This window comes from Crinia signifera, chromosome 7 (assembly GCF_055691185.1).
Source record: "Crinia signifera chromosome 7, ASM5569118v1, whole genome shotgun sequence".
Classification (NCBI taxonomy): domain Eukaryota; kingdom Metazoa; phylum Chordata; class Amphibia; order Anura; family Myobatrachidae; genus Crinia; species Crinia signifera.
The window spans coordinates 7,182,947-7,245,415 of record NC_139223.1 but is presented as its reverse complement, the minus strand read 5'-3'; the positions used below and the strand labels follow the sequence as shown (position 1 = coordinate 7,245,415).

The window sequence follows — 62,469 nt, the reverse complement described above, 5'->3', positions numbered from 1 at the left end:
GACGTATCTACACACTGGCTCACACTTTAATGGTATACAGTAGAGTGTCAGCACATGTGCCCAGCAATGCAGCATTATTCCTGTAGCAAGGATGGGGGGGGGGGCAGCGTCAGTGTGTCCCTGTGGGGAGAGGTGGGGGGAGAGAGACGGAAGCAGCACAGCCACGGAGGTAGAGCTGGGGGAGCGGAGGCAGAGGGGGGACTGAAGCTGGCAGCGGGGAGGCGGGTGGTGGGTGATTAATATCGCGCTCGGGGGGGTGTTGCACTGACCATGCCGCACGGGGAGTTGCCGCTGGTGACCCTGGGGGGTAGGGTGGGTTTGTATCACTCACCTGCTCCCCGCTCCTGCACCCTGCTGGGATGTACTGCTGCCGTCCTTGGAAGCTTTCTACGGCACATGTTCTCCTTGCTGACTCAGTACTGCCCTCCAGTGGCCGGCACCCTAGGCAAATGCCTAAAGCTGCCTAGTGGTGGCGCTGGCCATGATTGCAGGACATCAATAAAATGGCATTAAAAGGAGAGGTGATAATCATGGGAGAATTTAATCTACCTGATGTAAACTGGGAGATGCCTGTTGCAAGTTCCACCAGAAGTACGGACATGCTGAATTCCTTGCAAGGGTCATCCTTTTAGCAATTGGTGAGGGAGCCCACTCGTAAGGAAACAATATTAGACTTAATACGTACAAATGGTGACAGAATATCTGATGTAAATGTGGGTGAAAACCTGGGATCCAGTGACCATCAAGCAGTCTGGGTTCAGAATGAAGGCAGAGACCAACTCATCACACACAAAAACAAAGGTGTTAGATTTTAGGAAGGCTGATTTTGTAGAGATGGGAAACTCTGTAAGGGATTCTTTGGCAGAGTGGAGGAACTTGGAAGGCGTGCAGGAGAAGTGGGAAAAATTAAAAAGTGCAATACTGAAAGCAACAAAACTTTGTGTCAAAAGAGTTAGGAAAAACAAAAGGAAAAGGAAGCCATTGTGGTTTGCGAAAGTATTGTGAAAGCAAAAAAGTTGGCCTTTAAGAAATGTAAGCAGACGCAGAAGAATGAGGACAAAGAGGTGTATCTTGTTAGACAGAAGGAGGCTAAGAAGGTAATTAGATGTGCAAAAGCACAGGCTGAGGAGAAAATGGCCCAGTCAGTGGGTAAAGGGGGGGGGGGGATGACTTCTTTTAGGTATATACTGTAAGTGAAATGAGAAAATCAAAAAGTGGAATAATAAGACTAAAGACAGAGAGTGGAAGGCTTCTTGAGGGGGACAATGTAGTAGCAGATCATATTAATAATTATTTCTGCTCAGTATTCACTGCTGAAAGAGAGGGGAAGGGGCCACAGTTAAGTTGCAAGTATAGTCAGAAAACTGATGGAGAAACAAGAACATTTACAGAGGAGAAAGTCCTCAGAGAACTCTCAAAACTGAAAGTTGATAAATCAATGGGGCCAGATGGGATACATCCAAGGATATTAAAATAGTTTAAAGGGGAGCTGGTAAAACCAATAACAGAATTATTCAACCAGTCACTAGCTACTGGAGTAATCCCAGAGGATTGGAAAACAACGAATGTAGTCCCATTGCACAAAAGTGGAAGAAAGGAAGAGGTAAGCAACTATCGTCCAGTGAGCCTTACATCAGTAGTAGGAAAATTGATGGAAACAATGTTAAAACAAACAGTTGTAGAATATCTCAAAACCAGCAATTTACAGGATTCGAAACAACATGGGTTTATTGGGGGAAGATCATGGCAAACAAATCTTATTGACTTTTTTGACTGGGTGACTAAAGTAATAGATCAAGGTGGGGCTGTAGATGTAGCTTATCTAGACTTTAGTAAGACTTTTGACACTGTCCCACATCGCAGACTGTTAAATAAACTTGAAAGCTTGGGATTGGATTTGAAGATAGTTGAATGGATAAGAGCGTGGTTGCTGGACAGAAAACAGAGTTGTAGTAAACGGAGTACAGTCAAAGGAGGGAAAAGTTCAAGTGGAGTACCCCAGGGATCTGTACTTGGACCAGTGCTTTTTAATATCTTTATTGGTGATATTGCAAATGGAATTGAGGGTAAAATGTGCCTTTTTGCAGATGACACACCAGGAGGGGTAAAATAAATGATTGACGATCTAGGTAGATTAGAGAAATGGTCAAGATCATGGCAACTACAGTTTAATGCCAAAAAATGCAAAATCATGCACTTGGGTCTCAAAAATCCAAAGACTAAATATAGTATAAATGGCACTATAATGGAAACTACTGAGGAAGAGCGGGATCTAGGTGTCACTTTCTCAGGGGACTTAAAGGCAGGTAGGCAATGTAACAAAGCAATGAAGAAGGCAAGTCAGATGCTTGGTTGCATAGGGAGAGGTATCAGCAGTAGAAAGAAGTAATAATGCCACTGTATAGGTCATTGGTACGACCTCATCTAGAGTACTGTGTTCAGTTCTGGAGGCCATATCTCCAGAAGGATATAAATACATTAGAGACTGTACAAAGAAGGGCAACTAAAATGGTGCATGGCCTGCATCACAAAACATACCAGGAAATACTAAAAGATCTTAATATGTATACTTTAGAGCAGAGTAGGGAAAGGGGGAACATGATAGAAATGTTCAAATATATCAAGGATTATAACAAGGTACAGGTGGGAAACATTATTCACAGGAAGAGGAGCAGCAGAACATGAGGACATGCACTGACACTAGAGGGAGGAAGATGCAGGTGGGAGACATTCTTCACAGGAAGAGGAGCAGCAGAACACGAGGACATGCACTGACACCAGAGGGAGGAAGGTACAGGAGGGAGACATTCTTCACAGGAAGAGGAGCAGCAGAACACGAGGACATGCACTGACACTAGAGGGAGGAAGGTACAGGTGGAAGACATTCATCACAGGAAGAGGAGCAGCAGAACACGAGGACATGCACTGACACTAGGGGGAGGAATGTACAGGTGGGAGACATTATTCACAGGAAGAGGAGCAGCAGAACACGAGGACATGCACTGACACTAGAGGGAGGAAGATGCAGGTGGGAGACATTCTTCACAGGAAGAGGAGCAGCAGAACACGAGGACATGCACTGACACCAGAGGGAGGAAGGTACAGGAGGGAGACATTCTTCACAGGAAGAGGAGCAGCAGAACACGAGGACATGCACTGACACTAGAGGGAGGAAGGTACAGGTGGGAGACATTCATCACAGGAAGAGGAGCAGCAGAACACGAGGACATGCACTGACACTAGGGGGAGGAATGTACAGGTGGGAGACATTCTTCACAGGAAGAGGAGCAGCAGAACACGAGGACATGCACTGACACTAGAGGGAGGAAGATGCAGGTGGGAGACATTCTTCACAGGAAGAGGAGCAGCAGAACACGAGGACATGCACTGACACTAGAGGGAGGAAGATACAGGAGGGAGACATTCTTCACAGGAAGAGGAGCAGCAGAACACGAGGATATGCACTGACACTAGAGGGAGGAAGGTACAGGTGGGAGACATTCATCACAGGAAGAGGAGCAGCAGAACACGAGGGCATGCACTGACACTAGAGGGAGGAAGGTACAGGTGGGAGACATTCTTCACAGGAAGAGGAGCAGCAGAACACGAGGGCATGCACTGACACTAGAGGGAGGAAGGTACAGGTGGGAGACATTCTTCACAGGAAGAGGAGCAGCAGAACACAGGGACACGCACTGACACTAGAGGGAGGAAGGTACAGGTGGGAGACATTCTTCACAGGAAGAGGAGCAGCAGAACACGAGGACACGCACTGACACTAGAGGGAGGAAGATACAGGTGGGAGACATTCTTCACAGGAAGAGGAGCAGCAGAACACGAGGACATGCACTGACACTAGAGGGAGGAAGGTACAGATGGGAGACATTCTTCACAGGAAGAGGAGCAGCAGAACACGAGGACATGCACTGACACTAGAGGGAGGAAGATTCAGGGGAAATGTGAGGAAGAATTACTTCACAGAAAGAGTAGTAGATAAGTGGAATAGCCTCCCATCAGAGGTGGTAGCGGCAAATACAGTAGTACAATGTAAACATGCTTGGGATAAGCATATTGATATCCTTACAAAGAAATAAGGATCAAATATGGTTTGAGGGAACACGTTTAAAAAATGGGCAGACTAGATGGGCCAAGTGGTTCTTATCTGCCGTCATGTTCTATGTTTATATACAGACACCCCTTCACACTCATCCCTACACACATACACATATACCCCTACACAGACACCCCTACACACTTACCCATACACACGTACCCCTACACTGTCACCCCTACACAATTACCCATACACACGTACCCCTACATGGTCACCCCTACACACTTACCCATACACACGTAACCCTACACGGTCACCCCTACACACTGACCCATACACACGTACCCCTACACAGTCAGACCTACACACTTACCACTACATACCCTCCCCCTACCTCGTGCAGATCCGAGCCCTCCCTGGCATTGCTCTTACCATGTAACATCCAGGTAAATGTTTGCTGTGGCTGTATACAGGTGTCACTGTACACTCCTGCCTGTGACAGACATTCCATCAGGTATCATTACTATATACTCAGTGTCTGCATATGTGTGTGTGGCTGTGTGCTTGTGTGTTGGTGTGTGTGCACATGTGACTTTGTGCTGCTTGTGTGTAGATGTGTGTGTACATGTGTATGTGCTTGGGTGTAGGTGTGTGTGTACATGTGCTTGTGTGTAGGTGTTTGTGTGTGCATGTGTCTAGGTGTGTGTGCACATGACTCTGTGCTTGTATGTTGCTGTGTACACGCACATGTGTATGTGTGCTTGTGTGTCTGTGTGTGCGCACGTGTCTGTGTGCTTGTGTGCGCGCACATATGTCTGTGCACATGTGTGCTTGTGTGTAGGTGTGTGTGTGTGCACACGTGTGCTTGTGTATAGGTGTGTGCACATGTGAGGGTGCTTGTGTGTAGGTGTGTGCACATGTGAGGGTGCTTGTGTGTAGGTGTGTGTGCACATGTCTGTGTGCTTGTGTGTCTGTGTTTGTGTGTAGGTGTGTGTGCACGTCTGTGCTTGTGTGCACATGTGTCTGTGTGCTTGTGTGTATATGTGTGTGCGTGCACATGTCTGTGTGCTTGTGTGTAGGTGTTTGTACACTTGTGTGTGTGTGTAGGTATGTACATGTGTCTGTGCTTGTGTGTAGGTGTGTATGTATGCACATGTGTCTGTGTAAGTGGGTGTGCACATGTGTCTGTGTGCTTGTGTATATGTGTGTGTGTGCACATGTCTGTGTGCTTGTGTGTAGGTGTTTGTACACTTGTGTGTGTGTGTGTGTGTGTGTGTGTGTGTGTGTGTAGGTATGTACATGTGTCTATGCTTGTGTGTATATATGCACATGTGTCTGTATAAGTGGGTGTGCACATGTGTCTGTGTGCTTGTGTGTAGGTAGGTGTTGTGGCCAAAGACCCCGGCACACATTAATAATGGAGGCCACAGCACTGAAGGGGTTAACCCTCTGTGCTGTGACACCATCTTGGACAAGGAAGGGGCGCTTGGCACCAAATTAAAAAAAAATGTTTTATTCACATTGTGTATGGGCGCCGTGGCCCTGATCTCCCTCCAGCAACCCTGGCACTGTCCAGCTGTAACCCCCCATCCTCCAGTGGAGAGGGACTGTGGCATGGCCGAACGGTGTGCCAGGATTCTGTCCCGGGCTGCAGCGCTACAGATGCCGCTGCTACACAGTGGTGTGCTGTTAACTGCCGCTGCCAAGAGTCCGGGCACCGCAGGTTGGAAGCCGTCTCCCCAGCGCAGCCAGCTGCAGGGCTCAAGGGAGCCCAGAGCTGGGCAAAATGGGTTAAATAAAGATATTTTAAATGTATTAATATATGTGAATCACTGAGCTGGGACTGAGGGTCCGCAGCTGCAGTGTTATGTGGTGTCAGAAGCCTGTGCTGAGTACAGGTTCCGTATGATGTATAAAGTGTAATTGAAATGTATTTTAAATGTGAAAATGCACTTTAAAAATTACTTAAGGAAGGAATCCCTGTGATAAGGAAATTAGATGGTCATTTTGGTTTCCTCCTGAATGAGTTGCCACTGCACAGCAGGTAGCAGGCGTTGTGTCTGTAGTTCCTGTGTAAAGGTGTTAGCAAGGAAACTTGTGTATGTGATGTGTCAATGAACCCATGCCATCCTGTGCGTGAGGTGTTGGTAATGCACAGACATTTCTGTTTCTTTATGTAATTATGTCCAGGAGATAATCAAATGATCCCCACCTTTCCTGCAAGTTACAGTATATATTCTAAGGAAATTGGACTCATCCTTTTTAGAATGTAATCTTGATTTGTTATGCACTGGTAGTAAGATGTCTGATTGATATGCAAATCCTAAAGGTATGGGGGGAGGATCTGACCATGCCAGTGTGTTTTCTGTCTATATAAAGAGGGCCTGTGAGCCCTGGTATTTGTACATCTACCTGACTTCAATGCAGTAACATCATCTGTATGCTGTGCCTCCTAGAGAGATCTAGTAGAGGGTTCTTTTTTAAGAGCTTATATTTGAGCAATTAAACCATCTATTGCCTCAAAACGACCGCTTTCATCTTGCGACCAACAGAATTACTGCACTAAATCCATTCTCCAGCTGTTCTGGGTACAAGGGTCCAGTGTCCTCCCAGTTCCTCTCTGCCAGCTCCCGAAGAAGAGGTGTGGTCCGTCACCAGTGGGGGAACCAACCAACGCTAGGCAGGGTGTGTGTCAGCAGTGGGTTGAAGCACACACTCCAGCAGGTAGTAAGTAGGTGCCAGCATTTGAGCCTGAGGAAGCATCGGTGTTCCCAGGCACCACATAATTGGAGTCTGGAGGTGGCAGCGATATCCCCGCCCACTGCACAGTGGACGGAGTCAGTAACAGGTGGTTACTGACGGTAACAGGGAATCCCCTATTGGCCAGGTCCTGTGAGACCAGGAACTGCAGCAAGGAGAAAGCGCAAGATGGCAGACTTCAGTGGAATGTTGAAGGATGACCTGGATGACCGGGAAAAGGGCGTGGATATCCCTTTAAAAGCAACTGCAAACGTAATGAGGATGGCGCTCATGCACTGGGAGGAGTCAAGTTGGGAGGAGGTGCAGCACACTGATGGTGACCATGTTCAAGAGGACAGCCCCACAGAGGACCTTCACCTGGACCTGGCGAGACTCAGAAGCCCTGCCCCCTCTAGTAGCAGCCACGTTTCCCAACATTCCCTAGCAGGGCCAGGATCTCCGCATCCCAGGGTGGATGGCGCAGATAGCCTAATAGTTCAGCTAGCGGAACTAGGGGAAAGGGCAACGGAACAAGAACGCATGCTCATCATTCAGATGTGGCATGCAGAGCTGGCACCACAGGCTGCGGTACCCCGAGGGCCATTGTTCACTGCTACCCACAGAGCGGGACAAATTCAGTTTGCCAAGTTTGAGACAGCGATGGAGACATTGATGGACATTTGCGAGTTTTTGAGAGGACTTGTAAACTCCATGATTTGCCCAAACAGGATTGGGTAAGACACCTTGTGCTCACCCTGTATGGAGAGGCCTATCGAGGAGTGGCCAATGAGGACTGTGGGGCCTATGATGTTGTCGCCAAGGCCCTCCTCCAACTTTTTTTTTATCACTCCTGAGTCCTAAAGGAAAAAGTTCCAGGACTTGCCTAAGAATCCTGGCAGCACCCATGAGCAGTTTGCCACCCAGCTGCGGCAGTACTTGGTGAAGTGGGTAAAGAAATCAAAGGCCAGAACATGGGACACACTGGTTGATCTGGTCTGCAGGGAGCAGTTCTACCACAGGTGTACCCAGGAAGTGAAGGAGTGGGTGCTAGATCGGGAGCCACCCATCGTAAAGTTGGCTGCCCGGTTAGCAGACAAATATGTGGCAATTCGGTCACATGGGCTGAAACGCATGAGTAGCAGCCCACTACAAGGGACTGCACCACCAGGGGGACACCCCTCTTCAGCTCATCGGCCCCCAAAGCAAGCACCTTCCAACCCGGGTGCTCTTGGCCAGCAATCGTCCCGCAGCGTCCCTGCAAGTAATCAGGGATCATCGGAGCCCCGACTGCTCAAAAAGTGCTGCAGTTGTGGGGAAATTGGACATCTGAGGATGAACTGTCCCACATTGTCAGCATCCCAGATTCACGCTACAAATCCGAGTGCTGGAGCCCGGCTTGCTTGCTTAACCCGTGGAGATGAGCTCAAAGAGACTGAACCCCCTCCAGTCAGTCCGATGGAGTGTGGTAGGAATTAGTCGGACTCTGCAGAGCGAGTCACCTGCATGGCCAAGCTGCCTCTACAAAATATGTGGCGGCACCTGCAACCGGTCCAAGTGGGGCCCCTGCAGGGAGAAGGCGTGAGAGACTCTGGGGCCTTAAATCACTGTGGTGAGCCCCCGACTTATTGATCCTGCTGCAGTATTGCAGGGTTGCACTGTCAACTTTAAAATGGCAGATGGAATGGAGCAAGAGGTACCCATGGCCAGACTCTACCTGGATTGGGGTGCTGGACCAGAGTAGCAAGACATTGCCATCATGGATGGCCTCCCAACAGATGTAGTCCTAGGGAATGATCTTGGTGGTGGAATCGTTACCATGTTTGCTAACACCATCGCCTATAGTCAGACTGTAGTGGCCAGACTACAGTCCTTAGCATCAACACCAGCACAGCACAGCCCATAGGAACAGATCACAGCGGCCAGACAACTGCCAGCACCGCCAACCACAGCATCAACCAGCCCAGAGGAAAAGACCACAGCGGCTAGATCAGCGTGTCTCCCCAGCATGCCTTTTGCATCTGGTGTGACTATGTCCCCTAGCAACGCAGAGGATTTGTGTGCAAGCTCGTTGAATCCTGGGGGGGGGGGGGTACCCAGGGGGTGGGGGGGTACCCAGCGATGCTCCTTTTCCTAGTGGTTTGCCAACTCCGGTGGTGAGTATGAGTGACCACACTGACCTTTACATGACTGACCCAAACCAGAATGACCCTAGAAATCCCAACCTAGATCCCCCTGTAGAGTGTCCCCCTTTAGGAGAAAGTTTGGGCCACTGGCAGGGGGTTAGGGAGGCTAAACTCTCTGACTCGTCCCTGGCAGGCATAAAGTGCCAAGCTCGCAGCGGCCTTGATGGGGTGGGGGCAGGAAGTGTTCCCTGGTGGAAAGGGTTCAGGCCCAGGGTAGTCGGGAAGGTAGGAGGGGATACACCAGACAGGACAAATTCCCTGAGACATAGGTCCTTTGAGGAGGACAGAAGGGCAGGTCTGACATTTATTGCAGACGGGTGCTCAGGAGAAGTGACAGAGGTGCAGTGCCTGGAGGATAGTGTAGGAGGAGACATTGATAGGCCGAGACCAGTGAAGGTAGAGGCGACCAAAGGCTGTCCCCAGCCCACAACCCCCAGACAGGTACTGACCTTAGAACCTGTAAGGCCTACAGACAAGTTGTCCCTGAATCTAGTTGAGTAGTAAGTTGGGCGTTCAGGGAAGTATAGTGCAATGTGTGGGCATTTTGTGTGGAAGCAACACAACTTCTATGGGCATTAAGTGTAAGGGGCACAACTACTGTGTGTATTTATTCCAGCACAAAACTGTAGCATAGCATTGTGTATGCAGATACATCCACAGTCACATCAAGAGTACAGGCATGCCGCATATTATTATAATCAGCAGAATCTGCTTGTGCATCCACCTAGTGAATAAGAAGCATCGTAACACAAAGTTACATGGTGCTACCGAGCCGCACAAGCTCACACATCATGTGTAACGTGACTTGTAGCACACAGAGGAAGGACGTCCAGTATGTGCATACAAAATATGTAGAGATTGTGAAAAGGGATTGTGAACGTGGCACTTATGCCACGTAGGAGGAGTCTGGTGGTGGCAGTGATAACCCCGCCCACTGCGTATATCCAAATGTAGATGAGCCCCAAAGATGTTAGTAAGATCTACTATACTTGGTAAAGTGCTGGGAAATGGTGCTGATGATTCAATGTAACTGTATCTATCTCTCATTCCTTTTTTCCCAAAAAATGTAACAGTGTAATGTGGGCTAGGTGACATGAGGGAGATTGCCAGACTAATGAGGGAGAGAGGGAGATTGCTGCTATGTCAGGGAGTCTCCTGCAGAATGCAGGAGGGGAGGTAACTATAATGTAACCGTGTAATGTAGGCTAAGTAACATGAGGGAGATTGCTAGACTAATGAGGGAGAGAGGGAGATTGCTGCTATGCCAGGGAGTCTCCTGCAGAATGCAGGAGGGGAGGTAACTATAATGTAACAGTGTGATGTGGGCTAGGTGACATGAGGGAGATTGCTAGACTAATGAGGGAGAGACGGAGATTGCTGCTATGTCAGGGAGTCTCCTGCAGAATGCAGGAGGGGAGGTAACTATGATGTAACCGTGTAATGTAAGCTAAGTAACATGAGGGAGATTGCTAGACTAATGAGGGAGAGAGGGAGATTGATGCTATGCCAGGGAGTTTCCTGCAGAATGCAGGAGGGGAGGTAACTATGATGTAATAGTGTAATGTGGGCTAGGTGACATGAGGGAGATTGCTAGACTAATGAGGGAGAGAGGGATATTGCTGTTATTTCAGGTAGTCTCCTGCAAAATGCAGGAGGGTGGCAGCAGGTGGTGAGCACAGCAGCAGGAATCAGGCCCTACAGAGCAGCAGAGGGTGAGCACAGCACCGGATCAGTCCCTACAGAGCAGCAGAGGGTGAGCACAGAAGCAGGGATCAGTTCCTACAAAGCAGCAGAGGGTGAGCACAGCAGCAGGGATCAGTCCCTACAGAGCAGCAGAGGGTGAGCACAGCAGCAGGGATTAGTCCCTATTGAGCAGCAGAGGGTGAGCACAGCAGCAGGGATCAGTCCCTATAGAGCAGCAGAGGGTGAGCACAGCAGCATCGACCAGTCCTTACAGAGGAGAAGAGGGTGGGCACAGCAGCAGGGATCAGTCCCTATAGAGCAGCAGAGGGTGAGCACAGCAGCAGGGATCAGTCCGTACAGAGCAGTAGGGGGTGAGCACAGCACCGGATCAGTCCTTACAGAGCAGCAGAGGGTGAGCACAGCAGCAGGGATCAGTCCCTACAGAGCAGCAGAGGGTGAGCACAGCAGCAGGGCACAGTCCCTACAGAGCTGCAGAGGGTGAGCACAGCAGCAGGGATCAGTCCCTAAAGAGCAGCAGAGGATGATCACAGCAGCAGGGATCAGTCCCTAAAGAGCAGCAGAGGGTGAGCACAGCAGCAGGGATCAGTCCCTACAGAGCAGCAGAGGGTGAGCACAGCAGCAGGGATCAGTCCCTACAGAGCAGCAGAGAGTGAGCACAGCAGCAGGGATCAGTCCCTACAGAGCAGCAGAGGGTGAACACAGCACCAGACCAGTCTGTACAGAGCAGCAGAGGGTGAGCACAGCAGCAGGGATCAGTCCCTACAGAGCAGCAGAGGGTGAGCACAGCAGCAGGGATCAGTCCCTACAGAGCAGCAGAGAGTGATCACAGCAGCAGGGATCAGTCCCTACAGAGCAGCAGGATCAGTCCCTACAGAGCAGCAGAGGGTGAGCACAGCAGCAGGGATCAGTTCCTACAAAGCAGCAGAGGGTGAGCACAGCAGCAGGGATCAGTCCCGACAAAGCAGCTGAGGGTGAGCACAGCACCAGATCAGTCTGTACAGAGCAGCAGAGGGTGAGCACAGCAGCAGGGACTAGTCCTTACAGAGCAGCAGAGGGTGAGCACATCAGCAGGGATCAGTCCCCACAGAGCAGCAGAGGTTGAGCACAGCAGCAGGGATCAGTCCCTACAGAGCAGCAGAGGGTGAGAACAGCAGCAGGGATCAGTCCCCACAGAGCAGCAGAGGTTGAGCACAGCATTAGGGATCAGGCCCTACAGAGCAGCAGAGGGTGATCACAGCAGCAGGGATCAGTCCCTACAGAGCAGCAGAGGGTGAGCACAGTAGCAGGATCAGTCCCTACAGAGCATTAGAGGGTGAGCACAGCACCAGATCAGTCCGTACAGAGCAGCAGAGGTGAGCACAGCACCAGATCAGTCCGTACAGAGCAGCAGAGGTGAGCACAGCAGCAGGGATCAGTCCCTACAGAGCAGCAGAGGTGAGCACAGCAGCAGGGCTCAGTCCCTACAGAGCAGCAGAGGGTGAGCACAGCAGCAGGGATCAGTTCCTACAAAGCAGCAGAGGGTTAACACAGCAGCAGGGATCAGTCCCGACAAAGCAGCTGAGGGTGAGCACAGCACCAGATCAGTCTGTACAGAGCAGCAGCGGGTGAGCACAGCAGCAAGGACCAGTCCTTACAGAGCAGCAGAGGGTGAGCACAGCAGCAGGGGTCAGTCCCTACAGAGCAGCAGAGGGTGAGCACAGCAGCAGGGATCAGTCCCTACAGAGCAGCAGAGGGTGAGCACAGCAGCAGGGATCAGTCCCTACAGAGCAGCAGAGGGTGAGCACAGCAGCAGGGATCAGTCCCTACAGAGTAGCAGAGGGTGAGCAGAGCAGCAGGGATCAGTCCCCACAGAGCAGCAGAGGGCGAGCACAGCAGCAGCTGTACGGTGTTATCAGGGGTGAGGGCGAGCACATCAGCAGCTGTACGTTGTTATCAGGGGGGAGGGCGTGCTGAGCTGGGAAATGTTTCCTCATTGCTGTTACTTTCACTTTCCCTATCAGACGTCCTGTTTTCCTCCTGCCATCACATATACACCGAGCACAGTAGCTCTCAGCAGGTAAGTACAGGGGCACGGGGTCCTACACCTATGGCATCAGTGACTGCCCTATCCCTCTGACCGCTGGGGTGGGCTGGGAGGTGGCAGCGGAGGGGGCATTGGTGCGATAAGTTATGCTGACATAGAGGGTGCAATGTAACATAAAGTTTGAGTATCTTTTACTAGGGATGGCCATCGACCATCGATGATTAGAAATCATTGATGGTTTATGGCCGATGTTGAATAGTTTTGACATCGATGGGGGAGAAGCAGATGGTTTCCAACCATCAATGTAAAGCTTAAACGAACAGTTTCGTTTTTGCTTTTTCCCTGAAGTGCTGGAACACTGAGCATAGCTCCGCCCCCGACACCTGAGAAGCCCCGCCCCCGTATTTTGATTGCCCACAGGCCAATCTTTCAAAGCAAATGAATGACCATCGATATGTAAAACATTGATGGTCATCCATTGCATACTTATGCACCATCGATGGCCTGTTGCCCTTTTGCCATCGATGGCAACCATCGATGGCAAAGGCAATGATGGCCATCCCTATCTTTTACTGCATAAGGGTGGTTCCGGTGCTAGATAGACTGTCAATAGGTCTACCCCAGAAGGTCGATATGCAAAAGGACGACAGGAAATAAGTAGACATTATTTATTAGTGATTATTTATGATCAGTTTCTTATATAGCGCACACATATTCCGCAGCGCAGCACAGAGAATATTTGAACACTCACAGTAGTGCCCCAGTGGTGCTTACACTCTATACATAGGCGACTCTAGAAATATGCTAACGGATGGTCCTAGATTGGAGGCATTGATTTTGCGCAAAAAAAAAAAAAAAAAAAAAAAAAAAAGGGGCGTGTCCTAAAAGGGGTGTGGCCTCATTTGAAGGGTGTGGCTTAATCTTAGAAATTACAGCGTTTTTTTTTTTAAATAAAAGCCATTGCTGGGCACTGGGCAGGGCACAGGGAAAGATTACAGAATTATTTTAAATAAAAGCCATTGCTGGGCTGGCCGTGCCCAGCAATGGCTTTTATTTAAAAAAAAAAAAACGCTGTCATCTTTCTCATTGCCCTGCCCAGTGCCCTACAGGGCCTGTACGGCACTTGGCAGGGCACTGAGAAAGATGACAGCATTTTTTTTTTTAAATAAAAGCCATTGCTGGGCACGGTCCCTGCCCAGTGCCTGGCCAGCCCAGCAATGGCTTTTATTTAATAGAATTCTGTAATCTTTCCCAGTGCCCTGCCCAGAGCCCTACAGGCCCTGGGCAGGGCCTGTAGGGCACTGGGCCTGTAGGGCACTGGGCAGGGCACTGGGAAAGATTACAGCCATTTTAAAAAAAAATAAAAGCCTTTGGGCTGGCACTGGGCAGGGCGCTGGGCAAGAATATAAATCACAGCCAGGCAGCACTGTCTGCAGCAGTGACTCTGTCACTCTCACTGCTGCACTTACCAGCACGAGACCAGGAGCAGGAGCTGATCTGGGAGCAGTCTTATGGATGTGCGCTGGGCTGCTGCGCCACACAAACACACGTGTGCACGCTAGCCCAGACGCAGCAGACGCAGGAGGAGGGAGCCGGACGGCGAGGACGGAGGAGGAGGAAGCCAGGGCGGGAGATGGCGCCGCCCGACGTCATGGCACGCACGCTCCGCAAAGGACCATGGGAGGAGCTGTGTGCAGTCGGGCATGCGCGCAGCCCTCCCGGGTCCTCCTGCGGACAAAAATATTATACGAAATCCGGGCAACAGCAGTGTTAATTTACCACTTAAAGGTACAGGCGCTGGGCAGTCTAATGGGTGGTCCGGTGCACCCCCGGACCACCCTTTAGATTCGCCTATGACTCTATATATTCCCTACCGCATGTACACAGACACACCCACATTCTAGGGTTAATATACAAACTCCGAAGAGTTAGGGTCATGGTGGGAATCCAACCAATGACCTCAGTTCCGTGAGTTTTTCATGATTTGCTCTTGCTTCACCATCAATGTCGGTATAGAGGGAGAATATAATTGGCGAGTGTAGCGCGGAACTGACACAGAAGCACGACGAGCAATGGGATCCTTGCAAGTGCAAATTGGGTGTTGACAGTTGTTGACATTGACACAAAAATGTGACAAACTCACGTCGACATATTCATGTGTCTACCTTTTTTCATGTCGACATTTTGACCCTGTCGACCATTTCCCATGTTGACCTTTCCTGTGTCATAATCTGAGGTAGAAGCACTCTATTTTTTGGGGGGCACACTTTATAAAACTTAACGTTTAATTATTCATTTTTAAAACATATTTAATAATTAGATAATTGCAGAAACACATATATGACATACACAGGACACATACAAACATAGAAATCGAATGATACTTATGAATACATTAAATCTTTGATCATACAACAGATAATACATATTTAAACTAATCAAATAATCTTAAATTGTCAAGGACTGTCACTCAGACAGTGATCACATATAGGATAAATGTGTGGCGAACCGCCAATATTCTATATTGAAATCTTTTTATAAAGACTGTACTGTACATACGTAGGCTAATAGTGTGTACAGAATTCTATGAGAAAAAAACAGTATTTTGTATCCTGTTCTCTCCAAAAGAAGGGTATATCATTTCAGCTTATAATGATGACTATGGTGCCATCTAGTGGAGAAACACTAGAGAAAAAAAGAAAAATCGGTACTTATGTAGTATCTGGGCTGCCGATTTTTTGATTGTATGCCTTAACTTAAGGCATACAATCAGATGCGATACGATATCGCATCGCATACGACCATATCGCATGCGATGCGATGACCCGATTTTTCCATAGGATTCAATGTTAAAATGGACTGAGTCCATTTTAACATGGAATTCAATGGGAGAAGGGGTCCTTTTCATACCCCTACTATCCAAGTGGGCATGGAGTTGGATATAAACCTGTGGCGAGCGTAGCGAGCCACCGAGCCCGAAGCGTGGCGAGTGAAGCGAGCCCCGCGAGGGGACGGTATTCTGTGTCCCCTCGCGGGGCTCGCTACGCTCGCCACAGGTTTATATCCAACTCCATGCCCACTTGGATAGTAGGGGTATGAAAAGGACCCCTTTTCCCATTGAATTCCATGTTAAAATGGACTCAGTCCATTTTAACATTGAATCCTATGGAAAAATCGGGTCCATCGCATCGCATCGCATGCGATATGGTCGGATGCGATGCGATGGACCCGATTTCAAAATCGGCAGCCCAGTTAGTACATAAGTACCGAAAAATCTTTAGATCAGGTAAGGAAGAAGAATAGGAAAAAAGGAGGACTCCGGATTGTGGTAGTATATCCCCTTGATACACGGTAACTGCTGCTGATTGATATATCTGGGTTGGCTTAACCAGTCCTCACAATTGAGCGACTTCCTTTTTTCCTATTCTTCTTCCTTACCTGATCTAAAGGTAATTGCGAGAGTCCCTACCGCTCGCAGGGATTGGCGGGCGCATCAACTCCCACGGCCGCATCGATTGGCCGGGCGGCCTGCGCATCACCTCCAACTGGAGGGTAAGCAGGCATTCATGTAGGCGGGCCGGGCAAACTGGGTGAGGGGGCCGTATCCGGACCACGGGCCGGAGGTTCCCCACCCCTGCTCTACTGCATACTAATATCTACTCTCATGGGAGCACCTCCACGTCACTCACCAGTGCTAAGGCACTCACACATACATTGTTGACATATATCAAGAAAGTGGTGCTAGTGCACAGGTACTCTTCCCCCAAATCCCTCCCCCATGGTACAACATGTAATAATCTGCCCCCCGTCAGCATCAGTCACTGAATTACTAATATCACAATTCTGCACGTGTGAAGTCTGGAAGATGCAGACACGGTCTTACCACCGGCAATGTGGGGCTGACGCTCACTGATGGCGCTGTACGTGTCGCCCTCCTTTACCCAACCTGTCAGCTGGATACATTGTTACTAAATGAAATGAGTGTAGGAGTTAGCGCAGACGGATCACTATGTAACAATGACGTTCCTGCGCCTCCCTATTTATGTCCTGACGGTGACTTCCTGCTCTCCCCACAGCTCACAGGTTGCAGAACAATTGACAGCATGTCCCTCGTTAATGTACTGGAAACTGCAGCATGGATCATGGTAATAGATGTCACACACTCACACAGGGCTGATTCAGACCAGATCGCACAGCTGCGAATTCACACAGCGATAGACTGCGTCCTGCAACTAGCTCTGTTTGTTGGCCGTTTGCAAGGTGATTGACAGGGAGTGTGTGTGTGTGGGAGGAGACAGGGAGTGGGTGTGTGTGGGAGGAGACAGGGAGTGTGTGTGTGTGTGTGTGGGAGGAGACAGGGTGTGTGTGTGTGTGTGTGTATGGGAGGAGACAGGGAGTGTGTTTGTGTGGGAGGAGACAGGGAGTGGGTGTGTGGGGGAGGAGACAGGGAGTGGGTTGGTGTGGGGAGGAGACAGGGAGTGGGTGTGTGTGGCTAGGAGACAGGGAGTAGGTGTATGGGGGAGGAAACGGAGTGGGTGTGTGGTGGAGGAGACAGAGAGTGGGCGTATGGAGGAGGAAACAGGGAGTAGGCATATGTGGGAGTAGACAGGGATTGGGTGTGTGGGGGAAGAGACAGTAAGTGGGTGAGTGGGTGTGTGGGGGAGGAGACAGGGAGTGGGTGTGTGTGGGGAGGAGACAGGGAGTGGGTGTATGGGGAGGAAACGGGGTGGGTGTGTGGTGGAGGAGACAGGGAGTGGGTGTGTGTGTGTGGGAGGAGACAGGGAGTAGGCATATGTGGGAGTAGACAGGGATTGGGTGTGTGGGGGAAGAGACAGTAAGTGGGCGTGTGGTGGAGGAGACAGGGAGTGGGCGTCTGTTTGAGGAGACAAGGATGGGACGTGTGGCGGAGGAGATAGGGAATGCATACCTCCCAACGTGACCCTCTCCAGGAGGGACACAATACTCTGCTCCTGCACATTCCCTCTTACATTGTAATTGCCATCACCTGTGCTGAAGCACTTTTCTTAGCAATCTACCTGTTCAACACAGGTGCTGGTAATCATATATTAATAAGAAAGTCCAGGAGCAGAGCATTGTGTCCCTCCCGGAGAGGGTCATGTTGGGAGGTATGGGAGTGGGCATGTGACGGAGCAGACGGAGTGGGCATGTGGCAGAGGAGACAGGGACTGGGCGTCTGGTTGAGGAGACAAGGAGGGGACGTGTGGCGGAGGAGACAGGGAGTGTCTGTGTGGAGGAGACAGGGAGTGGGCATGTGGCGGAGGAGACAGGGAGTGGAAGTGTGGCGGTGGAGACAGGGAGTGGGCGTGTGGCGGTGGAGAGAGGGAGTGGAAGTGTGGCGGTGGAGAGAGGGAGTGGGCATGTGGGAGTGGGCATGTGGGAGTGGCAAGAAAAACGCTGGGAGTTTTAGGGAAAACAGGCATGCCAAGCTGGCTTAGGGGAGGGTGTGTGGTGCCAGCTTTTGCCTGTTTTTCATCACAGCACAGACTAAGGCCCTTATTCTGGTTGACCCGTTCGGCCACAAATTTGCAGGGGGGACCGATGTTTTGCGCATGTGCATTTGCTCGGTGCGTGCGAACTCTGCGGAAAGTCTGTTCGCTGGGTGCACGCACCTAGCCTTGCGAGTGGGGGGTGGAGAGGGACATGGAGTGCCAGCCTGGAACATTACCATATGTGAGCGCCCAGCGTTCATGGGCATTCCCACCAAATAGTCTGTGACGCAGGTGCGGGGGGCGGACAGCTGACATAACCGGATGTCAGATGCCCGCCCGATTCCCTGCATTTCTACATGCATATGTACGAGTGGTGTGGACCACCCTGACATATATGTGCACCTTCACCATTATTCGATGGTCGGCAACAAAGAAAAGATGGGGGAGGTTCCCACTGGCATATGAATGGGTGGCGCCGGCACGCAGTACCGATGTTGTGCGTCTGCGCATACGCAGGCGGGTATCTGCGCATGTGCAAGCATATGGTGCGTGCACCCACGGCGACCTTTCGGTCAGGGGGGGGGGGGTCGTTCGCCGGGCGGGGTTTGGTGGACTCGCAAGGCTGCGAATTCACAGCTTTGCGAATCAACCTGAATAACCCCCTAAGCCTCAGGCTACGCGGTGCCAGCGATGACTGGTGCCCAGTGTAGAATCATTCCACGGCGAGCCTGAGGACATATTCTCACGGGTGCAGACGGATTTGCACCCAGGCATAATCCATCGTACAGCGAGTACATTAATATGGAAGGCGACATTGTAATGGAGCAGGGCGGCAGCGTAACTGCTGCAAATTCGCAGTCGTGCGATCAGATCTGAATTACCCCCAAAATACACACACTAAATACACGGACACTACAAATACAGACTGACACTTGCACAACATATACAACCAATACACACATACAGTATACAAAACACACACATAAATAATAATACACACACATAAATAATAGGTACTCTTTACTTAGAAGGGCGCCCATCTCGGCCATCTCGGGCATTGAATGCACTAAAAAATCAGGTGCGATGCGACAGACGAGATGCCCGAGATTTCCCATAGGGAACAATGTTAAATGTCTCAATTGACCCGATTTTCCTGTTCAATGCCTCAATTGACCCAATTTTTCCATAGGAAACAATGTTAAATGGGCCACAGAGGCCAAATAGGCACCCTGAAGTGAATAATGGCCACCCGAATTGTTAACGCCACCCCACGATCAACGGCAACCCGAAGCGTGGCGAGCGCAGCGAGCCCGCGAGGGGCGGCGGTACGCGTCCTACGACCTTTTCATACCCCCACTATCCACGTCGGCGTGGAGTTGAGAATAGAAAGTGTGGCGAGCGCAGCGAGCCACCGAGCCCGAAGCGTGGCGAGCGCAGCGAGCCCCGCGAGGGGACGCGGATACCTTCACAGGTATCCGCGTCCCCTCGCGGGCTTCACAGCTGTCCGCGTACCCTCGCGGGGCTCGCTGCGCTCGCCACGCTTCGGGCTCGGTGGCTCGCTGCGCTCGCCACACTTTCTATTCTCAACTCCACGCCGACGTGGATAGTGGGGGTATGAAAAGGTCGTAGGACGCGTACCGCCGCCCCTCGCGGGCTCGCTGCGCTCGCCACGCATCGGGTTGACGTTGATGGTGGGGTGGCGTTAACAATTCGGGTGGCCATTATACACTTCAGGGTGCCTATTTGGCCTCTGTGGCCCATTTAACATTGTTTCCTATGGAAAAATCGGGTCAATTGAGGCATTGAACAGGAAAATTGGGTCAATTGAGACATTTAACATTGTTCCCTATGGGAAATCTCGGGCATCTCGTCGGTTGATCGCACCCGATTTTTTAGTGCATTCAATGCCCGAGATGCCCGAGATTTTTTACTAACGATGCCCACGATCAAAATCGTGGGCGCCCTTCTAAGTAAAGAGTACCAAATAATAATACACACACATAAATAATAATACACACACACACACACACACATAAATAATAATACACACACAAATAATAATACACACACATAAATAATAATACACACACATAAATAATAATACACACACACACACATAAATAATAATACACACACACACATAAATAATAATACACACACATAAATAATAATACACACATACATAAATAATAATACACACATACAAGTAATCTGTGCTCATTCTGTGTTCTTAGATCGCATTGGTCCTTTGCCCGTTCGCTATTCTGGGACTAGTAATCAGATTCCTCCTGTCTCAGGTAAGTAGAACCAACCCTACAATGCTACAGTAAGTGATCCGTCAGTAGAATGTTCTAACACCGACGCAGCCAATGACTGCAATGAGTCTCTGCCAGCTGGACGGGTGTAACATTACTGCAGAGAGCCAGGCATAGGCATAGGTACAGTAGGTGCGGCTGCTACGGGGCCCAGGTCACCTTTGGGGCCCGACCCTCCCTATGTACCCAGTTATGCTGACTGAATCTCTCACCCGCCTGCTTTATCAACCCTGCACATCATGAGGTATGGGCCATAGGGTCAAAAAAGAGGAAGGTCGACATGCATCAGAGTTGACATGTCTGAAGGTCGATGTGGGGATAGGTCGATACAAGCATTAGATCAACATAGGCAAGGTCAGCAGTCAAAAGATTGTAATATGATTTTTCACCTTTTTTGTACCCGAATGTCGACACAGTCGACATGGACACTAAAAAGGTGCACCTCGCATGGCTCAATGCACTCACCATGCTTCGGGCTCGGTGCCTCACTGTGCTCGGCACACTATTTTCTTCTCCCTCTATGCCCTAATGGATGTTAGGGCATGAAATGTCGGCTCAAGTTAAAAACCCCATGTCAACCTTTTGACTGTCCACTTTCCCCATGTCAAACTAATGTCCCTGTCAAACTAACTTCATGCATGTCGACCTTCCCCTTGTCGACCTAGTGACTGTATCCCATCAGCATGTCCACGGAGATTCAGTATTGAATCCCGGCGGTCGGGATCCCGGCGCTCAGAATCCCGACGCCGGAATCCCGACAGCCGAAATGCCAACAAGGGGGGGACATGGATCGCCCCCCCTTGCGGGCTCGCTGCGCTCGCCACGCAGCGGGCCCGGTGCCTCGATATGCTCGGCACACTAATTTATTCTCCCTCCAGGGGTGTCGTGGACACCCACGGAGGGAGAATGTGTAGGCATTTCGGCGGTCGGGATTCCGGCGTCGGGATTCTGAACGCCGGGATCCCGACCGCCGGGATTGTAACTGCATCCCGTCCACGGTATGTGGGTCTACACATGTACAGGGCCTCTTCTGCACATGTGCAGCAATCAGATCTGTAATGCATGCTGGGAGTCACCCCACCCCTCACTCCCTTGCCATGCTGCTGCCCTCATCATCGCTGCTGCTACAACCGCCGCCGTCACCCCCTCAGTCACTCACCACACTGCTGCCATCTTCATTGCTACTGCTACCACCGCCGCCGTCACCCCCTCACTCATTCACCATGCTGCTGCCATCATTATCGCTGCTGCTACAAACGCCATGTCACCCCCTCACTCACTCACCAGACTGCTGTCATCTTCATCGCTACTGCTACAAACGCCACGTCACCCCCTCACTCACTCACCAGACTGCTGTCATCTTCATCGCTACTGCTACACCGCCGCCGTCACCCCCCTTACTCACTCACCAGACTGCTGTCATCTTCATCGCTACTGCTACCGCCGCCATCACCCTCCTCACTCACTCACCACACTGCTGCTATCATCATCGCTGCTGCTACAACCGCCGCCATCACCCTCCTCACTCACTCACCACACTGCTGCCATCTTCATCGCTACTGCTACAACCGCCGCCGTCACCCCCCTCACTCACTCACCACACTGCTGCCCCCTTCATCGCTACTGCTACAACCACCGCCGTCACCCTCCTCACTTACTCACCACACTGCTGCCATCTTAATCACTACTGCTACAACCGCCGCCGTCACCCTCCTCACTTACTCACCACACTGCTGCCATCATCATCGCTACTGCTACAACCGCCACCGTCACCCTCCTCACTAACTCACCACACTGCTGCCCTCTTCATCGCTACTGCTACAACCACCGCCGTCACCCCCTCACTCACTCACCACACTGCTGCCATCATCATCGCTGCTGCTACAACCGCCGCCTTCACCCCCCTTACTCACTCACCACACTGCTGCCATCATCATCGCTGCTGCTACAACCGCCGCCGTCACCCCCTCACTCACCACACTGCTGCCATCATCATCGCTGCTGCTACAACCGCCGCCGTCACCCCCTCACTCACTCACCACACTGCTGCCATCATCATCGCTGCTGCTACAACCGCCGCCGTCACCCCCTCACTCACCACACTGCTGCCCTCTTCATCGCTACTGCTACAACCGCCACCGTCACCCCCTCACTTACTCACCACACTGCTGACATCTTCATCGCTACTGCTACAACCACCGCCATCACCCCCCCTCACTCACTCATCACACTGCTGCCATCATCATCGCTAATGCTACAACCGCCACCGTCACCCCCCCCTCACTCACTCACCACACTGCTGCCATCTTCATCGCTACTGCTACAACCGCCGCCGTCACCCCCCTCACTCACTCACCACACTGCTGCCATCTTCATCGCTACTGCTACAACCGCCGCCGTCACCCCCCTCACTCACTCACCACACTGCTGCCCTCTTCATCGCTACTGCTACAACCGTCGCCGTCACCCCCTCACTTACCATGCTGCTGCTATCATCATCGCTACTGCTACAACCGCCGCCGTCACCCCCCTCACTCACTCACCACACTGCTGCCATCTTCATCGCTACTGCTACACCGCCGCCGTCACCCCCTCACTTACCATGCTGCTGCTATCATCATCGCTACTGCTACAACCGCCACCGTCACCCCCTCACTCACCACACTGCTGCCCTTTTCATCGCTACTGCTACAACCGCCACCGTCACCCCCTCACTCACTCAACACACTGCTGCCATCTTCATCGCTACTGCTACAACCGCTGCCGTCACCCTCCTCACTTACTCACCACACTGCTGCCATCTTCATCGCTACTGCTACAACCGCCACCGTCACCCCCCTCACTCACTCACCACACTGCTGCCATCATCATCGCTACTGCTACAACCGCCGCCGTCACCCCCCTCACTCACTCACCACACTGCTGCCATCTTCATCGCTACTGCTACAACCGCCGCCGTCACCCCCCTCACTCACTCACCACACTGCTGCCATCATCATCGCTACTGCTACAACCGCCGCCGTCACCCTCCTCACTTACTCACCACACTGCTGCCATCTTCATCGCTACTGCTACAACCGCCGCCGTCACCCCCCTCACTCACTCACCACACTGCTGCCATCATCATCGCTACTGCTACAACCGCCGCCGTCACCCTCCTCACTTACTCACCACACTGCTGCCATCTTCATCGCTACTGCTACAACCGCCACCGTCACCCCCCTCACTCACTCACCACACTGCTGCCATCTTCATCGCTACTGCTACAACCGCCGCCGTCACCCTCCTCACTTACTCACCACACTGCTGCCATCTTCATCGCTACTGCTACAACCGCCACCGTCACCCCCTCACTCACTCACCACACTGCTGCCATCATCATCGCTACTGCTACAACCGCCGCCGTCACCCTCCTCACTTACTCACCACACTGCTGCCATCTTCATCGCTGCTGCTACACCGCCGCCGTCACCCTCCTCACTTACTCACCACACTGCTGCCATCATCATCGCTACTGCTACAACCGCCGCCGTCACCCTCCTCACTTACTCACCACACTGCTGCCATCTTCATCGCTACTGCTACAACCGCCGCCGTCACCCTCCTCACTTACTCACCACACTGCTGCCATCTTCATCGCTACTGCTACACCGCCGCCGTCACCCTCCGGGTGATGATGAATTCCATTTCTTTTGTAACAAAAAAAAACACATTTAATATGCAGTATACTGTACTAAACATTTTCTGCGCTCAAGGGGATCTGGTTGGGGGGGGGGCAGAGGTATCAGTGTACCAGTCCCAGAGATTTCTGTTGCCGGCCTTGGCCTCCCCTACCTCCCTGCCTCACCGCCTCATATTACATATTGTTTTTCTGTTCCATCCGATACAGCTATGTTGCCAGTCAAGTAAACGGGTTATCGGGATCTTCTCTCGCTCTGATGCCAGAGACTATGAATGGATCACCCAGGGCCTTAATTCCTCCATGTTTAAAGGTCTGGTGGAAGAGACAAGGGCCGTCTATATCTCTAACAGTGACCATCAGTTCATACAAGCCACCCATGGCTGCGACTTTGCCGTCCTGTATCACACCAAGAACCGAGGGCGGGTCAATATCACAAACGTGACGGACTCTATGTACGACATGCATCTAAGGCATCTGTCTGACAGTAAAGGTAAAGGTGGGGTCGCCCGGGACCTTATTTATTAACACACAGTTATATAGCACCAGCATATGTAGCACTGCTGTACAATAGCAATACATTATTAATCTCATTGCCAGTCAGTCTAGTGGTTCCCAGTAATACGTGCAATAGTCGTATGTTGTTATACTCTGGTACATGGGTCCTTCCTGTAATGTGTTACATAGATTCAGGGGAGGAAATCTGTATCACTGGGCTCCATAGGAACATGTTTTTGGGGAAGTTTATTGATCCTCCTGCAGCCCCACTCTGCTTCTCTAAATAAGCATGTGATAGGCTTCCTCCCTGCGCCGCATACTCCCTGTGACCCGCCGTTTCCTCCACGCTGTGTAATGTCTCAACCATTCCGCCCGCTTGCTGCAGAAGACTCTCTCTTGGCGCAAAGTCCCAGGCCAGGGACAGGCAAAGGTTCAGGAGCTGCATGACGGTATCCGCCCTGACTGACTTTTATTAAAATGGATGGCAGTGTCAGACGTAGCGCACATCCAAGGTCCCCCACACAGCGCACATACTGGCCAGGCCTCCACACTCTACCACTACCTAGCCAGCAGCAGCAGGGCAAAGCAGTGCCGAGATTCGCTGGTGGAAAAGGGGCAGGGCCTAATACGTGACGTGCCCCCCTTTGGAAAAATATGCCCCATCACTAGATATTAGGTAAAATAGTGCTGCAGTCCAGATATACTGTAAGCAGCTTATTCACAGACAGATATTCTTGTTAGGAGCAGTGGCGTAACTATAGTTCCGCAGCCCCCGCGGTGGCGGGGAGGCGCTGAGAGGGTGTGGGCGCCGGGGGGGGGGCTGCGGGACTATTATTACTCACTCCCTTCTGCCGCCGGCGGTTTTGTCTGCACCGGGTCCCAGCTCTCCCGGCTACTGCTGCAGCGCTAATATAAAAAGTGACACATAGAAAATGGCTGCCCCCCATACTGCAGACAGTTTTTCGTCTGCAGTATGGGGTAGCCATTTTCCAAGTGTCACTTTCATTATCAGCAGTAGCATGGACCCGGCGCACCCCTGCTCCCCTCCGCCGCACCCCGGCTTCCCTCCGCTTGCACAACTCACTGCCGCGGCTGACTCACCAGGGCACGGGAGTGCACACTCTCATTGAAGAAATATTTATGAGGTAACGGCCGCACGGGGGTTGGCGGGGGGAAGGATGGGGGGTAGGGAGGGTGTTTTTTTACCCGGGGGGGGGGGCGCCCCATTGCATTTTTGGCAGGGGGGCACAGAATTATTAGTTACGCCACTGGTTAGGAGGGTATTGTTAGACATTGAGATATTGAAAGAATAAAGTTCTGAGTCTGGCGAGACAATTGCAGGTACCTGCTAAAATCACACGGACCTTTATGGGGATCAGCTGTCCATGTTCTCCCAGCTGCTGGTGCCTGTGACCAGAGTGTCAGCTGTCTCCAGAGTCCACAGATCCCAATGGATGTGTGCTGAGTCTCAGGTCTGGTGTCTATAATGCAGTTCAGCTCCCAGGTGGCTGTATATCGCCCTAACGCGTTTCCCCACCTGCATTCTGCGTCCTCAGAGAAGAGCATCCATTTGTGGAGAGCTTCAGAAAGACCCCGGAATTATCAGGTACAAACAATGCAATGCACCCACCTACCAGGCCTGTGTGCACACTCACCAAGACTCCATTGCTGAAGAAGAAGCATGTTGCTCATTTAAAGCTGGCTGCCCGACATTTGGACAAGACCATAAAATACTGGGACAATACGGGGCCTGATTCAAAGATCCCAACATAAGTGCAGAAATTGCTGTTCAATGATCGCTGTTTTAGAAGCGGTGGGGGAGGCAACCATTTGAAGGGAGCCAACTTGCCTTTGGGAGTGGCCCGGACAAAGCAAGTGTCGGAACCGCTCGAGGGGACAGCCGCGGCAGCTGGGTGACATCACACATTGCCGACACGCTCCTGGCTTCGCACATCACAGGGAGGGACTTGGCAATCGGGGCGGCCGGGCCCTGTTATGTGAATTTATGCATAATAATATATATAGCATTTAAAACATATAAGCAAAAACAGTAATAATGACTGTGGTGTTTCAGTTTGTGCACACGGTCCTCCTCCTCTGTTCAATTTACCCTGAAGCAACTATTATGTATTGAGGTTCTACCCTACAAATGTGTGTTTGTTGCCAGAACATATTTGGATATTCAGTTACTAAACAATGGTTTCACACAACTAAAATATAAAAAAAAAAAAAGTTTTTCGCCAAGGAAACAAAAAATGTCTATAAATTATTTGCCGCTCACATACAGTAAAAGGGGACACATATGATTACTTACCAGGGGACACACATGATTACTTACCAGGCCGAATGGGGGATGCAGGAGTGCCTGTATCCTGAATGTGTTCTCCCAGCAGCACTTGAGGGGCAAACACGCGCCGCAGCTCCTCCTCATAGCTCAGGAAATGCACTACTTTTGGCCCGGACACTTCCTGTCTTGTGCTTCTCCTTTCTTTCCTCGCCCATTTTTGATTTGGTCACCTATTTAATGTCATTAAAACGTATTTTTTAATTTTTTCAATAGCAACAAAATGGGCTGACTGCATTTACTGCCTCTGCAACAGTAGCCCACAAGGCCCTTCTCCTGGCTGTGGAAATACGGTGGCAGAGAGCATCAAGCATGGGGTAATCTCACACCATACTGCGCACTAAGGCGCAGTTCTCTTCATACGAGAATCTGACATTTCTGCCACTCAGAGTTTTCCCAGGGGCCAAATCCCCTCCTTCACTCTCCACCTCCAGCATCTCAGGGTCACTGTTTCCCTGCTCCTTCATCTCCACAGTGCTCCCATCAGATGCAATATCTGCCTCCTCCAGTACTTCTGAACCCTTCTCTTCCTCTGCCACCCTCCACTTCTTCCATCCATCTGTCCTACCAGACATCATAAACCACAACTAACCTCAGACAGCAAACTCTCCAGCTCCTTCCAAAACACCTCACTGCCTTTCTGAGGACAAAAATGGAGGGCAGGGGTTTATACAGGTTGTGTGATGCATGAATCAGGAGACATTTGGATGCCAACAACTTACATAAGGAAACTCTGTCTAAAAATTGGTCTAAAAATCACACACTTCCCGGTCTGAATTCTCGTGATAATTCACATGTGATTTTCATATACAGATGGGTCCGCTCTCAGAGTGGCTCCCATTGCGACTACCACCATGCACTCTCCGGTGCCGTCCGGCAGAATGGGGTGCGCGCACGTCAAGATTCTTGGGCATTCTCGGCAATGCTTGCGCGTTCCCGTCCCCATCTGCCAGCAAAGATGAGAGCAGCCCGGCCCATCCTTGTGACTAAAAAATCACACCCTATGACATTTGGATTTTACAATTAAGATTTACAATACTTTTTCCATGTGTCATTTTATATTATTACACATATCTTCATGTCTGTGGTTTGATTTCTTTGCATGTGTGGATTTCTCGGGTTGTTGCTGACATTCGGTGAAAATCCATAAAAATAGCCCCATTACATATGTATTTACTGAGAAAAATGTTGTTCTGTTCAATACTTATTTTTGCCGCTATAGAATTCATCACTTGTAGAGCAGCTCCTCAGACTATTGAATTTGGAACTAGCAGATTGGCCGGTACATTATCCCTTCACCCATTCTCTCTCTGCAAGGCTTAGTACACAGACCTCGTAGGGCCTAGTTTAGATTTGTATGCAATGGCCGATGTTAGTGCACATGAGCAATTGCCAACAGATTGCAATTAGAATTTTGTGGGAAAGTGATGGACTGGAAGTGTCCTATCTACAAAGCTTCTTTTTTTCTGTCTGACATCTGCCTTCTTCAGTCTTCACAAGCTCAATCTCTACCGATGATCTACCCTGCCACGGCCACTTGACAATTCAAAAAGTAGCAAAGGGCAAGAGCTATTGTGTTGTTATCTGTGATTGGCTCATCAAGCCAATCACAGACTGACTGTTGTGCTCTGGTTAATACTTTGACTCTACAGGTAAGGGGAATGTCATCGTGGTGATAGATGATCTCGATAAAAGTGACTTTGAGGAGAAGCATCGCATCCTGCAAGAGCAGCCTGACATTACGGAATGTTCCCTGGATCTGATACTCGTCACTAGGAGTGAGAAGGCACAGCCACATATGGTCAATCAGAAGCTGGAGCGGATTAAAGATCTCCTAGCTACAGGTACCTGGTCTAATGTAAACATCATCAATCAGCAAGGTGGTGATAGAAATGATGATAGTGGTGGTGATATGGTCATCATGGTTCTGATGATTGTGGTGATGATGATAATGATGATGGAGGTGGTGATATGGTCATCATGGTGCTGATGATTGTGGTACTGATGGTGGTGGTGACGAAGATGATAGTGGTGATAATGATGATGATTGTGGTGGTGATTATGATGGTGGCGGTGATGAGAGTGATGATCATGGTGGTAGTGGTGATGATGAGAGTGGTGATCATGGTGGTAGTGATAATGATGATGATGCGGATGATAGTGGTGGTGGTGGTGGTGATGATGATCATGGTGGTGGTGATGATGATGATGATGATGATATTGGTGCTGGTGGTGATAATGATGATTATTTTGGTGCTGATGGTTGTGTTGGTGGTGATGATGGTGGTGATGGTGAGAGTGATGACCATGGTGGTGGTGGTGATGATGATGATGATGATGATGATGATGATGATAGTGGTAATGATGATGATGCTATTGGTGGTGGTGATGCTATTGGTGCTGGTGGTGATAATGATGATGACAATACAGATGATTAATATGGTGGCTCTGCTGATAGACTGAAAGGCCAGGAAGGATGAGATCAACTGAATGACTATTTATTGATGGATGATCTAGTTGAATGTCTAAAGGAATAAATAAAAAGCCAAAGTATTTGATAAATAGGAATGCTACTGGATATAATGTCATTATGAGAGTGGGCATTTTAGAGAACGGATAATTATATTATGGGACTGTAAGAGCTTATACATTTGGGTCATATTGGTTGTTTAGAGTTGAGGGCAGGTAACCCCTCTCTGCCCCAGACTTGGGAGTGTCAGCCCAACAAACCCGCCTACACCTGCAGAAGAGCTAATATTCTGCCACCCATACTGTATTTCTTCTTGACAGGGACATATGGACCGGTGAATTTCTGCAGCTACATGGTAAGAACCTGATCATAATAGATCTAGTGTCTCAGTTTAACCTTAGTTTAAATAATAAAAATAACTATCACCCAGCATGTACTAACTAAGGCTTCCTTCCACATTTCCTGGCCGCTGTGGTGACTCACGCATTTCATTCTGTTCTGGATCTTGCATATATTTAATAATATCATGCAGCCTACATCAATACTAATAGTCCCTATTGGGAAAACACTGGTTGGATACGTTACCTGGGGTCCTACTTCCTCTTCTAAGGACTGAGCTCTTGAATGATACATTATACTTATGTTACATTATCCTGCACAGGACTATGGTGTATTCCCTACAGTGCATTGCTGTAATTATCTGGTACATTATATACAACAGGGCAGTGCTCCACTATAGAGGATTGTCAGTCCCAAATATAGAGATTCAAGGAAAGCAGGCACTCACCAGCACTGTAAATGTGCAAAATAATGTATTTATTCCATAACAGTCAAGTCATCAAGGCATGAAGCCATTTGGTCTTTATTTCCGGTAGCAGCAGACAGTATACCAGGTCAGTACACAGTACACAGGCAAGCGTAGTTCCAGCCAGCAGCAGACAGGTAATCACAGCATAATACAGACTCTTCCCTAACGTCCCTGGGTTCACTAAAGCTGTGTGCAGGTCATTTACTGCTTCTACTACAGGAGGGGTAAGTGCTCCTATACGTGGACGTATATACAGTACGTACTGTATGTATGTATGTATGAATGTATGTATGTATGTATGTTCCGGCATAACTCTGGAATGCCTGGAGCAATTTACAGCAAACTTGGTACACATATGACTTACAGTCTGAAACAAAATACTGTATGGGTGAGACACCCCTAGCACCCCGGGGGATCCAGCCGCTACACAAAGCCACTTAGACCTCCAATCCCAACCCCACCTGGGGCACAAAAAGTGGTCGGGCCACTACACAAAGTGGGTCAGGGATGCAACCTATGGCAAAGTTACAGAACATAGAGGGGGTAGAGGATATTGATTGGGTTCAGATTAGGTTTACAGCCACTTACACCCGCAATGCCAACGGAATTCGTATAAAAGTTTAAGTTCCGTGCCCACAGATTCTTACAGAGTTAATGGAGAGTCGCTTCTTCCTCACTCAGAAAGTCTTAATGCAGCCACTTCCACGGACCCACCACGGGTCAGTAATCAGACATAATATGGAAAAAGATAAGAACGGCACAAACTTCAGTATCTTTACTATAAAATCGTCCAAAACTTACATATTTATTATTTATTTATTAACTGTTTCATATATAGCGCAGCATATTCCGTTGCACTTTACAAAGGAGACAGTCATACAACAAATTGGGTATTTACAGACAGTCAAAAGGTAGGAGGGCCCTGCTGGCAAGCTTACAATCATATAAGTTTAAACCAATTCCTCTCAATGTTCCTGTATTCCACTCCCTAGAACACAGGCATTGTGATAAGCATCTAGCGGCAGCGTCTAGCTTCAGCTGATAGCTCTCCGGACCCCGGACCCGCGGATGACAACACACGTCCTCTCGTCAACCAGGTCACTCCCAGCGTGTTTCGTCAGTGAAGACTTTGTCACAGGGTGTGGCTTTCCCTTTCTCCGTCTCTCCTTTTATACCATACAGCTAATTTAATTATACACACCTTGTTCTCAATTAGCGGAATATTACTCAGCAGTCTGATAGTTCCAAGATCGCTTATACTGGCCACACATCAGACCAACTTTCCTCCAACCATCCAACTACTTGGTTGGATGGAATAAAAACCTGGTACTGGATGGGAGCAAATGTAATTTGTAATTAAGTCATTTGTTTCCCAAATCTGAAAATGGACAACAACCGTCCCTCAGACAATGTACTGTAGTTGGACCTATTTGATTTAAACAATTTCACTGAAAGTTTTTATCCATTCTCCTGAGTTTGTGAGCAAATTGCTTATTGGCATTTAACCCCATACAGTACCAGAATTTCAGTCCAACCAACCAACTAGTTGGATGGTTGGAGGAAAGTTGGTCTGATGTGTGGCCGATGGTTTTTCTCTCAAATAGGTGGAATGACCCCAAAAAAGAGAAAGAGCAGAATAGTGCGATATTGTTACACTTCTATAAGTAAATATAGGACAAAGTGATTTTCAACTCGTACCAAATGTATATGTCTACTCTGATTGTAGACAACAACGCTTGATTGAGGGGAATATATGTTCCACCAATGGATCCTCCTCCTCTTATTTGCCCAATGAAGTGGATATACACTCAAAAGGATTTATTATTTATTTATTTATTAACAGTTTCTTATATAGCGCACACAGATTCCGCAGCGCTTTACAAAACATAGTTATAATCAAAAACACATAACAAATTACAGTACAAGACAGTTTCGGACAAGTACATGGTTAATATGGATAGTTGCACCAGGGGACAGGACACTGCAGCAATCATCAGGGTGGCAGAGGTTTATATATTCTAAGAAAGGCACATGAGGAGAGAGGGCCCTGCTCGTGAGAGCTTACATCCTAAAGGGGAGGGTTAGACAGACTGGGGTGACACAGAAGGGTAAGAAGTGAGCTTAAACAGGTTAGGTTGAGAGATTGTCAGGTTTTATGCAGGAGGGTGGGAAGGGGTCAGCTTAGTCTTTGATATTTTAAGTCTAAAAAAGCGCTGGGTCATCCAAGAGTAGACATCAGAGAGACAGTTGGAGATATGAGTGAGGATAGAGGGAGAGAGATCAGGAGAGGAGAGGTAGATTTCAGTATTATCAGCATAGAGGTGATAGTGGAAGTCGAGTGAGCACATAAGCTCACCCAGAGAGAACGTATAGAGAAAGACAAGAAGAGAGCCAAGAATAAAATGTTGGGGGACACCTACTATCAATGGAAGAGCAGGAGAGGTGAGGTCATTAGAGGTACAGCTGGGCATTTTCAAAACAGACATTGCATATGCAAGGAGAAAGAGTAATATTCAAAGTGTTAGCATTCAAGAGTTGCACTTATGTTAATTGAAGGATAAGAGAAACAATTTATGGTGCAGTACGTCTTAATAAGAACAAGTTAAAACAAAGTGACACCGGCGGAAAAGATCAAAGGACTCTCACCATGACCATTTGTCTACAGGTAAAATGCAGACAAATATAGCATAAGATGTTAACAGGCGTCCCTGGGTGCTGGTCGTCAGAGCTGAGTCCCTCGAAATCCTCCTATGTGTCCACAAGTCATAGGAGGATCTCGAGGGACTCAGCGCTGATGACCAGCACCCAGGGACGCCTGTTAACATCTTATGCTATATTTGTCTGCATTTTATCTGTAGATAAATTCAACAGTCTTATAAGAAAAGCAACATATAAGTGGGACATTCAGAAGATGCTCCCTGACTGAAAAATCGGTTCATTCGGTGCGGCCTTTATTTGCCGGTACAGACCGCTAAAAAACGGTACTGTACCGGCAAATTCGGTACAGTTGGAGGGTATGTGGCAGCATTGTGGAGGCAGACAATGATGGGAGGAGTCTGACATAACAGACAATTAAACAGTTTTACAGACTCCTTGAATCCCTGACTGAGATTATAAAAGTTCTCAGCCTGATGGTCAGTAACATGGAGTTGTGACCCCACGCTGAGAAGGCCGGGACCCACTCAAGGGTCAGGACCTACAGTTTGAGAACCGCTGTCATAGAAAAAGTATTAGTATTAGTATAATATTTAGATACCACAATAAAGTCTTATATTTCTAGGAACCAATTTCTATAATGAGACCATAATTAGACATTACATTTTTTCACGTCTCAGTCAGACACTGGGACCATTAAGCTACAGTATAATCACATTGTATATTTGCGCTCTGGAGACTTATAACTGTTTTTATTTCTGCTTTTCAGGAATCTCTGATGAACTGGGTCACCCTAAATGTGAGATTATTATCTATATGTATGTACAGTATGTGGAATATGTACTGAGAACCCTCACATACCTGTCATCTCGTCTGTCTCTGTATGGTCCGGTCTATAAGATGGTTTCCGAACCTTTTTCACATATTTCAGACTTTAGTTTGTCTATCAGTCATATTTATCTCTGAGACTCATGAAACACTAACACATTGCCAATAATATATGTATATACAGTGCTTAAAGAGGAGAGGCGGTGGAACGCAATTCCACTGCCGAGTAAACTCCCCCCCCCCCCTCCACCCCCCTTCCCCGACAGGGTAGGCCCCACAAGCTATAACAAACTATACATTCATAACCTACCACACACATCAGTGAAAAGAACAAAGTACGCCATAGGGGTGTGGTCTCACTAGAAGGGGTGTGGCCACACAGTAGTATCTCTACTTCAAATTACACCACACAGTGCCCCTTACACACAATGCCCACCATAGTAGTAGCGCCGCTTATACACAAAATGTTCTTATACACAAAATGCCCACCACATTTGTAACACCTTTTAAACAGATATGCCCACCAACACATAAATGCCCCTTAGACATAAATGCCCACCACAGTGCCCATCACATGTAATGCCTAGAGTAGTAGCAGTAGTAGTAGAATGCAGCAGTAGTATCATGCCTCATACACAATGCCCACAGCAGTAGCCCAGTGCCTGTAACACAATGCCCACAGCAGTAGCCCAGTGCCTGTAACACAATGCCCACAGCAGTAGCACAGTGCCTCGTACACAATGCCCACAGCAGTAGCCCAGTACCTGTAACACAATGCCCACAGCAGTAGCCTAGTGCCTGTAACACAATGCCCACAGCAGTAGCCCAGTGCCTGTAACACAATGCCCACAGCAGTAGCCCAGTGCCTGTAACACAATGCCCACAGCAGTAGCCCAGTGCCTGTAACACAATGCCCACAGCAGTAGCCCAGTGCCTGTAACACAATGCCCACAGCAGTAGCCCAGTGCCTGTAACACAATGCCCACAGCAGTAGCCCAGTGCCTGTAACACAATGCCCACAGCAGTAGCCCAGTGCCTGTAACACAATGCCCACAGCAGTAGCCCAGTGCCTGTAACACAATGCCCACAGCAGTAGCCCAGTGCCTGTAACACAATACCCACAGCAGTAGCCCAGTGCCTCTTACACAATGCCCACAGCAGTAGCCCAGTGCCTGTAACACAATGCCCACAGCAGTAGTTTCATGCATGCCCCTTACACACAATGTCCCACAGCAGCAGCAGCAGCACCATGCCTGTGACACAATGCCCACAGTGTTAGCACCATACCATCACACAATTGCCACAGCAGCAGCACCATGCCTGTGGCACAATGCCCACAGTGTTAGCACCATACCATCACACAATTGCCACAGCAGTGGCACCATGCCCCTTACACACAACACCCACAGTCATAGCACAGTGCCCGTCACACAATTCCCACACTATAAGCACAGTGTCTGTAACACAATGCCCACAATAATATCACAGTGCCCATCACAGAATGCCCGCAGCTCAAACACCGGGCAAAGGTGGGCTGCCTCAGGTGGAATATATATATATATATTCACATTCAGGGGCCCCTGAGGAAGACTGCTGTGTGCAGTTGAGACGGCTGTGCACCACAAATACAAGTATTTACCACCGGAGGAAACTGTGTGCGGTCTTCAATTACCTCTTATATCCAGTATGTACAGTCCGCAACCTGGCACTCTGGGTGCCTTTGGCAATAATGCAGTTATTGGTTTACGTAGTGAGACCCCCGCCGGGTAGATCACTGCACGGCACTCCAGGCATTTGTGCAAAAAAAGCTAATTTATTTGTGCAACAGTTTGGGGGCAAGCAGCAGACCGTCACCCACAACTTCCGGCCCGGACCTGGCACCTGAACGCATACACTGCTTGCCCCAAAACTGTTGCACAAATAAATTTGCTTTTTTTGCACAAATTCCTGGAGTGCCGTGCAGTGATCTACCCGGCGGGGGTCTCACTACCTAAATCCATATATATATATATATATATATATATATATGTCTCGAATGGACTGCACACCCGGTCCTTGTCTCAGTGTAAAAAAGACGTCTTCAGCTAAAGACCTTGTGTGGTCGGCGTCTTTTTTACACTGAGACAAGGACCGGGTGTGCAGTCCATTCGAGACATATATACATTTACCAGGACGAGCACCCCGGCAGCTGATGAGGAGGGCTGCGTGCGCTGTACTCGGAAATATATATATATATATATTCTGTGAATCCGGCACTCGGTTCCTCTGCAGGGATAGTGGTACTGCTCTGATGCCCTCTTAGAATCGGTGATTCAATGTAGATTTGTAGAATAAGCGGCACTCTTGAGGCTTTTGTAGAAGTAGGTGAAAAAAAAAACTCTTTAGTGCATCCTACATGTTTCGGGAGTAACCTCCCGTCGTCAGGGATAAAGCAAGTGAACACACACAATCCATTAATATAGCAGCATTAGTACCACCCACACCAATCAGTGTAAGCTCAATCAGGTGGCTCCTCCCCTTCACCTGTGGACAAGTACTATCACACAGGGAAATTTCTGAATTTACCAACCAGTGACTGGCAATCTGCCCCTGTGATCTGCAGTGTGGCAGATTATAACTGGACAAACAATTGGCTGGTTTAGAGGAAACAGGGCCAGTTAGGATAACAGATATACACATACACCCACACAGAGAAAGACCCTACAGTTCTCATAAAAACAAAAAAAAAAACAATACATTTAAATCTGTTGAAAGGGCTTTGGAGCTAATGCCTTTTATATAATTGATCAGCCCTAAATCGTTTGTTAATTCCGTTACATAATTGGATTATATTGTTAATATCAATCTTGTTCTTAGAATGTATTTTGGTCTTGTATATATTTATTATTATTATTTTTATTATTATTACGTGAGAATGTTCCAATATCACTTCATTGTAGTTACACATATGTTAGAGATTTGTGATGGGTGAAGGAAAGACGTTGGTGGTAAATATGTCCATATCTTGTTGTTACCTAGGTGATGGGCTGCTGCCGGACAGAGAGCAGGGGTGTGCCGTATAAGGTAAGTCTCATTATTACTGGACTGTTGACTTTTTGGTTTCCACCTGTTGACTGTTGACCTGGACATTGTCAGTGAGCTCTAGCTCAACCCTCCGAATCATTGTAGCTATAGATAGACACACGGCCAGCTGGATCCGATGGGTCATTTCATGAAACGTATGTTACTGGAACAACATGTCCAGTGCTTTTGGTTTATACTTTTTTCTCTTGTTATGTTGTTATATATTTTTATATACATTTGTCTTATCGTGGCCTACGTTGGTGACCCTTACACAATGCTAATCATGTAAGTGTGGTCTCTGTACTTTCAGCCATTGCCTGTGTAAAGCCATCACCCCTGAGAGCAGATTGGGACCCGGAGGCTCCTGACACAAGACGTCCAGGTGCCTGTGTATCGGTCATTATTGTTGAACATTGTTAATAATCCCCCTTCCCGAGAGGATGATACACAGAAACATGTCTGGGATCTGAGATTTGCCACATTTGGATCAGAACTACTTTAAGAATGTTCTCCATGTTATCTGGATATAAGCTGAAGATTGTTTTGATGTAAATTTGTCCCTGTCCAATCAGCATTAGTTTTACTCAGCGGTAGTACCATGCATCAATGGCACCATAACAAGATTTGGGTGAGGGCCCTGTGAGATTTCTCCACCTTCTGATCTCTACTCTTCTGGAGTGCCACCGCCACCTTCCCGCACCGCCTTCCCCCTACACACAGTAGTGCCTGCTGTAAGTCCACTAGAAACTAAAATGATTGGGATACTGGCAAAGAGAATTTGCTTCACTCCCAAATCGGAATTAGCCCGATATTGTATTTTATGTTCATTTATTATGTAAAGTAGTTTGCACAAGCTAGTACTTCATGCACTTTGACAATTACATAAAATGAGAAGTCCTCTGTCCAGTTGCTCTCTACTAGGAAGTCTTCTGTCTGATAAGTGGGAAGTCCTCTGTCCGATCGCTCTCTACTGGGAAGTCCTCTGTCCATTTGCTCTCTACTGGGAAGTCTTCTGTTTTCAATCAGCATGAGCCCTCAATTCTCTTGTCCCTAATATTCCTGTTCTGATGTCTCATTTTACCATTGGTTGTGGGACTGCCACTTAGTAGGAAACTCTTAAATTAAACCTTTGCAATGGCACATCTTTTTATCTATCGTCTCCCTACACCGCAATGGGCTGTTTTAGGAGTTCCAGCACCTGCTGCCCAGAAAGGTAAAGGAAACTTCAACTGTTTCTGCAGCTGCAAAAAGTGTATTTTACAGAACTGTATTCATACCAGCCCACCAACAGCATCCTCATTTAAGGAAACAATGTTTTACCTTATTTATATGAGCTGACTTGCAGCCTCTCTACACAAAGAGGACAGAGTGCAGTCTGTTCTTGAAACATGGGGAAGTTTTATTGCAGGGGTGGCCAAACCGGTCCTTGAGATCTACCAACAGTCCATGTTTTCCAGACCAGCTAGCTGGTACACAGGTGCAATCATCACGAACTGACACATTATCCAGACCTCCTAGCTGGTGCACAGGTGTAGTCATTACTATCAATTTCCCCAGACCACCTTGCTGGTGTACAGGGGCAGTCATTACTAACTGGCACATTATCCAGACCACCTAGCTGATGCACAGGTGCAGTCATTATGTATTACATTCCCAGAACACCTTGCTGGAGCACAGCTGTAGTCATTACTAACTGGCATATTATCCAGACCACCTAGCTGGTGCACAGGTGTAGTTATTACTAACTGTCATGTTTCCTTCGGTGCACATCTGCTCCCCTTAATTACGTTTTATCCAATATGTTTGTTTTTCTGCAATGCAAGAGTCTGGGTTGAACGACTCCTTTTCTTCTCCATTTATTTTCGTTGTTCTGGTACAAACTATTCATTGCCAATGACCATTTACTGTATGTGCTAATGTTTTCTGTTATTGTGTGCTGGCATATTCGCTGTGTTGAATGAAAAACAACTGTTATAAAAATACCTGGAAAGCTGATTATTGAGGTCAACCAGGACTCTCTACATACACTCTATGGCACCCGATTCTCTGTACCACTTCACTGCTATATTTCATTTACACTGTATAATGCCCTGGGTTTTTTTCAACTGGGCTGGTTCGGGGGTGCACAACTCCAAAGTTTCTGCACCACCGGAGGGGGGGGGGTCAGCAATCAGAACCTGCACATGGTCCCCCTCCTCTCTTAAAGAGCTTATGGAAACAAGCTAATCACCCACATTCATCAATGATCCTGTTCTCATCACTTAGAAGCAATGGGGCCCACGAGGGATTTCACCTTTACACCTGTGGGCCAGTAAAACCCTGTGCAAGGTCACCCTGCCTTAGAACAGATATTTAGCTGCTTGCTATGCACTCTCAGTAAGGACCAGTGGTGGATGTTACCTATGGGCTGCCCAGTGTAGGTAGCAGCCACCTCTGATAAGGACAGAAGTTCAGTTCTGGAGGCCATATCTCCAGAAGGATATAAATACAATAGAATAGAGACGGTACAAAGAAGGGCAACTAAAATGGTGCATGGCCTACATCACACAACGTATCAGAAAAGACTAAACGATCTTAAAATATATAGAGGGGAAAGGGGGGACATGATAGAAACTTTTGCATACAGTATATCAAGGGCTTTAACAAGGTGCAGGTGGGAGACATTCGTCACAGGAAGAGGAGCAGCAGAACACGAGGACATGCACTGACACTAGAGGGAGGAAGGTACAGGTGGGAGACATTAGTCACAGGAAGAGGAGCAGCAGAACACGAGGACACGCACTGACACTAGGGGGAGGAAGGTACAGGTGGGAGACATTAGTCACAGGAAGAGGAGCAGCAGAACACGAGGACCTGCACTGACACTGGGGGAGGAAGGTACAGGTGGGAGACATTAGTCACAGGAAGAGGAGCAGCAGAACACGAGGACATGCACTGACACTAGAGGGAGGAAGGTACAGGTGGGAGACATTCTTCACAGAAGGAGGAGCAGCAGAACACGAGGACATGCACTGACACTAGGGGGAGGAAGGTACAGGTGGGAGACATTCTTCACAGGAAGAGGAGCAGCAGAACACGAGGACATGCACTGACACTAGAGGGAGGAAGGTACAGGTGGAAGACATTCTTCACAGGAAGAGGAGCAACAGAACACGAGGACATGCACTGACACTAGAGGGAGGAAGGTACAGGTGGAAGACATTCTTCACAGGAAGAGGAGCAGCAGAACACGAGGACATGCACTGACACTAGAGGGAGGAAGGTACAGGTGGAAGACATTCTTCACAGGAAGAGGAGCAGCAGAACACGAGGACATGCACTGACACTAGAGGGAGGAAGGTACAGGTGGAAGACATTCTTCACAGGAAGAGGATCAACAGAACACGAGGACATGCACTGACACTAGAGGGAGGAAGATTCAGGGGAAATGTGAGGAAGAATTACTTCACAGAAAGAGTAGTAGATAAGTGGAATAGCCTCCCAACAGAGGTGGTAGAGGCAAATACAGTAGTAAAATGTAAACTTGCTTGGGATAGGCATATTGATATCCTTGCAAAAAAAAATAAGGATCAAATATGGTTTGAGGTAACATGTTTAAAAAAGGGGCAGACTAGATGGACCAAGTGGTTCTTATCCGCCATCATATTATATGTATCTATGTTTAGAAGGCTAGAGGAGCCCTGATGGGCACCAATCTGGAAGGCTCGGTGGCTGCCTCCTTATGCTGATGGTGCTGCAACATCCCAGACTTACTGTACATCTACTGTGAGAAATTCAACTTTCATTCAGCCCAGCAGCTTCTCCTGAATAATACAGCTGACGTGTGAAGACTTCCCGTGCTCGGACCGACCGTCTGGAATGCAAATCTCTAGAACCCATATCAGTTTCATGGAAACAAATGAAGTTTATGGAAAGCTTTGTCGTGCATCTGTCTGACCAAGGGTCTTGTTCCAACCCATAGACAGAAGACATTAACATGCAGGTAACGCTGTCAGTGATATTCGTTAGTCACCTAGGTTACATTTACTAAGGTGGGAGTTCTACTGAAATGACCTGTTGCCCATAGCAACCCATCTGATGATATCTATTATCTTTTAGAAGATGCTAAATAAATAAGATAGGCACATCCCTTCCTAACTCCCATCTTAGTCAGTGTACCCCCTTATTTTCTACATTTCTGAATTTATTTATGGTAGGGAATCATTAGTTTTTTTTATTTATTCATTCATTCATTCATTTTCTATTTTTGCAATATAATGGAGAAGATAGAATAATTCCTGACGTATTGTCTGAGTCCTGGATGCTACATGTGTCTGCTCTGGTGTTTTGGCAGAATATAACTTCCATGTCACCCACATCTCTACCTACACAGCAGCCAGTGACATTGTTTCCATTCATTCCTTATTATGACTGCACATAAGTCACACTATAGCACGGTGCTCAGGCATGCTGAGATCTGTATTTGTTAATAACTTGTCTCTGTATATCACTTGCGGACCAATGAGCATGCACCTGTCTCCCAATCAGAGCACTGGCTGACCAATTAGCATGCGTCTCCTCCTCCTTAGAGCTTTATGTAAATTGCCAGGTTCTCCTGAGCTAGTTGTTTGCAGCCCTTGTGAAGGGAGCTTGTTTCTGAATCCCAGAGTGAGGCTTCTTCCATAGTACATTCATTTTTGGTGGCCTGAAGTCCCAGACTGTTGCCAGTTCTTGGACATGTTCTTCAGAACCTTCAACTCTTCTCTCCAGTTTTTATGCAGATAGCTAATCTTGACGGAACCTCGAAAGAAAAGTAGTATCTGTATCACAGAGTTACCTGCGGGTACAAGTTGTGGATTTCTGAGTGTTCGCTCATCTCTTGACACTAGCCATTGACTCATGGCCACCACAAGTCTTGCGGTTCTGACTTGTCTCATTATAATAACTCTTGAGGCCATAATTGGTATTACCATCAATGGTTTCATTATAGTTTTCATTTGTTTCTGGTACTTTGAAGGGCAGGACGTAAGCCCCAGCAACAAGATCATCATGGCCTTGAGTATCTCCAATATAACATACACAGTTATATCCTTCACCAACATTGTAATCCTCTATTTCTCGCCCATGGCTTTCCTAAATGCTAACATCACCCCTTCTGTCTTTTCAATTGGCATGTTCTGCATCACCTCCTCCTCCTGGCTGACGGCCTGCCTTTGCTTCTTCTACTTTATGAAGATCAAACATTTTAGCTCCCATTTTTTATCCCAGCTGAAGGCGAATATCAGCGCTATCGTTCCGTGGATGATCTTTGTGGCCGAGCTGGTGTCTCTTATCAGTGTTCCTCTGAACATGCTGCAGTTTTCAGAACTTGGAGGCCACTCTTCCCAGAACACTTCCCTCCTGCTTTCAGCCCAGATGAAATCACCATCTAACGGAATATTTGCAGAGAACATGTACATCTCATTCGTTAGCAGCTTACTGCCATTCCTGATCAGCGTGGTAACTATAATCTCCACAGTCTGGTCACTAAAAATGCACAGTCGTAAGATGGAGCGCAACAAGGGGACAACATCTGGCAACATAAAAGCTTTTGAAGGCACCATACGTATCCTGATTTGTCTTCTCATTTTTTATGGAATGTTTTATGCAATTTTGTTTCTATTTTATTTCAACATTTTTGTCAGTTTTAGCCTTGGGTTCTGGGTATTTCTGATCATAATGGGATCATATGGTTTGGATCAATCGATCCTCCTCATTCTTGCAAACCCAAAGCTGAAGAAAGTCCTGAAGAACATACTTTTCTGTGGTGGTGCCTCAGTCCAGGAAGTGGACAACGGGGAACTGTAGTTTGCATGTAAAGTTTTCAGATTTGTTTTTCAAGTTATCCTCAATAGAACTCTCATCTTAGTAAATCTACCCCTTTGTGGCCCTTTGAAAAAAATAATAATTGTATATATATATATATATATATATATATATATATATATATATATATATATATATATATTAAAATCTAAACATTTAGCTGCATGTTTTATATACAGGTAAAGTTTTCTGCTTTGCTTATGATACGTTTGTATGCATATATACAGTAAATCACAATTCTGTTGAAAGGTCATTGCCAAATGCACGTTCTATTATTTTTATGACATGGTTCACTGGTGCAGGATGTCGAACGATCTTTGATGTTTTTTAAAGCGGCAATCATTTTCATGGCAGAACCATGCTTTGTAAATGATTTCCGCTTTTAAAAAACAATGTCCGAGACCTGCCGACAAATTCAGCCCTATTTTATATGCCCCCTCCCCTTATGTCATTTTTACTGTGTGTTATTTTCATTTTGAATTATAAAAATGTCATGTTATTGTGGATGACAGTGATTGGAACCAGACATTACTGTAAAGGGGATGGTTGCCAGATCCCAACTACTACTTCCATCCATTAATGTTCAACCTTGTTCCCTCACATGTTCCCTGCTGCCCACCAATCCCAGTGCTCAGCCAGATCACCTCCTCCCTGATAACCTCCGCCCACCCTTAGATCTGGGAGACCCTCTGTAATGCCCTCCCAAATGTATCTGTTTTCACAAATCAGTCACCCCCCCCCCTCTCAATGCCCAAAACTCCAGCCATATAGAAATTAAACTCTGGATACCCGGGTCCACTCTCTTCTGTGGTCAGTTATGTCATCTGTAGATTATCATTATGTATATTAACATATCTGTTACATTGTGAAACTATCTGTAAGCTAGAGATGAGCGGTCCGGATTCCGTGAATTCCAAACCGCCCAAAAAACGCCCCCTGAGCCCAGCTTTTCATTTATTTTAGATTGTTTGTGGTGTGTGGTGTGCCCCAATACACCATATACTATACTGTCAGAAGTTCTGTGTGTGATTGTTCTGCCTCCACGCAGTGTTTATTATACAAGCTGCGCCGTAATTAAAATAAAAAAAATTCTCTTCTTTATTGTTTATGTGTACTGCACCCCAAAACTCCATACTAATACTGTCAGAGGTTCTGTGTGTACTGCACCTCAATACCCTATACTGATACTGTCAGAGGTTCTGTGTGTACTGCACCTCGATACCCCATACTGATACTGTCAGAGGTTCTGTGTGCACTGCACCCCAATACCCCATACTGATACTGTCAGAGGATCTGTGTGTACTGCACCCCAATACACCATACTGATACTGTCAGAGGTTCTGTGTGTACTGCACCCCAATACACCATACTGATACTGTCAGAGGTTCTGTGTGTACTGCACCCCAATACACCATATTGATACATGTTATAATAATACTGATACGCTGCAAATGGCTGCCTAGGATCTGTGCACTCAGCCATATGTAACCCCCTGTGTTTCCCCTCTGTGATAACTGTACTGTCTCTGCTATAACTGCGGTGTCTTTGCTCATACTGTTACCACCCGGCTGCTGCAGCGACCAGTGGCGCCGCTGATGGCTGCCTAGGCGCTGTGCAGCTTGGCGGGTATATGTTCCCTGTGTGCCATTATACTGTCCCTGCCTATATTGTCACCTACCTGGCTGCTGCAGTGACCAGTGGCACCGCTGATGGCTGCCTAGGCGCTGTGCAGCTTGGCGGGTATATGTTCTCTGTGTGATACTGTACTGTCCCTGCTTATATTGTCACCTACCTGGCTGCTGCAGCGACCAGTGGTGCCGCTGATGGCTGCCTAGGTGCTGTGCAGCTTGGCGGGTATATGTTCTCTGTGTGATACTGTACTGTCCCTGCTTATATTGTCACCTACCTGGCTGCTGCAGCGACCAGTGGCGCCTCTGATGGCTGCCTAGGCGCTGTGCAGCTCGGCAGGTATATGTTCTCTGTGTGATACTGTACTGTCCCTGCTTATATTGTCACCTACCTGGCTGCTGCAGTGACAAGTGGCGCCGCTGATGGCTGCCTAGGCGCTGTGCAGCTCGGTGGGTATGTGTTACCTGTGTAATAACTGTACTGTCCCTGCTTATACTGTTACCTACCTGGCTGCTGCAGCGACCAGTGGCGGCGCTGTGCAGCTTGGCGGGTTTATGTTCTCTGAGTGATAATGTACTGTCCCTGCTTATACAGCTGTGCTGCTCGGCGGGCATGTGTTGCCAGCATGAAATGTGTCAATGTAACGTACTGTATGTAATCCCTGCTTGATGCTGCACTGTATATCCACAATAAATTCCAGTGTTCAAGCACACATGGCCAATAAAGTTGATTCTGATTCTGATTATAATAATATATGATCTGATCGCATCGGGACTCGCATTGCACGGCAAAGCTACCCGTGTGTACACACCATAATACATCATAAAACGGGGAAGTATAAAGCCACCAGCATCTATTCTTATAGTCCTATCTACTATCCAGTTTTGTGTTGTTTTATACAGCATGCACTGGGTGTGTTTGTGTTTATTGTATTTTTGTATTCCAGATGGCAATGTGTTACAAGCATTGAAACTTTGAACTAGTGATACAGTGAGCGTTGTATGTATATATATATATATATATATATATATATATATATATATATATATATATATATATGCATACATACACACACACACACATCAACCACTGTAATCACAACATTGCACATAACATTATCCTCAGGCTAAGCAGACCTTGCATCAGATCCTTATGTGTTTACTTACATTGAAATTAATTCACATAATATGGTAAAATAAAGCAATTATATAATATACACCTGTATCCATCCACCTCCCTTTAATGCCTCATGTCACACCTATTTCTATTTCTTCCAGCTTTCATAGCTTTTATTCTTTCATCCATCTCTCATCCATTGCACCTCTCCCTTTCTCCTTCCCCCTGACCACCCTACACCTCTCCTCTCCTCCCCCTCCTCTAATGTACCTCTCAATTCCTCTTGATCTCTACACTGAATGTCTAACTACAGTACCTGACTTTCAGCTACACCTTGCTGGAACATCTGTAAGAAGATCCACCTGGGCTGTACACGGGCACAATCAGCCAGCAGGGGCGAGTCATTTTTTTTCATGCTTTGCTCCAGGGCACCTCCGGGGGCGGGGGTGTGTGGATTGGGATGTTTGGGTGGCGCCTGTTCCCCCATCTCTGTCGCTCCAAGTTACGTCAGAGTTCGGCAGCAGCAGGAGGCATCCTCCACTTACATCACGGCAGTCCGCACCTCCATAATGCCGCATTTTGTGTATTTTGGACAGATGGGAGAAGGGACTGCTTCTGCTGCTCATGCGTAGCAGCCCTGCTCCAGCGGCCATTTAAAGCTCCCCGCTGCGCTGACACTCTGGGCAGCTCCTGCTGCTACCGGCTCCCGACTCTGGCTGAGCTACCCGATTGGAGCTGAGAGCTCTGATCGCGGTAGCCAGCCCAAAGCTGGAACTGCGCTGCATGCCGCCCTTGATTGGTGCCGCCCTGAGGCCAGTGCCTCACGGGCCTAGGCACAAATCCGGCCCAGCCCTCAGCCCGGGACTCACCCCGGTGGTGACCTCGCGGTTCATCCAGTCCATATCCGCGGGCTCCCCGCTGCTAAAAACCGCTGCCCTGGTCCTGCTGCACAGCGTATTGAGGCACACCTGTACTGTATGTACAAGTAGCGGTCTCCAGTGAGAAGATACAGTACCTGGCAGACATGGCAGACATCTCGCTGTACTCCACGTAGAGAAGAACCCGGGGGGGCAGTCGGTGCAGTGAGACCGATTCTGTGCAGGCTCCTGGCCTGGAAGACACAGCTGCAGAGACAAAACTGACCCTTAACCTAATGTGACAATAAGCTGCTGCCCCTGCTGGTAACAAGCTGCATTACACCATAGGGAGGAATGCACTTTAGCATATCAGGAGGAGTATGTAAGATGCCGAACAGTGAGCAGGATCCAGGCCCAGCTTATTACCGCAAACACGGATTTGTAAAGACTCACCTTCCAGTCTTGGCCATCCGGACACACGAATCCAACAGGACATGGAGCGCAGGGCAGTTCTCCTCCACGGGAATACTGGCCGGGGCGACAGGGACTCACATAGCCAGATGTGGGGTCACATGAGTACCCGGACGGACATGGTCTGCAAGCATAGCCCGAATCTACACTCATGTGTCCTAGGGGACAGGTCACCCATGTTTCTGCCAGGTAAGGAGATCACACGTCTGTAACATATTGGCTGCAAGCCTTACTGTCTCTCTCCTGTCACAGGAGAGAGACAGTAAGGCGTGCAGCCAACGTGTTATGCCCAAACCGCAGCCCCGGGACTCAACATCTTCAATGGCGCCATGATTCCTTCCGGCAGCGTCAGAAGGTAGGGAGAGACGCGCGGTGCGCTCTACCCTAAAAACGAAAGGAAGCAGCAGCGCGTCAGAGCAGGGCAGGCCGCAGAGGTCCCGGAACGCCGTTCCTGCTGACGTCATTTTGCAAAACAGCTTCAGGAACGGTGTTCCGGGGCGTTCCGGCACAAAAATAGCCCTGAGTAATGATCCATGTTACATGAGAGTACTATGTATAGCGCAGTATGTAATAATGATCCATGTTACATGACAGTACTATGTATAGCGCAGTATGTAATAATGATCCATGTTACATGACAGTACTATGTATAGCACAGTATGTAATAATGATCCATGTTACATGACAGTACTATGTATAGCGTAGTATGTAATAATGATCCATGTTACATGACAGTACTATGTATAGCGCAGTATGTAGTAATGATCCATGTTACATGACAGTACTATGTAAAGCGCAGGATGTAATAATGATCCATGTTACATGACAGTACTATGTATAGCGCAGTATGTAATAATGATCCATGTTACATGACAGTACTATGTATAGCGCAGTATGTAATAATGATCCATGTTACATGACAGTACTATGTATAGCGCAGTATGTAGTAATGATCCATGTTACATGACAGTACTATGTAAAGCGCAGGATGTAATAATGATCCATGTTACATGACGGTACTATGTATAGCGCAGTATGTAATAATGATCCATGTTACATGACAGTACTATGTATAGCGCAGTATGTAGTAATGATCCATGTTACATGACAGTACTATGTAAAGCGCAGGATGTAATAATGATCCATGTTACATGACGGTACTATGTATAGCGCAGTATGTAATAATGATCCATGTTACATGACAGTACTATGTAAAGTGCAGTATGTAGTAATGATCCATGTTACATGACAGTACTATGTAAAGCGCAGGATGTAATAATGATCAATGTTACATGACAGTACTATGTATAGCACAGTATGTAATATTGATCCATGTTACATGACAGTACTATGTATAGCGTAGTATGTAATAATGATCCATGTTACATGACAGTATTATGTATAGCGTAGTATGTAATAATGATCCATGTTACATGACAATACTATGTATAGCGCAGTATGTAATAATGATCCATGTTACATGACGGTACTATGTATAGTGCAGTATGTAATAATGATCCATGTTACATGACAGTACTATGTATAGCACAGTATGTAATAATGATCCATGTTACATGACAGTACTATGTATAGCGCAGTATGTAATAATGATCCATGTAACATGACAGTACTATGTATAGCGCAGTATGTAATAATGATCCATGTTACACGACAGTACTACGTATAGCGCAGTATGTAATAATGATCCATGTAACATGACGGTACTATGTATAGCGCAGTATATAATAATGATCCATGTTACATGACAGTACTATGTATAGCGCAGTATGTAGTAATGATCCATGTTACATGACAGTACTATGTATAGCGCAGTATGTAGTAATGATCCATGTTACATGACAGTACTATGTAAAGTGCAGTATGTAGTAATGATCCATGTTACATGACAGTACTATGTAAAGCGCAGGATGTAATAATGATCAATGTTACATGACAGTACTATGTATAGCACAGTATGTAATATTGATCCATGTTACATGACAGTACTATGTATAGCGTAGTATGTAATAATGATCCATGTTACATGACAGTATTATGTATAGCGTAGTATGTAATAATGATCCATGTTACATGACAATACTATGTATAGCGCAGTATGTAATAATGATCCATGTTACATGACGGTACTATGTATAGTGCAGTATGTAATAATGATCCATGTTACATGACAGTACTATGTATAGCACAGTATGTAATAATGATCCATGTTACATGACAGTACTATGTATAGCGCAGTATGTAATAATGATCCATGTAACATGACAGTACTATGTATAGCGCAGTATGTAATAATGATCCATGTTACACGACAGTACTACGTATAGCGCAGTATGTAATAATGATCCATGTAACATGACGGTACTATGTATAGCGCAGTATATAATAATGATCCATGTTACATGACAGTACTATGTATAGCGCAGTATGTAATAATGATCCATGTTACACGACGGTACTATGTATAGCGCAGTATGTAATAATGATCCATGTTACATGACAGTACTATGTATAGCGTAGTATGTAATAATGATCCATGTTACATGACAATACTATGTATAGCGTAGTATGTAATAATGATCCATGTTACATGACAGTACTATGTATAGCGTAGTATGTAATAATGGTCCATGTTACATGACAGTATTATGTATAGCGTAGTATGTAATAATGATCCATGTTACATGACAATACTATGTATAGCGCAGTATGTAATAATGATCCATGTTACATGACAGTACTATGTATAGCGCAGTATGTAATAATGATCCATGTTACATGACAGTACTATGTATAGTGCAGTATGTAATAATGATCCATGTTACATGACAGTACTATGTATAACGCAGTATGTAGTAATGATCCATGTTACATGACAGTACTATGTATAGCGTAGTATGTAATAATGATCCATGTTACATGACAGTATTATGTATAGTGTAGTATGTAATAATGATCCATGTTACATGACAGTACTATGTATAGCGCAGTATGTAGTAATGATCCATGTTACATGACAGTACTATGTATAGCGCAGTATGTAATAATGATCCATGTTACATGACAGTACTATGTATAGCGCAGTATGTAATAATGATCCATGTTACATGACAGTACTATGTATAGCGCAGTATGTAATATTGATCCATGTTACATGACAGTACTATGTATAGCGCAGTATGTAATAATGATCCATGTTACATGACAGTACTATGTATAGCGCAGTATGTAACAATGATCCATGTTACGTGACAGTACTATGTATAGCGTAGTATGTAATAATGATCCATGTTACATGACAGTACTATGTATAGCGCAGTATGTAATAATGATCCATGTTACATGACAGTACTATGTATAGCGCAGTATGTAATAATGATCCATGTTACATGACAGTACTATGTATAGCGCAGTATGTAATAATGATCCATGTTACATGACAGTACTATGTATAGCGCAGTATGTAATAATGATCCATGTTACATGACAGTACTATGTATAGCGCAGTATGTAATAATGATCCATGTTACATGACAGTACTATGTATAGCGCAGTATGTAATAATGATCCATGTTACATGACAGTACTATGTATAGCGCAGTATGTAATAATGATCCATGTTACATGACAGTACTATGTATAGCGCAGTATGTAATAATGATCCATGTTACATGACAGTACTATGTATAGCGCAGTATGTAATAATGATCCATGTTACATGACAGTACTATGTATAGTGCAGTATGTAATAATGATCCATGTTACGTGACAGTACTATGTATAGCGCAGTATGTAATAATGATCCATGTTACATGACGGTACTATGTATAGCGCAGTATATAGTAATGATCCATGTTACATGACAGTACTATGTATAGCGCAGTATGTAGTAATGATCCATGTTACATGACAGTACTATGTCATGTATGTAAAAATGATCCATGTTACACGAAAGTACTATGTATAGCGCAGTATGTAAAAATGATCCATGTTACATGACAGTACTACGTATAGCACAGTATGTAATAATGATCCATGTTACGTGACAGTACTATGTATAGCGCAGTATGTAATAATGATCCATGTTACGTGACAGTACTATGTATAGCGCAGTATGTAATAATGATCCATGTTACATGACAGTATAATGTATAGCGCAGTATGTAAAAATGATCCATGTTACACGACAGTACTATGTATAGCGCAGTATGTAAAAATGATCCATGTTACATGACAGTACTACGTATAGCACAGTATGTAATAATGATCCATGTTACGTGACAGTACTATGTATAGCGCAGTATGTAATAATGATCCATGTTACATGACAGTACTATGTATAGCGCAGTATGTAATAATGATCCATGTTACATGACAGTACTATGTATAGCGCAGTATGTAATAATGATCCATGTTACATTACGGTACTATGTGTAGCGCAGTATGTAATAATGATCCATGTTACATTACGGTACTATGTATAGCGCAGTATGTAATAATGATCCATGTTACATGACAGTACTATGTATAGCACAGTATGTAATAATGATCCATGTTACATGACAGTACTATGTATAGCGCAGTATGTAATAATGATCCATGTTACATGACAGTACTATGTATAGCGCAGTATGTAATAATGATCCATGTTACGTGACAGTACTATGTATAGCGCAGTATGTAGTAATGATCCATGTTACATGACAGTACTATGTATAGCGCAGTATGTAATAATGATCCATGTTACATGACAGTACTATGTATAGCGCAGTATGTAATAATGATCCATGTTACATGACAGTACTATGTATAGCGCAGTATGTAATAATGATCCATGTTACATGACGGTACTATGTATAGCGCAGTATGTAGTAATGATCCATGTTACATGACGGTACTATGTAAAGCGCAGTATGTAGTAATGATCCATGTTACATGACAGTACTATGTATAGCGCAGTATGTAAAAATGATCCATGTTACACGACAGTACTATGTATAGCGCAGTATGTAAAAATGATCCATGTTACACGACAGTACTATGTATAGCGCAGTATGTAAAAATGATCCATGTTACACGACAGTACTATGTATAGCGCAGTATGTAAAAATGATCCATGTTACATGACAGTACTACGTATAGCACAGTATGTAATAATGATCCATGTTACATGACAGTACTATGTATAGCGCAGTATGTAATAATGATCCATGTTACGTGACAGTACTATGTATAGCGCAGTATGTAATAATGATCCATGTTACATGACAGTATAATGTATAGCGCAGTATGTAATAATGATCCATGTTACACGACACTACTATGTATAGCGCAGTATGTAATAATGATCCATGTTACATTACGGTACTATGTATAGCGGAGTATGTAATAATGATCCATGTTACGTGACAGTACTATGTATAGCGCAGTATGTAATAATGATCCATGTTACATGACAGTACTATGTATAGCGCAGTATGTAGTAATGATCCATGTTACATGACAGTACTATGTATAGCGCAGTATGTAATAATGATCCATGTTACATGACAGTACTATGTATAGCGCAGTATGTAATAATGATCCATGTTACATTACGGTACTATGTATAGCGCAGTATGTAATAATGATCCATGTTACATGACAGTACTATGTATAGCGCAGTATGTAATAATGATCCATGTTACATGACAGTACTATGTATAGCGCAGTATGTAATAATGATCCATGTTACATGACGATACTATGTATAGCGCAGTATGTAATAATGATCCATGTTACATGACGGTACTATGTATAGCGCAGTATATAGTAATGATCCATGTTACATGACAGTACTATGTATAGCGCAGTATGTAGTAATGATCCATGTTACATGACAGTACTATGTATAGCGCAGTATGTAAAAATGATCCATGTTACACGACAGTACTATGTATAGCGCAGTATGTAAAAATGATCCATGTTACATGACAGTACTACGTATAGCACAGTATGTAATAATGATCCATGTTACGTGACAGTACTATGTATAGCGCAGTATGTAATAATGATCCATGTTACGTGACAGTACTATGTATAGCGCAGTATGTAATAATGATCCATGTTACATGACAGTATAATGTATAGCGCAGTATGTAAAAATGATCCATGTTACACGACAGTACTATGTATAGCGCAGTATGTAAAAATGATCCATGTTACATGACAGTACTACGTATAGCACAGTATGTAATAATGATCCATGTTACGTGACAGTACTATGTATAGCGCAGTATGTAATAATGATCCATGTTACATGACAGTACTATGTATAGCGCAGTATGTAATAATGATCCATGTTACATGACAGTACTATGTATAGCGCAGTATGTAATAATGATCCATGTTACATTACGGTACTATGTGTAGCGCAGTATGTAATAATGATCCATGTTACATTACGGTACTATGTATAGCGCAGTATGTAATAATGTTTCATGTTACATGACAGTACTATGTATAGCACAGTATGTAATAATGATCCATGTTACATGACAGTACTATGTATAGCGCAGTATGTAATAATGATCCATGTTACATGACAGTACTATGTATAGCGCAGTATGTAATAATGATCCATGTTACGTGACAGTACTATGTATAGCGCAGTATGTAGTAATGATCCATGTTACATGACAGTACTATGTATAGCGCAGTATGTAATAATGATCCATGTTACATGACAGTACTATGTATAGCGCAGTATGTAATAATGATCCATGTTACATGACAGTACTATGTATAGCGCAGTATGTAATAATGATCCATGTTACATGACGGTACTATGTATAGCGCAGTATGTAGTAATGATCCATGTTACATGACGGTACTATGTAAAGCGCAGTATGTAGTAATGATCCATGTTACATGACAGTACTATGTATAGCGCAGTATGTAAAAATGATCCATGTTACACGACAGTACTATGTATAGCGCAGTATGTAAAAATGATCCATGTTACACGACAGTACTATGTATAGCGCAGTATGTAAAAATGATCCATGTTACACGACAGTACTATGTATAGCGCAGTATGTAAAAATGATCCATGTTACATGACAGTACTACGTATAGCACAGTATGTAATAATGATCCATGTTACATGACAGTACTATGTATAGCGCAGTATGTAATAATGATCCATGTTACGTGACAGTACTATGTATAGCGCAGTATGTAATAATGATCCATGTTACATGACAGTACTATGTATAGCGCAGTATGTAATAATGATCCATGTTACATGACAGTATAATGTATAGCGCAGTATGTAATAATGATCCATGTTACACGACACTACTATGTATAGCGCAGTATGTAATAATGATCCATGTTACATTACGGTACTATGTATAGCGGAGTATGTAATAATGATCCATGTTACGTGACAGTACTATGTATAGCGCAGTATGTAATAATGATCCATGTTACATGACAGTACTATGTATAGCGCAGTATGTAATAATGATCCATGTTACATTACGGTACTATGTATAGCACAGTATGTAATAATGATCCATGTTACATGACAGTACTATGTATAGCGCAGTATGTAATAATGATCCATGTTACATGACAGTACTATGTATAGCGCAGTATGTAATAATGATCCATGTTACATGACGGTACTATGTATAGCGCAGTATGTAATAATGATCCATGTTACATGACGGTACTATGTATAGCGCAGTATGTAATAATGATCCATGTTACATGACAGTACTATGTATAGCGCAGTATGTAATAATGATCCATGTTACATGACAGTACTATGTATAGCGCAGTATGTAATAATGATCCATGTTACATGACAGTACTATGTATAGCGCAGTATGTAATAATGATCCATGTTACATGACGGTACTATGTATAGCGCAGTATGTAATATTGATCCATGTTACATGACAGTACTATGTATAGCGCAGTATGTAATAATGATCCATGTTACATGACAGTACTATGTATAGCGCAGTATGTAATAATGATCCATGTTACATGACAGTACTATGTATAGCGCAGTATGTAATAATGATCCATGTTACATGACAGTACTACGTATAGCGCAGTATGTAATAATGATCCATGTTACATGACAGTACTATGTATAGCGCAGTATGTAATAATGATCCATGTTACATGACAGTACTATGTATAGCGCAGTATGTAATAATGATCCATGTTACGTGACAGTACTATGTATAGCGCAGTATGTAGTAATGATCCATGTTACATGACAGTACTATGTATAGCGCAGTATGTAATAATGATCCATGTTACATGACAGTACTATGTATAGCGCAGTATGTAATAATGATCCATGTTACATGACAGTACTATGTATAGCGCAGTATGTAATAATGATCCATGTTACATGACGGTACTATGTATAGCGCAGTATGTAGTAATGATCCATGTTACATGACGGTACTATGTAAAGCGCAGTATGTAGTAATGATCCATGTTACATGACAGTACTATGTATAGCGCAGTATGTAAAAATGATCCATGTTACACGACAGTACTATGTATAGCGCAGTATGTAAAAATGATCCATGTTACACGACAGTACTATGTATAGCGCAGTATGTAAAAATGATCCATGTTACACGACAGTACTATGTATAGCGCAGTATGTAAAAATGATCCATGTTACATGACAGTACTACGTATAGCACAGTATGTAATAATGATCCATGTTACATGACAGTACTATGTATAGCGCAGTATGTAATAATGATCCATGTTACGTGACAGTACTATGTATAGCGCAGTATGTAATAATGATCCATGTTACATGACAGTATAATGTATAGCGCAGTATGTAATAATGATCCATGTTACACGACACTACTATGTATAGCGCAGTATGTAATAATGATCCATGTTACATTACGGTACTATGTATAGCGCAGTATGTAATAATGATCCATGTTACGTGACAGTACTATGTATAGCGCAGTATGTAATAATGATCCATGTTACATGACAGTACTATGTATAGCGCAGTATGTAATAATGATCCATGTTACATTACGGTACTATGTATAGCGCAGTATGTAATAATGATCCATGTTACATGACAGTACTATGTATAGCGCAGTATGTAATAATGATCCATGTTACATGACAGTACTATGTATAGCGCAGTATGTAATAATGATCCATGTTACATGACGGTACTATGTATAGCGCAGTATGTAATAATGATCCATGTTACATGACGGTACTATGTATAGCGCAGTATGTAATAATGATCCATGTTACATGACAGTACTATGTATAGCGCAGTATGTAATAATGATCCATGTTACATGACAGTACTATGTATAGCGCAGTATGTAATAATGATCCATGTTACATGACAGTACTATGTATAGCGCAGTATGTAATAATGATCCATGTTACATGACAGTACTATGTATAGCGCAGTATGTAATAATGATCCATGTTACGTGACAGTACTATGTATAGCGCAGTATGTAGTAATGATCCATGTTACATGACAGTACTATGTATAGCGCAGTATGTAATAATGATCCATGTTACATGACAGTACTATGTATAGCGCAGTATGTAATAATGATCCATGTTACATGACAGTACTATGTATAGCGCAGTATGTAATAATGATCCATGTTACATGACGGTACTATGTATAGCGCAGTATGTAGTAATGATCCATGTTACATGACGGTACTATGTAAAGTGCAGTATGTAGTAATGATCCATGTTACATGACAGTACTATGTATAGCGCAGTATGTAAAAATGATCCATGTTACACGACAGTACTATGTATAGCGCAGTATGTAAAAATGATCCATGTTACACGACAGTACTATGTATAGCGCAGTATGTAAAAATGATCCATGTTACACGACAGTACTATGTATAGCGCAGTATGTAAAAATGATCCATGTTACATGACAGTACTACGTATAGCAAAGTATGTAATAATGATCCATGTTACATGACAGTACTATGTATAGCGCAGTATGTAATAATGATCCATGTTACATGACAGTATAATGTATAGCGCAGTATGTAAAAATGATCCATGTTACACGACAGTACTATGTATAGCGCAGTATGTAAAAATGATCCATGTTACATGACAGTACTACGTATAGCACAGTATGTAATAATGATCCATGTTACGTGACAGTACTATGTATAGCGCAGTATGTAATAATGATCCATGTTACATGACAGTACTATGTATAGCGCAGTATGTAATAATGATCCATGTTACATGACAGTACTATGTATAGCGCAGTATGTAATAATGATCCATGTTACATTACGGTACTATGTGTAGCGCAGTATGTAATAATGATCCATGTTACATTACGGTACTATGTATAGCGCAGTATGTAATAATGATCCATGTTACATGACAGTACTATGTATAGCACAGTATGTAATAATGATCCATGTTACATGACAGTACTATGTATAGCGCAGTATGTAATAATGATCCATGTTACATGACAGTACTATGTATAGCGCAGTATGTAATAATGATCCATGTTACGTGACAGTACTATGTATAGCGCAGTATGTAGTAATGATCCATGTTACATGACAGTACTATGTATAGCGCAGTATGTAATAATGATCCATGTTACATGACAGTACTATGTATAGCGCAGTATGTAATAATGATCCATGTTACATGACAGTACTATGTATAGCGCAGTATGTAATAATGATCCATGTTACATGACGGTACTATGTATAGCGCAGTATGTAGTAATGATCCATGTTACATGACGGTACTATGTAAAGCGCAGTATGTAGTAATGATCCATGTTACATGACAGTACTATGTATAGCGCAGTATGTAAAAATGATCCATGTTACACGACAGTACTATGTATAGCGCAGTATGTAAAAATGATCCATGTTACACGACAGTACTATGTATAGCGCAGTATGTAAAAATGATCCATGTTACACGACAGTACTATGTATAGCGCAGTATGTAAAAATGATCCATGTTACATGACAGTACTACGTATAGCACAGTATGTAATAATGATCCATGTTACATGACAGTACTATGTATAGCGCAGTATGTAATAATGATCCATGTTACGTGACAGTACTATGTATAGCGCAGTATGTAATAATGATCCATGTTACATGACAGTATAATGTATAGCGCAGTATGTAATAATGATCCATGTTACACGACACTACTATGTATAGCGCAGTATGTAATAATGATCCATGTTACATTACGGTACTATGTATAGCGGAGTATGTAATAATGATCCATGTTACGTGACAGTACTATGTATAGCGCAGTATGTAATAATGATCCATGTTACATGACAGTACTATGTATAGCGCAGTATGTAGTAATGATCCATGTTACATGACAGTACTATGTATAGCGCAGTATGTAATAATGATCCATGTTACATGACAGTACTATGTATAGCGCAGTATGTAATAATGATCCATGTTACATTACGGTACTATGTATAGCGCAGTATGTAATAATGATCCATGTTACATGACAGTACTATGTATAGCGCAGTATGTAATAATGATCCATGTTACATGACAGTACTATGTATAGCGCAGTATGTAATAATGATCCATGTTACATGACGATACTATGTATAGCGCAGTATGTAATAATGATCCATGTTACATGACGGTACTATGTATAGCGCAGTATATAGTAATGATCCATGTTACATGACAGTACTATGTATAGCGCAGTATGTAGTAATGATCCATGTTACATGACAGTACTATGTATAGCGCAGTATGTAAAAATGATCCATGTTACACGACAGTACTATGTATAGCGCAGTATGTAAAAATGATCCATGTTACATGACAGTACTACGTATAGCACAGTATGTAATAATGATCCATGTTACGTGACAGTACTATGTATAGCGCAGTATGTAATAATGATCCATGTTACGTGACAGTACTATGTATAGCGCAGTATGTAATAATGATCCATGTTACATGACAGTATAATGTATAGCGCAGTATGTAAAAATGATCCATGTTACACGACAGTACTATGTATAGCGCAGTATGTAAAAATGATCCATGTTACATGACAGTACTACGTATAGCACAGTATGTAATAATGATCCATGTTACGTGACAGTACTATGTATAGCGCAGTATGTAATAATGATCCATGTTACATGACAGTACTATGTATAGCGCAGTATGTAATAATGATCCATGTTACATGACAGTACTATGTATAGCGCAGTATGTAATAATGATCCATGTTACATTACGGTACTATGTATAGCGCAGTATGTAATAAAGTTTCATGTTACATGACAGTACTATGTATAGCACAGTATGTAATAATGATCCATGTTACATGACAGTACTATGTATAGCGCAGTATGTAATAATGATCCATGTTACATGACAGTACTATGTATAGCGCAGTATGTAATAATGATCCATGTTACGTGACAGTACTATGTATAGCGCAGTATGTAGTAATGATCCATGTTACATGACAGTACTATGTATAGCGCAGTATGTAATAATGATCCATGTTACATGACAGTACTATGTATAGCGCAGTATGTAATAATGATCCATGTTACATGACAGTACTATGTATAGCGCAGTATGTAATAATGATCCATGTTACATGACGGTACTATGTATAGCGCAGTATGTAGTAATGATCCATGTTACATGACGGTACTATGTAAAGCGCAGTATGTAGTAATGATCCATGTTACATGACAGTACTATGTATAGCGCAGTATGTAAAAATGATCCATGTTACACGACAGTACTATGTATAGCGCAGTATGTAAAAATGATCCATGTTACACGACAGTACTATGTATAGCGCAGTATGTAAAAATGATCCATGTTACACGACAGTACTATGTATAGCGCAGTATGTAAAAATGATCCATGTTACATGACAGTACTACGTATAGCACAGTATGTAATAATGATCCATGTTACATGACAGTACTATGTATAGCGCAGTATGTAATAATGATCCATGTTACGTGACAGTACTATGTATAGCGCAGTATGTAATAATGATCCATGTTACATGACAGTACTATGTATAGCGCAGTATGTAATAATGATCCATGTTACATGACAGTATAATGTATAGCGCAGTATGTAATAATGATCCATGTTACACGACACTACTATGTATAGCGCAGTATGTAATAATGATCCATGTTACATTACGGTACTATGTATAGCGGAGTATGTAATAATGATCCATGTTACGTGACAGTACTATGTATAGCGCAGTATGTAATAATGATCCATGTTACATGACAGTACTATGTATAGCGCAGTATGTAATAATGATCCATGTTACATTACGGTACTATGTATAGCACAGTATGTAATAATGATCCATGTTACATGACAGTACTATGTATAGCGCAGTATGTAATAATGATCCATGTTACATGACAGTACTATGTATAGCGCAGTATGTAATAATGATCCATGTTACATGACGGTACTATGTATAGCGCAGTATGTAATAATGATCCATGTTACATGACGGTACTATGTATAGCGCAGTATGTAATAATGATCCATGTTACATGACAGTACTATGTATAGCGCAGTATGTAATAATGATCCATGTTACATGACAGTACTATGTATAGCGCAGTATGTAATAATGATCCATGTTACATGACAGTACTATGTATAGCGCAGTATGTAATAATGATCCATGTTACATGACGGTACTATGTATAGCGCAGTATGTAATATTGATCCATGTTACATGACAGTACTATGTATAGCGCAGTATGTAATAATGATCCATGTTACATGACAGTACTATGTATAGCGCAGTATGTAATAATGATCCATGTTACATGACAGTACTATGTATAGCGCAGTATGTAATAATGATCCATGTTACATGACAGTACTACGTATAGCGCAGTATGTAATAATGATCCATGTTACATGACAGTACTATGTATAGCGCAGTATGTAATAATGATCCATGTTACATGACAGTACTATGTATAGCGCAGTATGTAATAATGATCCATGTTACGTGACAGTACTATGTATAGCGCAGTATGTAGTAATGATCCATGTTACATGACAGTACTATGTATAGCGCAGTATGTAATAATGATCCATGTTACATGACAGTACTATGTATAGCGCAGTATGTAATAATGATCCATGTTACATGACAGTACTATGTATAGCGCAGTATGTAATAATGATCCATGTTACATGACGGTACTATGTATAGCGCAGTATGTAGTAATGATCCATGTTACATGACGGTACTATGTAAAGCGCAGTATGTAGTAATGATCCATGTTACATGACAGTACTATGTATAGCGCAGTATGTAAAAATGATCCATGTTACACGACAGTACTATGTATAGCGCAGTATGTAAAAATGATCCATGTTACACGACAGTACTATGTATAGCGCAGTATGTAAAAATGATCCATGTTACACGACAGTACTATGTATAGCGCAGTATGTAAAAATGATCCATGTTACATGACAGTACTACGTATAGCACAGTATGTAATAATGATCCATGTTACATGACAGTACTATGTATAGCGCAGTATGTAATAATGATCCATGTTACGTGACAGTACTATGTATAGCGCAGTATGTAATAATGATCCATGTTACATGACAGTATAATGTATAGCGCAGTATGTAATAATGATCCATGTTACACGACACTACTATGTATAGCGCAGTATGTAATAATGATCCATGTTACATTACGGTACTATGTATAGCGCAGTATGTAATAATGATCCATGTTACGTGACAGTACTATGTATAGCGCAGTATGTAATAATGATCCATGTTACATGACAGTACTATGTATAGCGCAGTATGTAATAATGATCCATGTTACATTACGGTACTATGTATAGCGCAGTATGTAATAATGATCCATGTTACATGACAGTACTATGTATAGCGCAGTATGTAATAATGATCCATGTTACATGACAGTACTATGTATAGCGCAGTATGTAATAATGATCCATGTTACATGACGGTACTATGTATAGCGCAGTATGTAATAATGATCCATGTTACATGACGGTACTATGTATAGCGCAGTATGTAATAATGATCCATGTTACATGACAGTACTATGTATAGCGCAGTATGTAATAATGATCCATGTTACATGACAGTACTATGTATAGCGCAGTATGTAATAATGATCCATGTTACATGACAGTACTATGTATAGCGCAGTATGTAATAATGATCCATGTTACATGACAGTACTATGTATAGCGCAGTATGTAATAATGATCCATGTTACGTGACAGTACTATGTATAGCGCAGTATGTAGTAATGATCCATGTTACATGACAGTACTATGTATAGCGCAGTATGTAATAATGATCCATGTTACATGACAGTACTATGTATAGCGCAGTATGTAATAATGATCCATGTTACATGACAGTACTATGTATAGCGCAGTATGTAATAATGATCCATGTTACATGACGGTACTATGTATAGCGCAGTATGTAGTAATGATCCATGTTACATGACGGTACTATGTAAAGTGCAGTATGTAGTAATGATCCATGTTACATGACAGTACTATGTATAGCGCAGTATGTAAAAATGATCCATGTTACACGACAGTACTATGTATAGCGCA

General features: G+C 45.1%; 2 protein-coding genes across 2 annotated transcripts; both read left to right on the top strand.

Annotated features, from left to right (window-relative positions):
- Positions 1-12,668: 12,668 nt before the first annotated feature.
- On the top strand, positions 12,669-38,795 carry LOC146019728 (uncharacterized). The gene is made up of 9 exons (XM_083152241.1): positions 12,669-12,736; positions 16,780-16,848; positions 20,388-20,450; positions 24,358-24,640; positions 28,642-28,833; positions 29,780-29,814; positions 33,692-33,721; positions 36,769-36,813; positions 37,124-38,795. Exons 2-9 carry the CDS (start codon positions 16,807-16,809, stop codon positions 37,136-37,138), a joined length of 705 nt encoding a protein of 234 aa, XP_083008367.1. The 5' UTR covers positions 12,669-12,736; positions 16,780-16,806; the 3' UTR covers positions 37,139-38,795.
- Positions 38,796-41,691: 2,896 nt separating this feature from the next.
- On the top strand, positions 41,692-42,639 carry LOC146021051 (taste receptor type 2 member 40-like). Its single transcript, XM_083154853.1, has one exon. The coding sequence runs from the start codon at positions 41,692-41,694 to the stop codon at positions 42,637-42,639; it is 948 nt and encodes a 315-aa protein (XP_083010979.1).
- Positions 42,640-62,469: the final 19,830 nt, after the last annotated feature.

What these genes read in the sequence shown, in the direction of transcription:
- LOC146019728 (XM_083152241.1), top strand. Translation starts at nt 16,807, where the DNA reads ATGTCCCTCGTTAATGTACTGGAAACTGCAGCATGGATCATG. An exon ending in TAAAGATCTCCTAGCTACAG is followed by an intron (nt 28,834 to 29,779) that starts GTACCTGGTCTA and finishes TCTTCTTGACAG; the next exon opens with GGACATATGGACCGGTGAAT. An exon ending in TGAATTTCTGCAGCTACATG is followed by an intron (nt 29,815 to 33,691) that starts GTAAGAACCTGA and finishes TCTGCTTTTCAG; the next exon opens with GAATCTCTGATGAACTGGGT.
- LOC146021051 (XM_083154853.1), top strand. Translation starts at nt 41,692, where the DNA reads ATGGCCACCACAAGTCTTGCGGTTCTGACTTGTCTCATTATAATAACT.